This window comes from Triticum urartu, chromosome 3, assembly GCF_003073215.2.
Source record: "Triticum urartu cultivar G1812 chromosome 3, Tu2.1, whole genome shotgun sequence".
Classification (NCBI taxonomy): domain Eukaryota; kingdom Viridiplantae; phylum Streptophyta; class Magnoliopsida; order Poales; family Poaceae; genus Triticum; species Triticum urartu.
Window position 1 is genome coordinate 724,405,676 of NC_053024.1, and position 72,089 is coordinate 724,477,764.

The 72,089-nt window shown below is 46.6% G+C and overlaps 2 protein-coding genes and 1 pseudogene across 2 annotated transcripts; all 3 read right to left on the minus strand.

Moving 5' to 3' along the window:
- Positions 1-13,855: 13,855 nt before the first annotated feature.
- Positions 13,856-18,040, minus strand: LOC125546247 (cytochrome P450 81Q32-like). Its single transcript, XM_048710458.1, has 4 exons — positions 17,373-18,040; positions 16,133-16,457; positions 14,489-14,847; positions 13,856-14,389 (listed from the first exon to the last, which is right to left on the minus strand). Exons 1-4 carry the CDS (start codon positions 17,960-17,962, stop codon positions 14,131-14,133), a joined length of 1,533 nt encoding a protein of 510 aa, XP_048566415.1. The 5' UTR covers positions 17,963-18,040; the 3' UTR covers positions 13,856-14,130.
- Positions 18,041-24,369: 6,329 nt separating this feature from the next.
- LOC125547329 lies at positions 24,370-26,079 on the minus strand (annotated as a pseudogene).
- Positions 26,080-36,899: 10,820 nt separating this feature from the next.
- Positions 36,900-38,117, minus strand: LOC125547330 ((+)-menthofuran synthase-like). Its single transcript, XM_048711245.1, has one exon. The coding sequence runs from the start codon at positions 38,115-38,117 to the stop codon at positions 36,900-36,902; it is 1,218 nt and encodes a 405-aa protein (XP_048567202.1).
- Positions 38,118-72,089: the final 33,972 nt, after the last annotated feature.

Below are 72,089 nucleotides of genomic sequence, written 5' to 3' on the forward strand. Positions count from 1 at the left end.
TATGAACTATGGTTTAGCGAAACCTAAGCTGTCATTTCTTAAAAGTTTGGGGCTGCGACGCTTATGTGAAAAAGTTTCAAGCTGATAAGCTCGAACCCAAAGCAGATAAATGCATCTTCATAGGACACCCAAAACAGTTAGGTATACCTCCTGTCTCAGATCCGAAAGCAATAAGGGATTGTTTCTAGAATCGGGTTCTTTCTCGAGGAAAAGTTTTCTCGAAAGAATTGAGTGGGAGGATGGTGGAGGCTTGATGAGGTTATTGAACCGTCACTTCAAATAGTGTATAGCAGGGCACAAAGAGTTGTTCCTGTGGCACCTACACCAATTGAAGTGGAAGCTTATGATATTGATCATGAGACTTCAGATCAAGTCACTCCCAAACCTCGTGGGATGACAAGGATGCGTACTACTTCAGAGTGGTACGTAATCCTATTTTAGAAGTCATGTTGCTAGACAACAATGAACCTACGAGCTATGGAGAAGCGATGGTGGGCCTGGATTCCGATAAATGGCTCGAGGCCATATAATCCGAGAGAGGATCCATATATGAAAACAAAGTATAGACTTTGGAAGAACTACTTGATGGTCGTAAGGCTGTTGAGTACAGATGGATTTTAAAAGGAAGACGGACAATGATGGTAGGTATCACCATTAAGAAAGCTCGACTTGTCGTTAAGATGTTTTCCGACAAGTTCAAGGAGTTGACTACGATGAGACTTTCTCACTCGTAGCGATGCTAAGAGTCTGTTGGAATTATATTAGCGATTACTGCATTATTTATGAAATCTTGCAGATAGGATGTCAAAACATTGTTTCCTCGACGATTTTCTTGAGGAAAGGTTGTATGTGATACAACCGGAAGGTTTTGTCAATCCTGAAAGATGCTAATAAGTATGCAAAGCTCCAGCAATCCTTCTAAGGACTGGAGTAAGCATCTCGGAGTTGGAATGTATGCTTTGATGAGATGATCAAAGATTTTGGGTGCATACAAAGTTTATGAGAAACTGGTATTTCCAAAGAAGTGAGTGGGAGCACTATAGAATTTCTGATGAATATATGTTGTTGATCGGAAATGACGTAGAATTTCTGGAAAGCATATAGGGTCATTTGGAAAGTGTTTTCAATGGAAAACCTAGATTAAGCTACTTGAGCATTGAGCATCAAGATCTATAAGGATAGATCAAAACGCTTAATAGTACTTTCAAATGAGCACATACCTTGACATGATCTTGAAGGTGTTCAAGATGAATCAGTCAAAGAAGGAGTTCTTGCCTGAGTTGTAAGGTATGAAGTTAAGACTTAAAGCTCGACCACGGCAGAATAGAGAGAAAGGACGAAGGTCGTCCCCTATGCTCAAGACATAGGCTCTACAGTATGCTATGCTGTTGTTGGGGAACGTAGCATAAATTCAAAATTTTCCTACGTGTCACCAAGATCAATCTATGGAGTCATCTAGCAACGAGGGAGGATTGGATCTACATACCCTTGTAGATCGCGCGCGGAAGCGTTCAAGAGAGGGGGTTGATGGAGTCGTACTCGTCGTGATTCAAATCACCGATGATCCTAGCGCCGAACGGATGGCACCTCCGCGTTCAACACACGTACGGAACGGAGACGTCTCCCACGCCTTGATCTAGCAAGGAGGAGGGAGAGGTTGATGGAGATCCAGCAGCACGACGGCATGGTGGAAGTAGCGGGATTCCAACAGGGCTTCGCGAAGCGCTGCGGGAGGAGGGAGATGTGTCACGGGAGGGAGAGGGAGGCGCCAGGCCTTAGATTGGTTTGCTCCTCCTTTCCCCCACTATATATAGGGCCAAGGGAGAGGGGGGAGGCGCAGCCCTTGCCCCTTCCTCCAAGGAAGGGTGCGGCCAAGGGGGGGAGGAGTCCATCCTCCCCAAGGCACCTCGGAGGTGCCTTCCCCTTTTAGGACTCTCCCCTTTTTCTCTTCTCTTGGTGCATGGGCCTCTTGGGGCTGGTGCCCTTGGCCCATGTAGGCCAAGGCGCACCCCCTACAGCCCATGTGGCCCCCGGGGTAGGTGGCCCCACCCGGTGGGCCCCTGGGACCCTTCCGGTGGTCCCGGTACAATACCGGTGACCCCGAAACTTGTCCCGATGGCCGAAATAGCACTTCCTATATATAATTCTTTACCTCCGGACCATTCCGGAACTCCTCGTGATGTCTGGGATCTCATACGGGACTCCGAACAACATTCGGGTTACCGCATACTAATATCTCTACAACCCTAGCGTCACCGAACCTTAAGTGTGTAGACCCTACGGGTTCGGGAGACATGCAGACATGACCGAGACGTTCTCCGGTCAATAACCAACAGCGGGATCTGGATACCCATGTTGGCTCCCACATGTTCCACGATGATCTCATCGGATGAACCACGATGTCAAGAACTTAATCAATCCCGTATACAATTCCCTTTGTCTAGCGGTATTGTACTTGCCCGAGATTCGATCGTCGGTATCCCGATACCTTGTTCAATCTCGTTACCGGCAAGTCTCTTTACTCGTTCCGTAACACATCATCCCGTGATCAACTCCTTGGTCACATTGCGCATATGATGATGTCCTACCGAGTGGGCCCAGAGATACCTCTCCGTTTACACGGAGTGACAAATCCCAGTCCCGATTCGTGCCAACCCAACAGATACTTTCGGAGATACCCGTAATGCACCTTTATAGTCACCCAGTTACGTTGTGACGTTTGATACACCCAAAGCATTCCTACGGTACCCGGGAGTTGCACAATCTCATGGTCTAAGGAAATGATACTTGACATTAGAAAAGCTTTAGCATACGAACTACACGATCTTTGTGCTAGGCTTAGAATTGGGTCTTGTCCATCACATCATTCTCCTAATGATGTGATCCCATTATCAATGACATCCAATGTCCATGGTCAGGAAACCGTAACCATCTATTGATCAATGAGCTAGTCAACTAGAGGCTTACTAGGGACATGGTGTTGTCTATGTATCCACACATGTATCTGAGTTTCCTATCAATACAATTATAGCATGGATAATAAACGATTATCATGAACAAGGAAATATAATAATAACTAATTTATTATTGCCTCTAGGGCATATTTCCAACAGTCTCCCACTTGCACTAGAGTCAATAATCTAGTTCACATCGCCATGTGATTAACACTCACAGGTCACATCGCCATGTGACTAACACCCAAGAGTTTACTAGAGTCAGTAGTCTAGTTCACATCACTATGTGATTAACACTCAATGAGTTTTAGGTTTGATCATGTTGCTTGTGAGAGAGGTTTTAGTCAACGGGTCCGAACCTTTCAGATCCGTGTGTGCTTTACAAATCTCTATGTCATCTCCTAGACGTAGCTACCACGCTCTATTTGGAGCTATTCCAAATAACTGTTCTACTTGGAGCTGTTCTAAGTTGTTGCTCCATTAAACGTATCCGGTATCTCTACTCAGAGCTATCCGGATAGGTGTTAAGCTTGCATCGACGTAACCCTTTACGACGAACTCTTTTACCACCTCCATAACCGAGAAAATTCCTTAGTCCACTAGTTACTAAGGATAACTTTGACTGCTGTCCTATGATCCATTCATGGATCACTCTTGTACCCCTTGACTGACTCATGGCAAGGCACACTTCAGGTGCGGTACACAGCATAGCATACTGTAGAGCCTATGTCTTAAGCATAGGGGACGACCTTCGTCCTTTCTCTCTATTCTGCCATGGTCGAGCTTTAAGTCTTAACTTCATACCTTACAACTCAGGCAAGAACTCCTTCTTTGACTGATCCATCTTGAACACCTTCAAGATCATGTCAAGGTATGTGCTCATTTGAAAGTTCCATTAAGCGTTTTGATCTATCCTTATAGATCTTGATGCTCAATGTTCAAGTAGCTTAATCCAGGCTTTCCATTGAAAAACACCTTTCAAATAACCCTATATGCTTTCCAGAAATTCTACATCATTTCTGATCAACAATATGTCAACAACATATACTCATCAGAAATTCTATAGTGCTCCCACTCACTTCTTTGGAAATACAAGTTTCTCATAAACTTTGTATAAACCCAAAATCTTTGATCATCTCATCAAAGTGTACATTCCAACTCCGAGATGCTCACTCCAGTCCTCAGAAGGATTGCTGGAGCTTTGCATCCTTATTAGCATCTTTTCAGGATTGACAAAACCTTTCGATTGTATCACATACAACCTTTCCTCAAGAAAATCGTCGAGGAAACAATGTTTTGACATCCTATCTGCAAGATTTCATAAATAATGCAGTGACTGCTAATATAATTCCAACATGACTCTTCGCATCGCTACGAGTGAGAAAAATCTCACCGTAGTCAACTCCTTGAACTTGTCAGAAAACATCTTAACGACAAGTCGAGCTTTCTTAATGGTGACATTTACCATCATTGTCCGTCTTCCTTTTAAAATCCATCTACACTCAACAGCCTTACGACCATCGAGCCGTTCTGCCAAAGTCTACACTTTGTTTTCATACATGGATCCTCTCTCGGATTTTATGGCCTCGAGCCATTTATCGGAATCCGGGCCCACCATCGCTTCTCCATAGCTCGTAGGTTCATTGTTGTCTAGCAACATGACTTCCAAGACAGGGTTATGTACCACTCTGAAGTAGTACGCATCCTTGTCATCCTACGATGTTTGGTAGTGACTTGATCTGAAGTCTCATGATCAATATCATAAGCTTCCACTTCAATTGGTGTAGGTGCCACAGGAACAACTCTTTGTGCCCTGCTATACACTAGTTGAAGTTACGGTTCAATAACCTCATCAAGTCTCCACCATCCTCCCACTCAATTCTTTCGAGAGAAACTTTTCCTCGAGAAAGGACCCGATTCTAGAAACAATCCCTTATTGCTTTTGGATCTGAGACAAGAGGTATACCCAACTGTTTTGGGTGTCCTATGAAGATGCATTTATCCGCTTTGGGTTCGAGCTTATCAGCCTGAAACTTTTTCACATAAGCGTTGCAGCCCCAAACTTTTAAGTAATGACAGCTTGGGTTTCTTTAAACCATAGTTCATACGGTGTCATCTCATCGGAATTACGTGGTGCCCCTTTTAAAGTGAATGTGGTTGTCTCTAATGCCTAACCCATAAACTATTGTGGTAATTCGATAAGAGACATCATGGTATGCATCATATCCAATAGGGTGCAGTTATGATGTTCGGACACACCATCATACTATGGTGTTCCAGGCTGTATCAGTTGTGAAACAATTTCCACAATGTCTTAATTCTGTGCCAAACTCGTAATTCAGATATTCATCTCTATGATCATATCATAGATATTTTATCCTCTTGTCACGACGATCTTTCAACTTCACCCTGAAATTACTTGAACCTTTCAATAATTCGGACTCGTGATTCATCAAGTAAATATACTCAACATCTACTCAAATCATCTGTGAAGTAAGAACATAACGATATCCACTACATGCCTCAGCACTCATTGGACTGCACACATCAAAAATGTATTACTTCCAACAAGTTGCTTTCTTGTTCCATTTTACTGAAAACGAGGCTTTCAGTCATCTTGCCCATGTGGTATGATTTGCATGTCTCAAGTGATTCAAAATCAAGCGAGTACAAAACGGTCCATTTGCATGGAGTTTCTTCATGCATATATACCAATAGACATGGTTCGCATGTCCCAAACTTTTCAAAACGAGTGAGCCCAAAGATCCATCAACATGGAGCTTCTTCATGCGTTTTATACTGATATGACTTACGTGGCAGTGCCACAAGTAGGTGGTACTATCATTACTATCTTTTGGCATGAACATGTGTATCACTACGATCGAGATTCAATAAACCATTCATTTTAGGTGTAAGACCATTGAAGGTATTATTCAAATAAACAGAGTAACCATTATTCTCCTTAAATGAATAACCGTATTGCGATAGACATAATCCAATCATGTCTATGCTCAACGCAAACACCAATCTCGATGGTAGAGGGAGCGTGCGATGCTATCAACATTGAGAACACTTCCAACACATATCGTCAGCTCACCTTTAGCTAGTCTCCGTTTATTCCGTAGCTTTTATTTCGAGTTACTAACACTTAGCAACCGAACCGGTATCTAATACCCTGGTGCTACTAGGAGTACTAGTAAAGTACACATTAACATAATGTATATCCAATATACTTGTATCGACCTTGCCAGCCTTCTAATCTACCAAGTATCTAGGGTAATTCTGCTCCAGTGGCTGTTCCCTTTATTACAGAAGCACTTAGTCTCGGGTTTGGGTTCAACCTTGGGTTTCTTCACTAGAGCAGCAGCTGAATTGCCGTTTTATGAAGTATCCCTTCGTGCCCTTGCCCTTCTTGAAACTAGTGGTTTCATCAACCATCAACAATTGATGCTCCTGCTTGATTTCTACTTTCGTGGTGTCAAACATCGCGAATATCTCAAGGATCATCATATATGTCCCTGATATATTATAGTTCATCACGAAGCTCTAGCAGCTTGGTGGTAATGACTTCGGAGAAACATCACTATCTTATCTGGAAGATCAACTCCCACTTGATTCAAATGATTGTTGTACTCAGACAATCCGAGCACAAGCTCAACAATTGAGCTTTTCTCCTTAGTTTGCAGCTTAAGAAAATCGTCAGAGGTCTTATACCTCTTGACGTGGGCACGAGCCTGAAATCCCAATTTCAGCCCTCAAAACATCTCATATGTTTCGTGACGTTTCAAAAACGTCTTTGGTGCCTCAACTCTAAAACGTTTAACTGAACTATCATGTAGTTATCAAAAACGTGTATGTCAGATGTTCGCAACATCCACAGACAACGTTCGAGGTTTAGCACACTGAGCGGTGCATTAAGGACATAAGCCTTCTAAGAAGCAATGAGGACAATCCTCAGTTTACGGACCTAGTCCGCATAATTGCTACTATCAACTTTCAACTAATTTTTCTCTAGGAACATATCTAAACAGTAGAACTATAGCGTGAGCTACGACATAATTTGCAAAATCCTTTTGACTATGTTCAGGATAATTAAGTTCATCTTATGAACTCCCACTTAGATAGACATCCCTCTAGTCATCTAAGTGATTACATGATCCGAGTCAACTAGGCCGTGTCCGATCATCACGTGAGACGGACTAGTCATCATCGGTGAACATCTTCATGTTGATCGTATCTTCTATACGACTCATGCTCGACCTTTCGGTCTCTGTGTTCCGAGGCCATGTCTGTACATGCTAGGCTCGTCAAGTTAACCCTAAGTGTTTTTGCTGTGTTCCGAGGCCATGTCTGTACATGCTAGGCTCGTCAACACCCGTTGTATGTGAACGTAAGGATCTATCACACCCGATCATCACGGCGTGCTTCGAAACGACGAACTGTAGCAACGGTGCACAGTTAGGGGAGAACACTTCTTGAAATTTTAATGAGGGATCATCTTATTTACTACCGTCGTTCTAAGCAAACAAGATGTATAAACATGATAAACATCACATGCAATCAAATAATAGTGACATGATATGGCCAATATCATATAGCTCCTTTGATCTTCATCTTGGGGCTCCATGATCATCTATTACAAGAACATGACCAATCTCATACATTACATATATCATTCATCACATCCTTTTGGCCATATCACATCACATAGCATACCCTGCAAAAACAAGTTAGACGTCCTCTAATTGTTGTTTGCATGTTTTACGTGGCTGCTATGGGTTTCTAGCAAGAACGTTTCTTACCTACGCAAAGACCACAATGTGATATGCCAATTGCTATTTACCCTTCATAAGGACCCTGTTCATCGAATCCGATCCGACTAAAGTAGGAGAGACAGACACCCGCTAGCCACCTTATGCATCTAGTGCATGTCAGTCGGTGGAACCGATCTCACGTAAGAGTACGTGTAAGGTTGGTCCGGGCCGCTTCAACCCACGATGCCGCCGAATCAAGATAAGACTAGTAACGGTAAGCATATTGAACAAAATCAACGCCCACAACTACTTTGTGTTCTACTCGTGCATAGAATCTACGCAATAGACCTAGCTCATGATGCCACTGTTGGGGAACGTAGCATAAATTCAAAATTTTCCTACGTGTCACCAAGATCAATCTATGGAGTTATCTAGCAACGAGGGAGGATTGGATCTACATACCCTTGTAGATCGCGCGCGGAAGCGTTCAAGAGAACGGGGTTGATGGAGTCGTACTCGTCGTGATTCAAATCACCGATGATCCTAGCGCCGAACGGACGGCACCTCCGCGTTCAACACACGTACGGAACGGAGACGTCTCCCACGCCTTGATCCAGCAAGGAGGAGGGAGAGGTTGATGGAGATCCAGCAGCACGACGGCATGGTGGAAGTAGCGGGATTCCAACAGGGCTTCGCGAAGCGCTGCGGGAGGAGGGAGATGTGTCACGGGAGGGAGAGGGAGGCGCCGGGCCTTAGATTGGTTTGCTCCTCCTTTTCCCCACTATATATAGGGCCAAGGGAGAGGGGGGAGGCGCAGCCCTTGCCCCTTCCTCCAAGGAAGGGTGCGGCCAAGGGGGGGAGGAGTCCATCCTCCCCAAGGCACCTCGGAGGTGCCTTCCCCTTTTAGGACTCTCCCCTTTTTCTCTCTCTCTTGGCGCATGGGCCTCTTGGGGCTGGTGCCCTTGGCCCATATAGGCCAAGGCGCACCCCCTACAGCCCATGTGGCCCCCGGGCAGGTGGCCCCACCCGGTGCCCCCGGGACCCTTCCGGTGGTCCCGGTACAATACCGGTGACCCCGAAACTTGTCCCGATGGCCGAAATAGCACTTCCTATATATAATTCTTTACCCTCCGGACCATTCCGGAACTCCTCGTGACGTCTGGGATCTCATCCGGGACTCCGAACAACATTCGGTAACCACATACAAACTTCCTTTATAACCCTAGCGTCATCGAACCTTAAGTGTGTAGCCCCTACGGGTTCGGGAGACATGCAGACATGACCGAGACGTTCTCCGGTCAATAACCAACAGCGGGATCTGGATAACCATGTTGGCTCCCACATGTTCCACGATGATCTCATCGGATGAACCACGATGTCAAGGACTTAATCAATCCCGTATACAATTCCCTTTGTCTAGCGGTATTGTACTTGCCCGAGATTCGATCGTCGGTATCCGATACCTTGTTCAATCTCGTTACCGGCAAGTCTCTTTACTCGTTCCGTAACACATCATCCCGTGATCAACTCCTTGGTCACATTGCGCATATGATGATGTCCTACCGAGTGGGCCCAGAGATACCTCTCCGTTTACACGGAGTGACAAATCCCAGTCTCGATTCGTGCCAACCCAACAGACACTTTCGGAGATACCTGTAATGCACCTTTATAGTCACCCAATTACGTTGTGACGTTTGATACACCCAAAGAATTCCTACGGTATCCGGGAGTTGCACAATCTCATGGTCTAAGGAAATGGTACTTGACATTATAAAAGGCTTTAGCATACGAACTACACGATCTTTGTGCTAGGCTTAGAATTGGGTCTTGTCCATCACATCATTCTCCTAATGATGTGATCCCGTTATCAATGACATCCAATGTCCATGGTCAGGAAACCGTAACCATCTATTGATCAACGAGCTAGTCAACTAGAGGCTTACTAGGGACATGGTGTTGTCTATGTATCCACACATGTATCTGAGTTTCCTATCAATACAATTATAGCATGGATAATAAACGATTATCATGAACAAGGAAATATAATAATAACTAATTTATTATTGCCTCTAGGGCATATTTCCAACAGCTGTGTACCGCACCTGAAGTGTGCCTTGCCATGAGTCAGTCAAGGGGTACAAGAGTGATCCAAGAATGGATCACAGTACAGCAGTCAAAGTTATCCTTAGTAACTAGTGGACTAAGGAATTTTCTCGGTTATGGAGGTGATGAAGAGTTCGGCGTAAAGAGTTACGACGATGCAAGCTTAACACCTATACGGATAGCTCTGAGTAGATATACCGGATACGTATAATGGAGCAACAATTTAGAATAACTCCAAGTAGAACAGTTATTTGAAATGGCTCCAAATAGAACGTGGTAGCTACATCTAGGAGATGACATAGAGATTTGTAAAGCACACACGGATCTGAAAGGTTCAGACCCGTTGACTAAAACCTCTCTCACAAGCAACATGATCAAACCCAGAACTCATTGAGTGTTAATCACATAGTGATGTGAACTAGATTATTGACTCTAGTAAACTCTTTGGATGTTGGTCACATGGCGATGTGACCTGTGAGTGTTAATCACATGGCGATGTGAACTAGATTATTGACTCTAGTGCAAGTGGGAGACTGTTGGAAATATGCCCTAGAGGCAATAATAAATTAGTTATTATTATATTTCCTTGTTCATGATAATCGTTTATTATCCATGCTATAATTGTATTGATAGGAAACTCAGATACATGTGTGGATACATAGACAACACCATGTCCCTAGTAAGCCTCTAATTGACTAGCTCGTTGATCAATAGATGGTTACAGTTTCCTGACCATGGACATTGGATGTCATTGATAACGGGATCACATCATTAGGAGAATGATGTGATGGACAAGACCCAATCCTAAGCCTAGCACAAAGATCGTGTAGTTCGTTCGCTAAAGCTTTTCTAATGTCAAGTATCATTTCCTTAGACCATGAGATTGTGCAACTCCCGGATACCGTAGGAATGCTTTGGGTGTATCAAACGTCACAACGTAACTGGGTGATTATAAAGGTGCACTACAGGTATCTCCGAAAGTGTCTGTTGGGTTGGCACGAATCGAGACTGGGATTTGTCACTCCGTGTAAGCGGAGAGGTATCTCTGGGCCCACTCGGTAGGACATCATCATATGCACAATGTGACCAAGGAGTTGATCACGAGATGATGTGTTACGGAACGAGTAAAGAGACTTGCCGGTAACGAGATTGAACAAGGTATAGGGATACCGATGATCGAATCTCGGGCAAGTACAATACCGCTAGACAAAGGGAATTGTATACGGGATTGATTAAGTCCTTGACATCGTGGTTCATCCGATGAGATCATCGTGGAACATGTGGGAGCCATCATGGGTATCCAGATCCCTCTGTTGGTTATTGACCGGAGAACGTCTCAGTCATGTCTGCATGTCTCCCGAACCCGTAGGGTCTACACACTTAAGGTTCGATGACGCTAGGGTTATAAAGGAAGTTTGTATGTGGTTACCGAATGTTGTTCGGAGTCCCGGATGAGATCCCGGACATCACGAGGAGTTCCGGAATGGTCCGGAGGTAAAGATTTATATATAGGAAGTCCTATTTCGGCCATCGGGACAAGTTTCGGGGTCATCGGTATTGTACCGGGACCACCGGAAGGGTCCCAGGGACCCACCGGGTGGGGCCACCTATCCCGGGGGCCACATGGGCTGTAGGGGGTGCGCCTTGGCCTACATGGGCCAAGGGCACCAGCCCCAAGAGGCCCATGCGCCTGGGGAAACCCTAAAGGAAGAGTCCCAGCAGGGGAAGGCACCTCCTAGGTGCCTTGGGGGGGGGGGACTCCTCCCCTGGCCGCCGCCCCCTTGGAGATTGGATCTCCTAGGGGCTGGCGCACCCCCCCCCCCTTGGGATCCCTATATATAGTGGGGTAGGAGGGCCTCTCAAACACACCTTTTGCCTTTGGTGCAGCCCCTCCCTCTCTCCCAAGTTCTTCTCCTCTTCTGCGGTGCTTGGCGAAGCCCTGCAGGATTGCCACGCTCCTCCATCACCACCACGCCGTTGTGCTGCTGCTGGATGGAGTCTTCCTCAACCTCTCCCTCTCTCCTTGCTGGATCAAGGCATGGGAGACGTCACCGGGCTGTACGTGTGTTGAACGCGGAGGTGCCGTCCGTTCGGCACTAGGATCACCGGTGATTTGGATCACGACGAGTACGACTCCATCAACCCCGTTCACTTGAACGCTTCCGCTTAGCGATCTACAAGGGTATGTAGATGCACTCTCCTTCCCCTCGTTGCTGGTTTCTCCATAGATAGATCTTGGTGATACGTAGGAAAATTTTGAATTTCTGCTACGTTCCCCAACAACTCCTTGTTCGATGAACCATCAGAATCCATTGTTTTGCCTTAGAAAAAATCACAAAAAACCTAGTCTGGCAATGTGTCAAACACATAGAGGGCAAGGTGCAGTCTGAGAGTTGTTGGACGTACCGCAGTGGTATCCGGGCCGGCAATGATGTCCGCGGCGGCGAACACAGATGGGAGGAGTGTTGTGCCGGTGCTGGTGGCGCCGAGGTTCAAATTGGCAGCGGACCGCAAGGGTGGCGGTGGAGCTAGGAGACTGCTGATGCGGAGGAGGGAGAAGAGAGGAGAGCAGCAACTATAATCGTGTGGATCGGGGCATGGGGATTTGGTGCACTTTTTGGTGCGGTTGCGTTGTCAGGTCGGACGTGGCGGACGTGCCCGATCGCGCCCGGGACTCCCCATATCCGCCCAAGGTTTGGGCTGGATATGACGGCTGATGGTCAGCCCGGGCGTTTGAGGCCGGTTTGAGGCGCCCGTCTGAATAGTTTTTTTACCGGTCAGTGACTAGGCCAACCGCCCGGTCATTTCAGAGGTGTTTGAGGCGCCCAGGTGTAGATGCTCTTAGCCCTGGCCTCTAGATAGCACACAACCATTTATTAAATATGGTTCAAGTATCAAGCTTTAGTACGTAAATATCAAACAAAAAAAAGTAAAAACAACAACTAAGCCTCTATAAGTGTTTGAATATGCCCCCTATCATAAGCTGCTTAGAATGCATGATTAACAATAGTAATAAAAACACATGTTGGCATAACCTTTCACACAGTTGTACAAGCAAATCCGTAACCCTAGAGGAAATAATTGTAGGTGTGTTTTTCGGCTCACGAGACGAAGGATTTACTCCAGGTTCAGGCCCTTGAGGCGAGGTAATTTGCATGTCTGATCTGTTTTGATGGTGGTTGTCTCATATGAGAGAGGCGCATGTTAGGTACCGACTCGAGAACTTATATAGGTGTACGCCTAGGTCTAACCTAAGTTGGTTATACCTGGCAATGATGATGGTTTTATGTCATTACCTTGTTGAAGGCATTGCTCGTATATTCTTGGGCTGGTTCTTTAGGATGAAAAATCTAGATTTTGGCCCGGATGGTTGGATCCGGCGACGGCGATGCTTAAGCGTCACTCCCTTCGTGGATGTGTTGCTGTTGAAGGATCTCGTCGTCCGTGTGGTGTCATGAAATAATTGATGCGAACATGGTCATTGTTGTAGTTTGTTGCTTCGCTGATTTGATCGCTTTTTTCCTCGCATGGGTATAGCTTTGGTCTTGTATGAGGCCCCTCCCAATGCTCCACCTTGTACAGGTGCTAAGCCTTCCACATATGCAAAAAATCTGATGTGGTAAGTTATTTAAGAAGAGAGAGATGAGTGTAGTGACCCCAGGAAAAAACAATGCTAAGCACGTGAACCTAGGCAAAACATTTAAATGAAAGAAACCCACCAATACATGAAGAGCTTTAGTTGCTAAATCATTAAATGAAGCAAGCTTAGCTACCATAAGCTAAGCACCTATGCATTGGGGAGTATAGTTGCTAAGCTATTTAATGTGCTTAGCACGTCATCTAAACACCGATGCATTGGCAGCAACCTGACTTTGCTATTTATTGGCATGTTTTTGGTGTCTGTGTTGGTGTTGGATGTGTGCATCCTAATTATGCAGAGGTCGGGTGTGTACTCATCGTGTTTATGTAAAAAAATTGCTTATGGTAACAAGCCGAAGGGCCCGTTATCAAATAAAACAAGTAGAAGTACTTGATACATAAACAAATCATCAAACACACCGCTGTTCTGAATTAAAAATGTGAAACATATAGCACAACTTTATATGGAACACAGATTTAAGTTATATGGTGGCATCCAACCATCAACGGAGTGCATGGTCGATGCTCCACTCACAGGTGGTGAATAGCTAGCAACTGCAGCTCATAGTTTTTACACATCGAGACATGGATAATATTGTCACATGCCCACACAATATTTTGCTGACGATGACCATACAACACAAAGCAACAAAAGAACAGCCATGTGTTCCACAATAATACTATATCTCCGAAAGAAGAGTAATCATAGATTGACGGGGTTTATAGAAGGCCTCCAAGGGCACTGCCCTCGGAGCAGTTAGGCCAAAGCCGTCTGTCATGTCCACAAGCTCCTCCCCCACTCTTTCCCATTCAAAACATTGGATCATAGTTCCCAGAGCAAGGCCTACCATCTGCATACCCAAATTCTCTGCTGGGCATCGTCGCCTGCCCATTCCAAATGGCATAGCCATATTACCTTCACACTTTTCACCCTCAAACCTATGAAAATAATGTACAAATCAGTAAGGTCTATGCTACTCAGATAAGCATTTCCAGGTAACCAAATAAACAGTGAATGCATGGTTTCATACTCAGTACCTTTCTGGAATAAAGTTTGTTGGTTTATCCCATATCTTGGGATCCCTGTGTATTGCAGATGTGTTGACAAGAAGCATTGTCCCCTTGGGAATATAAAATCCACCGACGATGCAGTCAATAGAAGATTCATGAGGAACAAGAAGTGGTGTTGGTGGATGCAGACGAAGCGTCTCCATGATTATGCAACGAAGGTATTGTAACTTTAGGAGATCGGCTGCCTCGATTAGGCGTATTGGTTTCCCTATGTAGGAATCAATCTCATCACGAACTTTGACCATCACCTTAGGGTTATTCAGCATGAGGGACATTGCCCACTCAACTGTATCTGCAGAAGTAGATGATCCAGCTTCGAGGGCGCTCTTCAATGACAAAAGAATGACATGGCATAGGTAAAATATTATACAAACTCGAGAAAAAAAGTACTATTCCAATGATGAAATTTTTTATAAACATAATTTTTATAGAGGTTCAATGACAAGCACAAAATCTAGTAAAATAAACATGGCTACGCCATACATTGGATTAACTAGGGAGAAAGGAAATCCACCATCAGGTTTGCTATTTCTGTTGAGAGAACATGAATGTGACTAATAAATTCGGGTTGCGATATTTATATACAAAACCCATGCCACAAGTCCATTGTTTGCTATGAAGATAATTGTTTCTGATACTGATAAGGCTGTGACCAATGTCCCCTTGATAATTAAGCTTCATTGCTTGATCGAAGGTACCCAACCCTCCGCTATATGGTTTAGAGCACCAGCCACATGAAAACCATGCCCCAGATGCGCGCATTGTAACAGGGGAAAACAACTATTGGAATGTGATTTACAATGAGATGTGTGGATCCACAAGATAGGCAACGAGCTAGGAAAGGAACAACAACATATAGAAAAGGGGAGTGGGAGTAAGAAGATGCAAATGGAAAGTGAGCCCCACATGCATTGGTATAGCATATGTAGATCCAACAACAAAACATACCTTCATCATTGCAAATGTTTTTATGCGGCACAGTATCTAGAAAAAAATCTAAGATTTTAGATCATCTTTTAGCAAAAAGTGGCTCTCTGGATTTTACTATTTATGCACACAAGCAAAATATGCCTAGTTTTCGATACTGGAGCCGGCTACCAAATTGTGAGGTTATTACACCACTCCAATCAGTGGCAGGAATATTCCAAACAAGTTGGTGTCAATTATGTACGTTTCTAGGTTTACAGGGATTCTGCAAGAAACACCTCGTTTTGTGGGTAAACTGGTGGTCGAATACCTTTTTACTGGTTTCAATTTAGATAGCGGTTTGTAATAAAACCTGCCTAGGCTTAGACTTTCTTCCATATAATATGACTGTAACTTCTACTTGAACCCGTGAGGTTTTGTGCACTATCACCTACGGGGAATTTTACAGTTACACATGGAACATGTACTAATAACAATTGAAACTAAGTTCTGATCTCACATAACGGGCATTGTAATTGCATCCTTCACTGTTAAATACCTACTACTTGTCATGTCTAGTACTAGACACCTAAGGGGGACTTGATCCAGACCTTAAGGCCATAATTAAATTATATGGATCCCTTTGCAGTACCCTCGTCCAAATATGCCACTGAAATATTTCTCAAATTATAAGTGAATACTCACGATGCACAAAGCTCGGATAAGCTGGTCTGGGCAATCCTCTGGGTCCTTGAGTTGTAGGGCCAACAGTGCCCCAATCATCGTCCTCCCTGTTGTCGTGCCCTCCTCCATCTTATTTCTCTCATCCTGGATAAGTCCCTGCACGAACTTTGTTCTACTCTCTCGTAGCCGCCACAACCGTCTCCCGAACCCGCCGATGTCCAGCCACCGCACCAGTGTTGGTATGTAGTCCCACACCGTCGATGCACCAATTAGTGTCATCGTCTCCTCCACCATCGTCCGAAACCACTGGACCTCTTCTGTCACCTCCAATATCTCCTCGCCATCGCTACACAAAACTCCATTCAGTTACAAAATCAAGTCGCTTTATATAAAATTATTGTAACCAAATGTAGTGTGTAGTTACTGTCCATAATTTTTAAGTATTTTGATGGTAAACATGAAAACAACATGGGCACATTTACCTAAATACTTTATTACTGTCTAGACAACAACATGAACATAACAGGAGTGGTGATTCAAAATCATCTTATTTGGAGCTAAATTTGTACCATGCTGAATTGTTTTTGTGTTCCTACTGCAAATGGTTTGATTAATTAGTCTAGTTTCTAAGGCAAAAAGAACCATAGTGTTTGGACCCTCGAGGGTGAAGTTACGAACATTAGTATATAGACTCCTTAATGTTATTCGTCACCCAAGGTGCAGAATAGAACCCAACATAAATTTTTGTCACTGAGATCCTGTACTCTGGAACTCGGCGTCGAATAAAGCACTCGGTATCGACACTTTTTCAGTAGCAATCTATCTTTTTTTAAATAAAAGTGATCTATCTTTTTTCTTAGTGCATCTCACCAGGATCAACGTGAGGACTACAAAACTAGATTTCGTTTAGTAAATATAAGATGGTACACTAGAAAAGATTGTATAACCGTTTTTACGAACAATTTCTGTTGAGATTTTATAGTAGTGAGCAGTGCATCACATTATTTTGTATGCTATGCATGGTTCGGAGATAGTGGAGTATATGCATCCATGACGGTGTGCGGACGGCCTTTCTATGCCTACGGTTGCCATCGGCATATATAATGGTGTGCCGACGGCTTTTCTTTGCCGATGGTTTTTCTAGGCCGTCGGCATACATCCATCTATGCCAACGGCCCCGATAAAAATCTGTCGACATAGAATTATCCGCCGGCATAGCCAGTTATTCTGGTAGTGATGTAAATTGAGTGATCTTACGTACGTCCCATAGAATGTCCTCGCGCAAATCATGCTCGTCATTACGTTCATGAGCATCTCGAAGAGCCGTGACTTGAGCTCAACCCGCGCGCGACCACCGGCAGCCGAGCGGTAGAGGCGCCGCGCCATGGACCGCGCCATCCGTGTGTGGACGTCGGCGTACTGCTGCACCCGGTGCGCCGATAGGAGCTCAGTGACGCCGATGCGGCGGATGTGGCGCCAGTAGTCCCCGTAGCTGGCGGTGCCCATGGTGCTCCAGTCGTAGGAGAGGATCTTGCCCGTCGGCAGCTGCGGCCGGTTGGCAAACACGATGTCGTGCACGCCGAGACACTCCTCAGCGGCTTGGGCGGAGGACACGACGACGACGTTCTTGGTGCCGAACCGCAGGCGGAAGACGGCGCCATAGCGGGTGGCGAGGCGTGTGAGGCGGCGATGGAGGGGGCCCTTGAAGAGGTAGAGGTGGCCGATGATGGGGAGAGCGGGAGGCCCTGGCGGCTGCGGCTGGCTTTGGTTAGTCCTGCGCCTTAGGGCTTGTACTACCAGTGTGAATAGGAGGAGCAGGAGAGTGATGACGAAAACGAAGAAGGTGTTCATTGTGTCACTGATGCACTTAGACAACCCAGGGAAGTTTAAGTGCCACTGATCTTCCACATATAGTGTCTAATTTGTGTGCATCGGCAGGTAGGATGCGGCCTGGCATTTATACCCAGAAATCACAGATAATTTAATCGGGAAACAAAGATGGTCGGCTGTAGTCTAGCGCTAGCTAATAGTGTCGCAGATAATTTAATCACTCATATTTCGGGACTCCAGGCAATCATCAAGCTACGAGACAAATCAACATCAATAATTCAACCAACGGATAGTCCCTCCGACCCATATTAATTTGACGTCGCTTTAGTATGGAGGGAGTAAAAAATTTTAAACATTTAGATAGCAAACCTGAAAACAACACATTTGCCTCAGAACATTTTCGTGTTTATACTGCGAATGGGTTTTTTTTTGCGGGAATACTGCAAATGGTTTGAATAGGTAGAGAACCCGTCATTAAAAAACAAATGCAAATTTTTTTAACACAGTACAGAAAAAAGCGCTCATATATACGCGCATACACTCATCCTTATGAATGCACACACACCCTACCCCTATGAGCACCTCAGAAAGACTGAGCCGGCATATCATCTTGAAATTTACAAAGTCACGTAGGCACCTCGTCGTCGCGGGAACGTCCCCTCCCACTGAATGCGTATCGCCGAAAATCCTGAAATAAATCAAGAAATAAATGTGAGCATCAGGATTTGACCATGGTGGGCTTGAGATACCACAGTCTCTCTAACCATCCAACCACATGTGTGTGTGCGCGCGCGCAGGGCAGGTAGGATGTGGCGTGCTATATTATACCAACAAATCACATCTTGATCCATGACGAGTGTAGACGTTTTTTAGGAAAACTTCCGATTTATTCATAAACTGTCAAGGTAGTACAAAAAACACCAGAAGTAAAAAAATACATCCAGACTCATAGACCACCTAGCGACGACTACATGCACTGAAGCGGGTCAAAGGCGCGCCGCCGTCATTGCCCCTACCTCATCGGAGATGGGCAAACCATGTTGTAGTAGACAATCAGAAAATCGTCGTACTAAGACACCATACGACTAGCGTACCAGAACAACAACTGCCGCCAATGAAGAGAAATGTAGATCAAAAGGATCCGACATGTAGACACACGAAGGAAGACCGGATCCATGTGGATCCACCGAAGACAAGCACCGACCGAATCCTATGAGATCCCCCGGAGACAAACCTCCACGCGCCCTCGGACGATGTTAGCAACACCACCGGAATGGGGGCTAGGCGGGGAGGACCTTATTCCATCTACAGAGAGCCGCCTCCACCTCACATCTCTGAGTGGGACACAAACTCTAATAAAACTAAAAATACATCAGAAACGGAGTCTCGCGACGGCAAGGGCTGAGATGCACCGCGCCTCCTGACGTGGGTTCGACTGTTCAACTGTCATATGATCCAATCTGACAACTGTAGAAGCTGAGTGCTCCAGAAAAATCAACATTATTGATGATAATTTATCCATAGGATAATGTACTGAATTAAAATACACCTTGGTCCATGACGACCCTAGAAGCTGAGGGCTCCATGCATCTTGCTCAGGATAAATACAAATTAAGCAGCACATGTCAATAAATAAATAAATACAAGCAACCTGCCCTTTTGTTTTTTCTGTTTCTTAGGGGAGAACCTGCCCTTCCGTTAATGGGAGGGACACGTCGCCCCTCTATGGCAAACGTTGCACCGTGGGACATCACAATCTAAAAACAAAACCTAGAAACTGCTATCACGCTGGTGTAAAAATAACTTTCTTTGTCAGGACCCTCCTAAATTGCAGTTGTCTTGATTTGTCTTTTTTTTGTGAGGGGTCTTGATTTGTCTTGATTAAACAACCGGCTTTCCTCTGATGCCTTGAAAATACGGCATCATTTTATTGCATATTCTCAATGACAAATGCCCTCATATGCCCCTCCACAGGCTTGGATTCCATTGTAAATATTAGATAACACACTTAAATCATGTTTAGCACTTAAGAACTGTAAATTCTTCCACTATATCATATTTCTGTCAGTTTTTGTTAATTTTCATGCCAAAGTCAGATGGTTAGGTTCGTTCAGTGGATGAGCCATTTCCATCAATTACGAGACGTCTATGGTGACTTCGCAATCTCAAGATGTGATGCCGGCTCAGTATCTCGGAGGTACTCATGCAGGTAAGGCATGCGTGCTTGCATTCATAGGGGCGAGTATTTGTGCATATATGTGGCATATGCAATTTTAGCATGTTCAAAAAAGAAGAAGTTGGAAAGCAAATCGGAGTCCATCCAGAGGAGTTTTGGATCCCACAAATGACGCTTGAAGCTTTTTTCAAAGATTTGGGGATCTTAATTGCTTCAAGTTTTTTTGCGAGGGTAAAGGGAGTTTTATTGCAAAGTCATAGAGTTACTGTCGAGAGGCCACAAGTCCTCGATACAAGGTGGAACAGAACGAAGCCAGACACCGGTGGCTCACTCCGTTCGGCTGTAGTTAGCCAAACGATCGACAACTCTATTCTGACAACGACTAAGTTTCTGAGGAACAAACTCCCTAATACCAGCTAAATGTTTAATCTCCAAGACTAACTGACCATAAGCTGACCGCCGCAGGGCATCCGTTGACGGGCAAGATAATGCTTCCGAGGAATCCGATTGCAACATCACCGGGGAGTCTGAGTGTTAGATGGCCAGGGCCATACCTTGCATCATCGCGTGTAGTTCTGCCTCAAGTGGCTCATTGCAATGGAAAATATATCTATATGCCGCAAATAAGATCACACCCTCACTATTCCTTAGAACCATCCCGGCCGCCGCGGAGTCATCCTCTGGGTGGAACGAACCATCAACGGACAGGGCCACCGTACCCTGCGCCGGTGCCGGCCAGGGCAACAGGGGCACAACAGCCTTTTGGCGCAACGCCACATGGGGCACCGAAGGCATTTTCCCTTTGATAATATCCTTCGTTGGAAACTTGCCCACTAGGTTAATAGATTTATAGTAACTATCCAAAAACTCAACCAATGCAGGCACGTGTGGAACTTCCTTGCCATGATAGAGGACATTACATATCTGCCAAATACGCCAAATCAGCATAATAACCATATCTCCAACCATCTCTGAATAGGAGTTAAAGAATGAGCATTAGCCATTCCTTCCCATTATTAATGAGGAGGTCGTCATCGGGAAGCGGCCACCTCCTGCGCATATTGATCCACAAGATCCTTGCCTGAGTGCGAGCGATCAAGGCATGAAAGGTATTCTCCTCCTCCACCCCACAGATAGGACATGGTGAACGAGTGGCCAGGTGCTTGTAATTCTTACACTGATGGGTAGCTAGAGTACCGGTAACCACTCGCCAAGCTGTAATCTTCATCTTTTGTGGCATGTTGGTCGACCAAATTCGGTTCCAAAGTGAGCGATTCCCATCCGGATTTGAGCTGGACGATCCATCACTAGTATGTGCTGGAAAAAATAGACATGTATTGAATAAGAAAGAAACCAATAAAAATTGCAAAAGAACAAAGAAAACCAGTAAAAAGCGGAAAAATGAAAAATAAAGAAAACCAATGCAAATGAATGGAAACAGTGAAACCCGAGAAAGAAACAAAGAGAAACGAGAAAGTAACGAAGAAGTAAAGCAAAAAACAAGTAAAACTGAGAAAGAAAGAAAGAAGTAAAAAACCGTGGAAAACGGAGAAAAAATAGAAAAAAAATAATGGAAAACAAAGAAAACTGAGAGAGAAAATAATAGAAAAAAACTGGTCTAAACCAGTACGTCGACCGAGCGGCCTCAGTCAAGACGAATAATATAGTCACTGTAAGCGAGATATAGCATTCACATATATAGCTTGGCCAATCTCATATTTGGTGTTTCATGCACTTCTTCCTTGCTATTTGCCAAACGCGCACAACACAGTTTCGATCGATTTGTTTCCTCGGAAAAGCCAGCGAGCGAGCCAGCCAGCGGTTCGTTCAAATAAAAAAAGAGAGTTCCCTAAAAAAAATAAAAAAAGGAGAGGGATCGCGTGAAAAAAGGAAGAAAAAGAGCCACCCCTCAACAAAAAAAGGAAGAAAAAGAGCCATCAGCGATCGATCCGATTCTGACGGTTCCATCACGCAGACGCAGCCCTAGGCCGCCGACGCTCGATGCCGTACATGTATTCCCGCCTCTCAGTCGTCCCCTGGTAATTTCCTTACTATAATCCGGTTATGTACGCGGCAGATTTCAATTCTGGGGCCCCATCATCACGCCCCTTTGGCCTTTGCTCAGTTGATCTTCTCTCAATCCTCTGCAGACTCTAAGCGCTACGCTGCTGCCGTGCTTTATAGGCAGACGCACTCAAGTTCGATAGTCAGGACTCAGGAACTGAGGTATATATTCATATAATGTTGATACAATAAATTCCGTGGTTGCATAGCCGGCACCGTTCAATGATTGATCATTGATGCAACAAACTGTTTTGTTTTCAGCATTGTGTGTGTTAATCATGTCGTCTAGCAACTGGACAAATTCATCTGGTAGCCATAAAAGAAAAAGGAAGAAGGAAGTAGATAAATTGATAAAATCACAGCGCACACATATTCACAATTTTTTCAAGAAGAGTGATATTGGTGCTTCCACTGCTTTGATAAACCCAGATGACTAGTAGGTGATCGTTGCCATAGGGGACAGACTATTGGGAATTCGGAAGAAGAAAATGTCGACACCGACATCAGCGAGAACAAAGTAAGTGGCTCGGTAATTCATCAGATGCATAGGCACAATTTGCTACTGTTGATGAAATTTTTGGGCATGTGAGAGAAGTAGATTGTTATACCAATATATCTGCTTATTGCATCTTATTTACTGTCCCTGTGACGGCCACATCGGCCGAAAGAAGCTTTTCGAAGTTGAAATTATTGAAGAATTATTTGAGATCAACAATAACTCAAGAGAGATTAAATGGTTTGGCTACATTATGCATCGAGAAGAAATTATTGGATGAGATTGACATCAACCCCATCATAGGTGACTTTGCATCAAGGAGTGTTAGAAGGAAATTTTAAGGTAATTTCAGAGTATAAATTACTTGATAATCATACTGATTTTGGATGCATTTAAATGTTAAATGTTATATGTATATTCATTGATGTTACTATGATGTGTATACTAAGGGCCTCAAGTTTTAGGTTCGCCCCGGGCCCCCAAAAACTCAGGACCGGCCCTGTGCTTAGCTGAGCGGGATCTCTCTTCGGGTTTAGCGAAGCTTCCCAAAGCTTACTGTCCGATTTCAGGAAGCTTCCAGCCTGGTTTTTCCTTTTATATTGTCTGTTGCGTTAGTCCCTTTTTGTTCGTTCTTTAGTTTCTTTTTTTTTCATTTTACCGTTCTTTTATAATTATTATTAATTTTTCACATTTTCCCTAATTTTGTTTTGACTTTTTTAGTTTTCACTCTTATTTTTTATAAATATTTCAATCAAGAACTTTTTCTTCAAATTGTAGCACTTCTCCAATTTTTGAGTTCATGAACTTAAAAATACATGAACTATTTTTGAATTCCCGGGCATTTTCAAATTCCCATGCTTGTTCCTATTTTGTGCTGTTTTAAAATTTGCAAGATTTTTTTTAAGTCCGTGAACTTTTTTTTCCCAAATTTGTGAATTTTTCTGGTGTTCATGAAGTTTTTCCGAATCTTGATTTATTTATTAAAATTCGTATTTTTTCAAATTCACAAACTTTTCTTAAATTCACAAACTTTTTCTATGTTTGTGAACTTTTTCACAAACTCATGAACTTTTTTCATATACCCTTTTTTTGCATGAAACAAGGTGTTTGTCCGTGACTTTGTTTCAAAAAAAAATCAAAAAATAGGTGTCTTTTTAGCAGCAACTTTTATTTACAGCGGTTAGCCAATGAGCATATGGGAAATAGCGAGCAAGCAGGCTTCCGGGCGAAGCCACCAAGCTGTTCGCTCGCGATTGGGCATGTTAGAGAGCAAGGCCTTACAGGAATTGATCGATCATTTCTAGACCAAAACAGGACAGAAAAAGCTCAAGACATTCTATTTCTTGCACTTTTATTCACGAACATAGACATTTAATTTTGAAGGTCGTAATGTAGCTAAATACTCTTGTGGAGCAGGCCGTCATTTTTCGCTGTGTATTCCCCACGACCAAAATCTTGTACCCAGGAGCATCTCTAAATCTTAATAAAGTCGGACGAGATTTCTCTCTAAAAAAAGGACAGAAAATACAACAGAAAAGAAAAGCACAAGTTTTGAAGCAGCAATCAACGGTTATAAAAATCGACTGACCCAAAATCAATTTTTTGGTAACTTTCATATAAGTATACATGTATAGCTTTCAATTCTTTCTATTTGCAAGAAAAAACTTTTAATTCTTGCTTTAATTGCTCCCTTCACTCAACTCCATCCACAGACACAGACGACCAAGGTTTGGCAACCAGAAGCAGAGGCGCCTTGAGACGCACGGAGAGGCCGTGCAGCTCGCTCATGTCCCCACCGGCGGCATCCTCCCGCCGGGCAGCTCCCAGTCGAAGCTACACACGAGGCTCGCCAGCGCCAGCTCGTTGGACAGCATAGCGAACCCGACGCCGGGGCAGCCCCTCCAGCCGGCGCCGAAGGGCAGAAACGCGAAGTCCTGCCCCATCTTGAGGCCGTCGTACCCGAGGAACCTCTCCGGCGCGAACTCCTCGGCGCGGCTCCCCCACGTCGCCGGGTCGCGGCCGATGGCCCAGGCGTGGATCAGGACCCGGGTGCCCGCCGGCACGTCGTACCCCAGCAGCCGCGTGTCCTCCACCGTCTCCTGCGGCAGGAGCAGCGGCGTCGGCGGGTGGAGCCCAGGGCCTCCTTCACCACCGCCTTCAGGTAGGGTAGGCGGGGCAGATGCTCCTCCGTCACGACGGCGCCGGCGCCCGGGCCGACCGCCGCGCGGACCTCGTCCTGTAGCTTGCGCATCTCGTGCGGGTGGTTGACGAGCTCCGCCATGGCCCATTCCAGCAGCGTGAAGGTGGAGCCCGTGGCGGCGGCCAGCATGTCCAGGATGATGCCCTTGATGCTGCCCGTGTCCAGCTCTTCTGTAGAGTCCAGCATCACGTCCACGAAGTCTCCCTCCTCCCCGGTGGCCGCAGCCGCGCGGCGGCGCTGGCGGTGGTCGGCGATGACCCGCTCCAGCAATCTGTCCATGTCCTCGAAGACCCGCCTCGTCTTCTTCTCCAGCCCCGTGACGACGTCCACCCAACGCAGCCACGGCACCGTCTCTCCCATGGGCACCGTGCCCAGCAGCTCCTCGATCTCGGCGAACACCTTCCTCAGCCTCGCGCCGCCGCCGCCGCCGCCTCCTTCGACCCCGTAATCCGTGTCGCCGAACGTGCAGCGGGAGATGACCGTGTTAGAGTACACAATGAGGTTGTCGCCGAGGTTCACGACGGCGCCGGCGTGTCGGCGGACCCGGTCGACGAGCGCGGCGGCCTCCTGCGCGCGGACGCGGCCCAGGGACGCGACGCGCCGCGCGTTGAGCATGTGGGTGACGCAGACGCGGCGCGCCTGGCGACAGTGCTCGCCGTAGGGCGCGAAGCCGATGCCGCCGGTGCCGTAGTAGAAGCGGTCGACCATGAGGAGCCTGGGGCGGCTGGCGAAGTCGAGGTCGCGGGTCCTCATGGCCTCCTCCGCCGCGGCCGCGGAGCCGGCCACCACGGTGGGCACGCGCCCGAGCCGCAGGTGCATGACCGGGCCGTAGGAGGCGGCCAGCGCCCGGAGGCTCCGGTGCGGCAGCCTCCGGAGTAGGTGGAGGTGGCCGATGACCGGCAGGCCCGTCGGCGATGGAGGCAGCCGCAGCTCGCCCTGCCTGGCCCTGGCGGCATTACGGCTGCGCTTCGAGGAGACGAAGACGGTGACGGCGAGGAGAAAGGCGAGGGTGGTGAAGGCATAGGGGGAGTTGAACATGGGGCGGCTGGTGAAATCGAGGTCGCGGGTCCTCATGGTCTCCTCCGCCGCCGCCGTGCACAACGCCACCGCGGTGGGCAAGCTCCCGAGAAGGAGGAGGTCCTTCTTAATCACCGGATATACGGCGGTTGATAAGATGCCACACGCCCCGCCTCCCGTCTCGTTCATGCTTCTCCCCATGCCTCACCCCAAGAATTTCTTAGCTTCCAGTATTTTTGACCGGAGCGGGTGGTGCCGTACCCAACGAGTAGCATCGCATGGTCAAGATCCTGGCTGCATGTACCGTCGTACACGCCTCCTTGATACTGGGCGAATTCCGCTACATTAACCGCCAATGCGACGGCGACGGGCTGGGCCGCCACCGCGCGCATCAAAGCTTCCTCGTCGTTTGGCGGGACAGTGGCCACCTCACCTCATCTATGGTGACAAATGGGCTCCTGTTTCAAACCCCAAATACGGGTGGTGAGCCTCTAAATCGGGACCTCCGCTATCAATGACGTAATGGAGGGCATGTTCTGTCCAGCCACCACGGCAACCATGGCATGCATAGCTCGGCCCGGCACAGTCCAGGAGCTGCTGCGGAGACAAGGACATTAGTCTATGCATCCTAATGCCGTGGAGACCTTCGACGGCCCCTGCCGCCGCAAACGCCCAGCAACTACCACACTTAAGAGCCATCATGCATTTTTTAATCAATCATACACAGATCGCTATGAAAAGTGTTCAGAGATCAATGATGTCGAACGTAGGTTCGGCTGAACCATGGTTCCGTATAACATTTTCGCACACTTAATGCTCATGGGGTCTTGATGCTTCACGGGGGTGACCGCGCTCGCATGTAGATGTAGGCACCAATCTACATATGGTGGGAGGTCCATGAACTCACGATGACCGTGAGCCCAATCACCGGCCGGCATGGCGCCACAGGCAAACGCAAGAACGACAAAGAGGAACAACCCGGTGGTGAGAGCCATGGACCCAATTGTGTGCGGCGAGGAGGTGCGGTGGACAAGGAGGAGGTGTGGCTTGCCTTTCCGGGTATTATATAGCGGCGGCCCAAGCCAAAAGGTTTGGTCGTCGCAATAATGCCAGACTTAAGGCCGGCTGCTTACCAAATCCTCTACGCACGTTTTGCTTGCTTAAGGTGGAATGAGCTGATTGGTGCTCGTTTTGCTTGCTTTGCATGAATTGCGGCACCAATTGTTCTACGCTTTTGCTAATTACCAGTCACTTGAAATTTACTGATCGCTCTCGATTCCATTTGTCTTGGACTCTTGGCTTTAAATACCTTGAGGGAGGCATCGTGCCTTTAAATACCTTGATCTCTTTAGAGTCGCTCCATTCCCATGACGTCCTCCACCGTATTATGCGTGCCTTTTAAGATTAACATCTTTACATTGCATCAGCCCCAAACCTTCCTCTTTTCGACTTTCTTTGGATTTTTCAATTTGTATCTTCGATCCGGAGAGACTAACAGCAGTGCTAGAAGACGATTATGAACCCTGCGACAGTTTTTTTAGAAAAGGAGGATGACCCCCGGCCTCTGTATCTGGAAGATGCATACGGCCATTTTATTGATTATTCTCGAGGACCTTACAAAGTAGTATAACAATATGCCTGAATCCGCCATCTTGGCAACATCTGCCACTACTCCTATCCATATGATGAAGGGGGTGCAAGCTGGGCCAAATACACAGACCTCTCACCTAAGCCTAGCATCTAAAGCCGGAGGCCTCGACCGAGCCACATACCGGGTCCGGGGTACAATCCGGTTTGACGTACTCACATGTGTCGTCGCCGTCATCTTCCACTAGTCCATCTTCAGAGCAGATTGAGGTGCCAACCTTGGCAGGATCCTCCGCCATTGACGCCATCAAGAACCCTGCGACAGTGAACTTCTGATTTCTTATGTTTCTGAATATTGTTTCTTTGGGATGTGTCGTTCGTCAGATAAATCAGGGGCATGGCAGCCATTTGGTCCTTTACTCCTTCAATTGGAATTTTTATACAAGCATCCAGCAAGATTTGGTACGTACCCTAACCAAGTCTGGATTTTACTTACCCTGTAATTCCCTCATTCACAGCCTGCTCTCGGGCAATGATAAAAGTGAACAGGGATGGGTAAGAAAATTACGTCAGTTCATATTGTCATCCTGACATCTTTGGCACTTAAGTGATCGATCATCCACGTCATTTTCCATGCAACTGATTATAGGAGGCATCCTCCACATCATCTTTAGAAATGATAATTATGGCCTTCTTCCATATCTGTTATCTACCATTACATTTTAACTCATTAGTGCCTTGCAATTGCAAGCTTAAATATCCTTTCATTAAAGAAAAAGAAGCACCCATTACATGGACACCGGTGCTTTGTTTTTGTACGAGAACGTGTTTGCAAAGAGAGCAATGTTTTTGATTAAACATATATTAATGGATCGGACGATCTATGTGTAAGTCCTTTGTATATTCTATTGACTTCAAATTTGTAATCGAGATAGATGTATGATGAAAGAAAATTGTACCAGCACACAAATTTTACCTCACCTTGCATTGGAGCACATCTTTGTAGTCCAGGCTTAATATTTGTGCGCATTGTGGCATTGGAATGAAAATATTTTGTCTTCCTATTAAACATGACTTTACACATCATCATGCGTCATGATTATATTTTACTGTTGAGTTATCTTCCTTGCTAACAAATACTCCAGCAGCAACGCGCGGGGCATCTTCTAGTATACCTAAGAAATTCATCCCCACTACTCTATTTATCTTGACATGCAACCTATCCACATCATCAAGTAGGTCCCACATGTAAATACACTTCCACACTAACTCTTAGTGCATGCAGCCTGCCACCTCATTGTTTTTATTTTCAGTTTTAACCACCACATCACCCCTTTTCTTCGGCACTCACGTTCACTACAGGCGTTGCTGCCTTTTTGTTGTTTGCGCTGGGCAGGTAACATCCCCTTTGCTCTCGTGGGCTCCAAGCAAGCTTAGACAGTCTTAAACATAGATTGTGTCGCTTGCTCTCAGCACAACCACGATTAATTTTTTCATACTATTCATCTCCCCAAAACTAATTAATGTTGAAACTGATGTAGGTACTCGAACAGACAAGCATTGATTTTGGCCTATAAAGTGTGTGCTCCAGTATGAAATGCTCCATTCCCATCGTTCTACTCCAGTATGAGACCCTCCATTCCCCATTGTTATCGGCAATAGTTGGGCGCATGTACTGCTGGCTAATGCCACCAACGCCTATGTTGATTGCCTCAAGCTACACCGTGCAAGCTCATTCATCTACGGCTCTGTCCCCGCTAGCAAGTGCAATGTTCCTATGCTTCTTTGCTACCCCCTCTGAATTTTTGTTTCTGTCTTTCTATATTTGCATTTCAGATTGGAAAATTGTCTCCCTATAGGCCTTCTTTATTGTATTTGCTATGCATTGTAACATGCTATAATCTACACAAATTTCCAATCTAACTTATTTTCAACACGTCTCCTGTTTGTAGGTTTCTCATCCTTTACCATTATCACCATTTCAACAAAAGCGATTACAAGAGCAATACCACGTGATATAATGGATGGCATCGAAATTTTCTTGGAATTGTACACTTTATTCTTTTTATAGAGAAGTTCATTGCTTGAGTAATCCAAACACAAAGTTGTTATATACTGATTGTTCTTGGGTTACATACTTACATATCATGTCTTATTCATTTAATATGACAGCAACAATTGTTCTATTAGCCTATTATAGTAGTCTTAGTGCATGTTCATTTGGATAAGGGAAAAAAATAGAAACCTCTTTATCAAATGAAATGATTAAGCATTAGATTTTCTACACTACATAATCAAATATTCATATTTCAACTTCATCTAAATATATAGCAACCAATTCCTGCAACAAAGTGCGGTGTGTCATCTAGTTCTATCAACGCATGTACACAATTTCTTTTCATTTTTCTCATTGGTGGATGCATACTTTCTGCATGATCTGATGATGCTGAAATTTAAAGAAATAATTAGTAGTTAAAACTAGCACAAAACTAACAAAATCATTTACTCGTGACGAAAAAACTATTGATTCGACAAGATTAAAGAGCATAGGATATTATTCCGAGGAAAAAACGCATTGGGCATAAGCGACACGTACCTTCTATCAATTCTCTCATGTGGAGTTTGGCGGAATAAAAATGGCATAACGCATAGAGTCCAGATTCCCCCTGTTGTACTTGTTCTTTGAATTGCCGCGAAGAAATTGACGGAAAAAAAGAGACAAGGCCATGGAGGCGGCGGCGCACAGAAAGGGCTAGGGAGATAAAGCGTCAACCGCGGCGTATTAGCAATCCCATTGGTGATCTATAAGGTATTATTACCGATCCCTGGCTAGGCGTCAACTGGGCATCATGCATGCAAGGCCCAGGCCTGCTCTCGGCTCCAGTCCAGGCAAGTGCGCTACTACCGGGGGCCCTGGAGTTGGGGGCCTGGTGCGGCCACCCCTGTTGTACTTGTTCTTTGAACTAGATGATGCCCCATGCGTTGCTACGGGAATTTGTAGCACCGCATAAAAGAAAGATTTACAGTGGTAAAATAGTGTAACCACTAAAGAAATATGAAAATATATGTTTACTTGAATCTTTATATATTATAAAGGCAACTCCGTAGAACTTTGGACAGTCTGGGTTAACAAATAAGGACCATGTGCCAAGGTAGAACATGCATGTGTGCTTAGGTATGACATTTATTTAGAGAAGTGTACCAATGATAAATGAATACTAAATCAACAAAACACTAATTATCTAGAACGTTTAATTACTATGATTTTCTTCGTATCTAATCAAATAATTTTACATATAATATGTGAACTGAAGTTATTAAATAAATCTTAACAAAAAGAAGAATATGCATGGAAAAGCAAGCCTTTGAATAGTTCCAGACATCCAAATGTCATCTTGAGTGGTAAGACAAAGACGTATTTAACAACTACAAACTGAACTAACCTGCATATTTATAATATGCGTTGTTTCAGAGGATTTACCTTTTGGCAACTTAGTCATGTGCAAACTCCATGGTAAAAAAAGAAGAAGATAGCAGTAGGACTACAAAAATAGAGAAAGAATACATAATACTTCTAGCTCTAAGAATATATTACACAGTTGCACACATAGTAGAATAAATCAAGCTCATGTTTACAACATATCATTCTTCTAAACCACAGCATCTATCCCTATCTCTGTCATATACTTGAATTTTAACATATTGGTGGCCTAACTAAAATTGCAAACATAGGACAAACAGGATCCTAGAAATAAAATGAACATAGACCCTCTCTAAGACGATTATTGGAAGGGGATAGCTGTGAAATATAAAAGCTCCTGCAATAACAAAGAAGAATTGGATCGTCACCAAGCATGAGGGCAGCAAGGTCGATCGGCCATGTTAATTGCTATGAATCTGATAACACTTCACTTACTCTGAAGACATCAAGAGACAGTCCGATCAGACTGAAATGTGAACAACAAAAGGAATTCCATGTGTTGCCCCAGAATTAGCACTTTCTTTTAAGAGGTATGCAAGCATGCATGTGAAATTGAAAACATGCAATTTGGATAAATATTTCTAGGCAATAACTCAAAGATGGCTTCAGCTGAAATGAAGACCTCAAACTCCACTTTAAAGATGCATATTCATACTGTATATAGGTTTGGATAATTTACCTTTCGCATATTTAGTCATGAGCGAAATTCCCCGGTGAAGAAGAAATCTGGGAGCAAGCCTACAAAAATAGACAAATAAATAAGATTTCGGAGAACATCTTGTTATCTTACACAGTTAAACAATTGAATTAGTATAAATCGTGCTTTTGTTAATGATACTGGATAGCTTAATTACATTTCTAATCGCCCATAGGGGCCTACCTAAATAGAGAACACATCAATAATTCCTTTAATAATAGCATACAGAGTTAAACACTTTTAGTAGTATAAATCACAGTCTCGTAGATGAGCTCCGAAATATTACCATGTCCTCACCCACATCATGTACCATCTGTGCCGAATACTCCTCATCTGGAAAACAGTTATTTGGAGCTCGAAACTTCAGAAACTTTAAGTCTTCGTGAAATAAAAAATTTAAAAAGAATTAGTAGATAGAGCACGTGGTTATAACCATAGAGATTACAGGACTAACTTTTAGGATGACAATAGGACGTGGAGTCCAATTGAAAATATGAATGTAAGAAGACAACCCCCTGCGTTTGCTTCAAGAAGGAGCACCTAGTTTTACATGGTATGTAAGCCCGCATGTAAACTCACTCTTGTCAATGACCCTAGATAGCTTACCGTTCTAATAACCCAAAGAAGCCTACAGAAATAGATCATACACGCACAGTTAACACAAATATAATACCTTTAACAATATCTTACATGCACAGTTAAGCACTTGTAGCGGTATAAATAAAACTCTTGTTGACCACCTCGGAAATCTTAAGAATACTCTCCTTCTAACGCACATAATTTACTGCTATCTTTGAAGAATACTTCCTTCTGTAAACGATTATTTTGGGCGCATAAACAGTTCTACACATCTGTCAGCCCACATGTAAACTCCAAAACATGAAATTTTGATTTAGTAATCATGACCGTGGTAGCACCTTATATAGTGGAAAAATAAGTATAAATAGTTAATTACTTTCAATGGTACTTAAGCTAATTATGGTACGCATGCAGCTCCAGGAACACATCTTCGCCTAATTCTGACTACCATCTTTGGCCCTGAAACACACGACCACAACTCACCATTCCAACACAGCATTAGCTCACTCGGTGCGCCATGAGAAGAAGAGTAAAAGCACACCTCGAGCAATATTCATATCATTGAAACATACTAGTGGTTTGGGCGCCACCATGTGGTGCCCCTTAAGAGAAAGTTGTGCGCACATTTTCATTTGCAAAAAATACATAGAGTCCTTGTCTCGGTCTAAAGAACATCTCAGAAAAAAAATCTCACCTTCACCTAAAAAAAGAAGTAAAAAAAAGAAAATTACCACAGCAGTCTACAAGCGAGTGCCACTTTGCATAACCTTCATTTAAAAAATATCAGAGGTCCTCACCGCCATCAAAAAAGAAAAGGTGCATTTTAAAAATAATCCACACCTTCATCTAAATTTTTTTGAAAAGAATTCTCACCATGGCCAAACCAGCTTGCGTCACGTGGCATAACTGGTTGGCCGCTCTTCACGCGTAGCTTAATAGGTTTAATAAGTTATACACAGAGACATCCAAGCACCTGCGGATTAATCAACAAAGATTTTGAAGTCAAGGTTAGTGTGTATTGAATGCCCGTAGTAGCAACAAAGTTGAGAGAGATAATCATAAATCACTGTTGCATTGATCAACAAAGACCTTGAAGTCAATTTTGGTGATTGCCGAGCAGCAAGCCAGCAACAGAGTTGGTAGAACTAATTTCAAGTGCACTGCCATCAACACATAAAAAATCCATAGACAACACTCAGGATCAATAGACTGCAGCCAACATTCGTTAGTTAATATTTAATAAAATATAACTGTACTATAAGAAGAAGATCATTATCCTATTTAGACACAAAACAATTGTAATCAAATACTTAGGTTTGAAACAAAGGCTACCTGGGAGCTGAGCCATTGCTGAGATTGGAGTCTCACATGCAAAGGAGATACATACAAAAGAACAGACAATGGTGAGACCTGCCATGAGAGAAAGCCATTGGCAAGGTGATCAGACCTAGAGTAGTGTACTGGAAGATCCTGCATAGACCAATCAGCTAGGTGTGCTATGGTGGTAGATGGAGGGGCTAGGGGTCAGCACCTTGATCAGGAGCATTGCCAACGCTTTGTATGAGAACCTAGCCATCGTGGTAAAACCTTCTCCCAGAGGAGATGCAGCGGAGCAGCACAAAACAGGATAGAGGAAGGAGGTGGCCTCCTGAGGAGTTGCGGCGAAGCAGCAGAAAACATGATAGAGGAAGGAGGTGACGTTTCCTGGAAGGAAACGGGAGAGCAGGGGCAACGTGGACTGCTAGAGGATTTATGTACGATTAGATTGAAAAGATCTAAAAAAAGATTGGATCTGTAGCTGCCGTATGATTTTAACTTTTGGGGATTAAACATGGAGGCTAATGTGGACTCACCAAATCAGGCTTCTATTTTTGCATCTTCTAACCGTGAAAGGTATATGGGCCTACTTTTTTAGCCGAACTGAGCAAATATTCATTCAGCGGAGCATTCTAAGGGTTAATCTAAACAATAATAATTCGGCCCCACATAGATGAATGGTTCTTAATTTCTAATTAATATGGTAATTTCTGAGGAGTCTGTAATTAGTATAGGTATAGATAGATAGATAGATGTCAGGCGACTGAATTTTTCATTTTCGGCCAGTCAAATTTGTTGCAGTTGATTCAGCATGCTTTATGATACACGTGTAAGAGGTCCTCATAAATTTGACTTACGTTGTTATTTATCCAGTCGATTTCCTGTCTTTGTGCATGCTGCAGCCCCATGCATGTGTTGGGAATCGTAGCATGGAAAACAAAAACAAAATCTACGCACACGCAATAATCTATCCATGGAGATGCATAGCAACAAGGGGGAGAGTGTGTCTACGTACCCTCGTAGACCGTAAGCGGAAGCGTTTCACAATGCGGTTGATGTAGTCGAACTTCTTCGCGCTTCAAACGATCAAGTACCGAACGCACGACACCTCCGCGTTCCGCACACGTTCAGCTCGGTGACGTCCCTCGCCTTCTTGATCCAGCATGATGTCAAGGTAATAGATGAGTTCCGTCAGCACGACGGCGTGGTGACGGTGATGGTGAAGTGATCTCCGCAGGGCTTCGCCTAAGCACTACGAAAATATGACGGGGGGTGTAAACGGTGAAGGGGGTGCCGCACATGACTAAGCAATTGTCTGTTGTGTGCTAGGCGCCCCCCTCCTCATATATATAGGTGGGAGGGAGAGGGGAGAGGCCAAGGGGCGCCCCAAGTAGGTCCGAATCCTACTTGGGCTCCTGCCCTTGGCCGTGTCCCCCTCCCATGTTTGTCAGAGGGGGAAGGAAAGAGTGTGGGGGGGGGGGGGGGGGGGGAAGGAAGCGGGAATCATAATCCACACTTACCTTTCCCTTCTCCCATTTCCTTCTCAACCTTAGGCCGGCCCATATGAGGGCGCATCAGCCCCTTGTGGCTTGTGCATTTCCCCTCTTGGCCCATAAGGCCCATATCTTTTGCCGGGGGTGTCCGGAACCCCTTCCTGTGACCCAATAAGTACCCGGTACCCCCCGAAACACTTCCGGTGTCTGAATATCATCGTCCTATATATCTATCTTCACCTCTCGATCATTTGGAGACTCCTCGTCATGTCTGTGATCTCATATGGTACTCCGGACAACATTCGGTCACCAAATCACATAACTCATATAATATTATATCGTCATCGAACGTTAAGCATGCGAACCCTACGGGATCGAGAACTATGTAGACATGACCTAGACACCTTTTCGGTAAATAACCAATAGCGGAACCTGGATGCCCATATTGGCTCCTACATATTCTACGAAGATCTTTATCGGTCGAACCGTTATGACAACATACGTAATTCCCTTTGTCCATCGGTATGTTAGTTGCCCGAGATTCGATCGTCGGTATCTTCATACCTAGTTCAATCTCGTTACCGGCAAGTCTCTTTACTCGTTCCATAATACATCTTCCTGTAACTAACTCATTAGTCACTTTGCTTGCAAGGCTTCTTATGATATGTATTACCAAGAGGGCCCAGAGATACCTCTCCGATACTCGGAGTGACAAATCCTAATCTCGATCTATGCCAACTCAACGAACACTTTCGGAGATACCTGTAGAGCATCTTTATGATCACTCAGTTACGTTGTGATGTTTGATAGCACACAAGGTATTCCTCGGCTGTTCGGAAGTTGCATACTCATAGTCGAAGGAATATGTATTTGACATGAAGAAAGCAATAGCAATAAACTGAACGATCATTATACTAAGCTAATAGATGAGTCTTGTCCATTACATCATTCTCCTAATGATATGATCTCGTTATCAAATGAAAACACATGTACCTTAACCATCTTTGATCAACGAGCTAGTCTAGTAGAGGCTTACTAGGGACACGATATTTGTTTATGTATTCACACATGTATTTGAGTTTTTGATCAACACAATTCTAGCATGAATAATAAAACTTTATCATTAATAAGGAAATATAAAATAAAAACTTTATTATTGTCTCTAGGGCATATTTCCTTCAGCATGCATGTCCCCACTTCATGACTGTTCCACCCACATGGATCAATGAAATGCATGCGAATTTTAGTGTGCGTGCATGCCTTTTTTGCTTGTGCTTGCTTCTGTCTCTTTGCACGCGTTTGCTTTTGTTTTTTGTTGAATTTTTTTATTTATGTGTATTTTTTAATGTTGAGTGTGTCTAAATTGCAAACAAGTACTACACGTATACATTATATTAGACTATGAAAATTTCACTACTATATGTTTCTTTTTATACATATTATAGAAGTGCAATTTTTGAACTAGTTGTAAGAAAATTTTATGCTTTAAGTTTTATTTCACTTTCTTTCTTATTTAAGGGTAATACCAATGACACTAATTTATTTTTCTGTGAGGTGCTACATGAGCTGTTATTCTCGACCAAGATTACTCCCATTAAACAAATAACGGGTGACTCATGGGGCGTGAAAAATAATCACACTACCTGATGGGTACAATAATGTATGTGATGACACTGAATAGAACCGCCATTGTTCCACATCTTTGCTGGTAATTACGCCTACGTGAGCATTTTGTTTTATTTAGGTAATTTATTAGGTAAACAGTTACGTAGCTTCACGAGCAAGCATTTTCGTGATTCAACAGACACAGATGACCTAGGTTTGGCAACACGGAGAGGCCGTATAGCTCGCTCATGTCCGCCGGAGAGGCCGTGCAGCTCGCTCATGTCCGCCAGCTCGGATCAGGACCCGGGTGCCCGCCGGCAAGTCGTAGCCCAGCAACCGCGTGTCCTCCACCGTCTCCCGCGGCAGGAGCAGCGGCATCGGCGGGTGGAGGCGCAGGGCCTCCTTCACCACCGCCTTCAGGTAGGGCAGGCGGGGGAGATGCTCCTCCGTCACGGCGGCGCCGGCGCCCTGGCCGACTGCCGCGCGGACCTCGTCCTGTAGCTTGCGCATCTCGTGCGGGTGGTTGACGAGCTCAGCCATGGCCCATTCCAGCAGCGTGAAGGTGGAGCCCGTGGCGGCGGCCAGCATGTCCAGGATGATGCCCTTGATGCTGCCCGTGTCCAGCTCTTCTGTAGAGTCCAGCATCACGTCCACGAAGTCTCCCTCCTCCCCGGTGGCCGCAGCCGCGCGGCGGCGCTGGCGGTGGTCGGTGATGACCCGCTCCAGCAATCCGTCCATGTCCTCAAAGACCCGCCTCGTCTTCTTCTCCAGCCCCGTGACGACGTCCACCCAACGCAGCCACGGCACCGTCTCTCCCATGGGCACCGTGCCCAGCAGCTCCTCAATCTCGGCGAACACCTTCCTCAGCCTCGCGCCGCCGCCTTCGACCACGTAGTCCGTGTCGCCAAACGTGCATCGCGAGATAACCGTGTTAGAGTAAACGATGAGGTTGTCACTGAGGTTCACGACGTCGCCGGCGTGTCGGCGGACCCGGTCCACGAGCGCGGCGGCCTCCTGCGCGCGGACGTGCCCCAGGGACGCGACGCGGCGCGCCTGGCGCCAGTGCTCGCCGTAGGGCGTGAAGCCGATGCCGTAGTAGAAGCGGTCGACCATGAGGAGCCTGGGGCGGCTGGCGAAGTCGAGGTCGCGGGTCCTCATGGCCTCCTCCGCCGCGGCCGCGGAGCACGCCACCACGGTGGGCACGCGCCCGAGCCGCAGGTGCAGGACCGGGCCGTAGGACACGGCCAGCGCACGCAGGCTCCGGTGCGGCAGGCTCCCGAGCAGGTGGAGGTGGTCGACGACCGGCAAGCCGGGCGGCGACGGAGGCAGCCGTAGCTCGCCATGCCTGGCGGCATTGCGGCCGCGCTTCGAGGAGGAGACGAGGACGGCGACGGCGAGGAGGAAGGCGAGGATGGTGAGGGCATTGGGGGAGTTGAACATAGCGGCAACCATGTCTGCAGCCATTCTCGACGGCCGCCGGCAAACTCGACGGTGGGGAGATTGATGGATTTGACTTGAACCATGGCGGCAGCGAGATTGCATATATAGAAGATGGAGAATGGAGAAGTACGTAGCCCCCAAGTCTCTGTTGCAAGCTTAGAGCATCTCCAACAGCCACGCAACGCGCCGCGCGCTAAAAACTCATTTGCCGCACGCCCTTCGTCTGGTTTGGCGCGACCGACAACGGTAGCTCCAGCAGGCGCGCTAAAATTGAGCGCGTGCGCGTTGCCCCAGTGGCCGCACTAAAATGCAGCGCGCGCTAAACATTGCGTACATTTTCTTAATATAGATAATATAAAATTCATAGAATACATAGATATTTTACATAGTTTCATAGCATAGAGAAATAAAAAACTACGGTGCAACGACATAAAAAAACTACTAGATAGTGCAACTACACCCTACTCCTAGTCATCATCATCATCGCCATCCTCGCTGGTCTGGTCCGAGATATCGAGCCACATGTCCTCCCAACGGTCATCATCAGATGAAAAGATCGACTGCCCACCATTTTCAACGATTTCGCACCACGATAACGCCAGGGCCATCCGCCGACGCCTGTCCAACCGCTCCGCGCGGCGCTTTTCCGTCTGCTCCTCGCGGCGCCTTGCCCAGAAGGCTTCCTCATTGGCGACGTCCTCCGGGTGGCGCCGGCGCCACTCCGCCATGGCCCGCTCGTCCTCCTCGGTGACGAGGAGGCGGCTGCCGCCGAGCGTGCTCCGCACGGTTCTGGTCCGTGATAAGACGAGGCGGAGGGGCGACGTCCTGCGCTTGCTGGCGCGTGTGGACATTCTGAAAGTTCATCTGCTGGCGCGGCATGTCCAGATGCCACGCCGCCGCGTCGTAGGCGTGTGCGGCCTCGTGCGAGGTCTGGAACGTACCGAGGCCGAGCCGGACATCGCCGGACCGAATCTCGGCGGAGTACCAGCCGTTGGGGCGCTGACGGACGCCACGGTAGCCCGACGCTCCTCGGCGGCGCGGCGGTGGCGGGGCGCTGGAGCGGCGAGGAGAGGAAGCGGTGGAGGCGCTAAAGCGGCGAAGAAGCTACGAGGCGCGCGTGGCAGTGTCGATAGGCGCGTGGCGAGCGCCGCAATTTATAGGCGCGCCGGAATCGGCGCGCCAAAAATAGCGCGAGAGCTGCTGCCCTTTTCCGCGGGCGCTTGTTTCCAGCCACCGCTGGAGCGCGCGAAACCGTCCAGCGCGCGCTAAAAACGATTGATTTTTCAATGCAAGAATGGGAAGATGGAAGATTTATTGCTGAACAGACATGCATGATTTTTTCAAAAATCTGCTGATGTGGCATATGGGTGCTGAGATGGAATGATTGCATGTTAAAATGAGGTGGATAGGCTGCATGTTAAGAGAATTGGGACTAACTTCTTAGTAATGTAAGATTACAATAATTAATTCCTAACATTTTTTACACTGTCACAAGTCACAACTGAATGTTCTGAATTTGTGGAAACGCAGGTGCGCGGTGGTGTTTCAGGGCGTGGTTCAGCCCCTGTCTGCTGTGAGAAAAGCGTGCCGGGACGACGCGGTCCTCTGGCGTAGTCGCTTCGGCCCCGACCAGCATGGGCATGTCGACATGTAAAAGAAATGTTCTGAATTTTTGGACACTGCCACAACTGAATGTTCTGAATTTTTGACAATCATATAACTGAAGTGTGCACTTAATGTTCTTAGTTTTTTACACAGTGCTTTAACCGAATGTACTTAATTTGGTGGACAATTTATGAACTTAAAGCACTCATGGTTGTTGTGACCTGAAAATTCTGAATGGGGCTAGAACGAGACAAGCAACACAGTTCATTCGAGCAGAGGAAGTGTGTATTACGCGGAATGCACCTCCATTCATTGATTTTCCTGTTGATTTCCTATTTAGGTGAAGTTGTGTTTCGTGAATGAACTAGCCCCACATGCACCTTAGTTCATGAATGAACTCATGCTTTTTGTTAAGCAGAAAGGCCAAGTGTTGTTGAGACAAGTCATGTAGTGAACCTGTATACATGACCTGAACTACATGACCAAGTGATGTAGAGACAAGTCTGTAAAGAACTAGATGATCCTCTACTTACTTGCTCTTTTCTGTTTATTTTTAGTATCATTGCCCAGAGAAATCACTATGTCCTGCACTGAACATTTGTACGCTGGTCTGGCCGCTACGGCACATGAGATGATCCTCTACTTACTTGCTCTTCACTGTCCACGACGAAGGCTGAACATATTAATTTGTCCTGGTTAACTACGACCAGCTCTTGAACATTTTAGATCATACTCATGATCATTCAGTGACGAAACTATATGCATTGAACATATTCGGTCAACAAAACACTTCATTCAGCAACAGAAGGGTTCACGCGGGCAGAAGCTACATATTCAGGCAACATAAGAGCATACAGAATTGTCATGGCTTTTCATGCCTTCAATTAAAACACCTAAACTTGTTGCCGAATCACTTGTTCCCAGCTAGTGCAACAACAGTTGCAACTTGCAAGCAGACCACAATACATAAAAACACCAAACAGTGCCATCCTATCCCTCCAAATGATCTGCACTCTCTGCATCCTTGCAATCATCTTCTTCTCGCTTCTGTGTTTCTCCTGTTTATGAATGCGATCCATAATGATGTTTGATTTTCTTTGAACACTGGTAATTTCAACAAAAAAATAACTTATCTAGCCAGTTTTTCGATGTTGTGATGTACAGTAGCTACACAGATAAATACATGGAAGTGAAATAGTGAGTGATTTCTATAAAGAAGAGATCGCCAATGTAATATTTGTTATGAGACGGACAAACAGAAATATTAGAACAATTTTCTAGAGCAATAAATAGCTCATCATATTAGTAAATGGTAGAATTGTGGGGCACAAATTACTAAGCTCGATGGAGTCAAAGAAATGAGCATGCTAATCCGAGAAGAACAATTAGCGAGTCATTAATCTCTGAGCTCCTAGTTGCTTTACAAGATTTATATTGTACTCCCTCCGTTTTTATTTACTCTGCATATTAGAGTTGACTGAAGTCAAACTTCGTAAAGTTTGACCAAGTTTATAGAAAACAATATAGACATTTATCATAATAAATCTATACGATGTGAAAGTACACATTTAATAATAAATCTAATGTTGTTGATTTGTTATTGTATATCTTAATATTTTTGTATATAAACTTGGTCAAAGTTTGTAAAGCTTGACTTTGACCAAAGCTAATATGCGAACTAAATAAAAACGGAGGGAGTATAAATAATCATCGAACGCAATGTACTCCCTCATCTTAAAATAAGTGTCGTTATTTTAGTACAACTATGTAGTAAAGTTATATTAAATCAGTGACACTTATTTTGAGACATAGGGAGTAGATCGGTAATTTCCGTGTGGGGATGACCCAACCTGTTTATCTTCGCTTCCTTTTGATGTCGACACAAGTTCAAATGGACAATCAGATATTCCCTGATTAATTTTTTATGTTTATTGTTTCTACAATTTTAGTACTACAGTTTAAGGAACAAATCAATCGAATATCGGGAAATAAGAGGGATAACCAACGAGATCATTAGAACTAAAGACAGATGTAGACTTTTTCAAATAAATTTAAAATAAACGGAAGTTTACTAACCCTTCCTTGCCATGTTGTCGCTGATGTTGATTGTGCGACCGATCGGCCAGCCATGCGCCTGTGCAAATTCAACTGTCGATCGCATGCCCTTCTCATCTCTATTGGAAGGTGAACACCTGCATTGAAGGAAACTGATCCTAGACCTCTGGCGAAAGGTATCAAACCCAAGCAGGGGAAAATAATGATTTACCTGTTGTTCTTTGGCGTGGTTATGCGCCGCCCATCGTGATTCCTATCATAGGGTCGCCTACAGGAGCCATGGTAGGGTTGGCCCAATAACCATGTGGCAGCGTCACGCTAACGTCATTCATGTTTTTTCTTTTTCTTTTTCTTTTTCTCCTTCCCTTTTTCTTCACATTTTTGTTTCTATTTTTTTACTACTGCTTATATTTAGAAATAACAATTTACATGAAATTTTGAAAAAACTTAACCATGCATTTGAAAGTGATAAATGTGTATATAAAATACTTCTTATGCATACAAAAAATGTACAAAGTGAAGAAAAAGTAGAAAATGTTAATCATGGATACCCAAAGCGTAGTCATGTTACAACAGATGTTAGGGCATCTCCAGCCGTTGGCCCCCCAGGGGGCGCCTAAAATCGCCGCCTGGGGGTGAGTCGGCGCAAAAATTGGGCCTGGGGGCGAGTTGGTCCCCAGCCGCCGGCCCTAGGGCCGCCCCCAGGCATGTTTTAAAATAAAAGAAGTTCGGCAAAGTTTGGCTTAAACACGATAAAATTCAGCCAAACACGATAAATTTCGGCACATTTCGGCGAAGTTCGTGGATTTTCATTACATAGCACATATACATAAACTAATCTAAAGGAAAAACTGGCTGAAGTCGCCGCTGTCGTCGCCATCGTCGTCGTCGGCCTTCTCCTCATTGACGCGGGCGCCCCTGCTGGACCCCTGCCCGGCATCGCCATGACGGACTGGTGGCGGCGCATCGTCGTTGTCGTCGTCGCTGTCGCAGATGACGACGACTCCGCCTTCGTCGCGGCCGCGTCGACGCTCCGCGAAGCGAAGCAGGGCGGAGCGCTGGCGCTCCTTCGCCTTCTCCAGGCGCTCCTTCTCCATCGCTATGGAGTCCCTGCGCGCCCATTCCAGGGCCACGGCGTCGTCGTCGAGCTCCGTCGTCACCGGCACGGCCGGCTCCTTCTTCACCGGCGCGAGCCCCGGCTCCGTCTTTACCGGTGCGAGCCCCGGCTCCGTCTTTGGCTTGACGAAGCGCGGAGGAGGAGCCGACGAGGAGGCGCGCCGGTCGCCCTCGTTGATGACGATGCCGGGATGTTCGCCTGGAACAGGAGCCAGGACTCTTGTTCGCGGAGCGAACGGCGGCCGAAGCCGTTGGCCGCCGCCTCGTCTCCGGGGTATCGTTCCGCCATGGCGACGGGCTCGGGAGAGGTAGAGAAATAGAGGGAGGGGCTGGGCGGCGAGAGAGGTAGGAAGAGGGAGGAGCTGGGCGGCGGCGAGGGGCGGGGCTGGTGTGGGCACAGGCGAGTGCAGGCCACCGGCTATATAGCCGCACCGCACCCGTGTGTACGCGTGCGAGGGAGGGGAGGCGTCGGCGCGCCGTCCCGTGACGCGACGCCCGTGAGGAATCAATGGCAAGGCTGACCGGCGGCAGTCTTGGCATTGATTCCCCGCGGGAACCGAGGCCGTTGGGGGAAGACGAGGCGCCGTGTCGCTGACGCGGCAGGCCCGTGGCTGTTTCGCGCAAAAACAGTTCGCCCCGGCGCCCCCGGGCGCCCCCCAGCGCGCCGGGTTCGGCCTGGGTCCGCCGGCGCTGTTTTCGGCCCAGGCCGGCGAAAATCGGGCTCCTGGGGCGTGACTGGGCCGTTTTTTTGACGCCGGCGCGAAAAAATCGCCTGGGGAGGCCTTCCTGGGGGCGCGGCTGGAGATGCCCTTAGTCATGTGTATGAAAATTGTTTCTCACATTTTTTGAATTCATGATTTTTTTTTAATTTTGTAAGCAGTTTTGCAATTAATGAAGATTTTATAAATCCACAAATATTTTGAATTCATGAACAATATTTGAAATTTGGGAGTAATTTTAGAAATTCTGTTATAAGTTTTGAAATTCGTGAATAATTTTTCTATTCACAATAATATTTTTAATACATGAATTTTTTTATTCATGAACAACTCTTGAATTCAAAAACAAAATTTTAAAATCACAAAAATTTTCAATTTCGCGCGAATTTTAAAATAATTTTTGTAATTCCCAAACATTTTTTATTCATGACTTTTTTGGATCCAAGAACAGTTTTAATTACCTGAATTTTTTTAAAATTTATATTTTTTAATAAGATACAACCGAAATTAAAAGAACATGCAGAGAAAACTGACGGAAGAAGAATTTTCAGCCGCGCTGTGTTTGTATTGGCAGGGCCACATTGGCAAGAAACACTAGCTTGCACAATAACAATTTGCAGACTGTGCATGAAGTAGGTCGTCAATAGGGCGGAATCCTATTTAGCGCTTATTACTGAGCAAGTTTCTTCGTTGGGCGTATACCTTGTTGGGCCGGACCATATAACCTCTGATAGTTCCGGTTTCACGAAGCCACCAGAAGCTTCAAAAAAAAAAACTTCCGGTTCATGTTGTGTTGATGCAATTTTCTGCTTGGTTTTTTATACCTTTTTCCGTGTAATTTCCCCTTTTCTTTCTCATTTTTATTTCTCCTTTTATTTTTAAAACATTATTTACAAATTTATAAATATTTATAAATTCATGATTTTTTCCACATTCGTGTTTCTTTAAGTTCGCATAACGTTTTAAAATCCGTGAACATTTTCATCAGAATCCATGTACTTTATTAAAATTCATGAAAAAAAATTCAAACACATGAATTATTTTAAATCAGCAAAAAATTTCAAACCCATGAAATTATTTCAAATTGCTGAACTTTGTATCCAAATTAATGAACTTTTTCAAAATTGATGAAAATTTTAAAATTCATGAACATTTTTTAAATCCGTTGACTTTTTTCAAATCCTTAAATCTTTCATTCAAATTCATGACTTTTTCAAAATGCATGGATATTTTTTTCGAATCCTGATTTTTTTTGCTTAAACGCTTTATATTATACTTATATAAATTCAACTGTATCAGATTAAAGGCAATTGTCAACCAGTTAACCAAGGGAAAACCAACCGAGCTAGCTGCGAGCGGCGAAAACGACCCGAGCGATCAGCTACCATTTGGTGGCCCGGCCCACGTGAGCGATGTGAGAGCGCCAGTTGCCTAGCCCCCTCGAACTGCTTCTGCTCTGTTTGGCAGACGCACGTGAGCGACGGACAGGATTGGGCTGCGCTAGTGCAACCCGAATGAATAGTGTTTCCTAGCTACTCCCTTCGCTCCTTGATATTAGGTGTATTGCTTTTTTGATAAAATTCTATAATGTAAGGTGCCTTTGTTCTAATTCCTCGTAATCCCGTTTTTGGGTCATCAGAAAAAGGAAATTATCTCCTATCTGATTATATGTATCTCTCATTGTAGAGAAAAAAAACTATATAACTTCTGATTCTGCGTATATCTTCCTTTCCTAGTCTAAATGATTTACTTGTCACTAATGAACGAATTAGACAAGGGTGATTTCGTCTTATATTGTCTATATTTATGTGTCTTGGACACCGTGTCAAAAATAATACACCTTATATAAATGAATGGAGGTGGTATATTATTAATAATAACAAAATAAATAAATATGGCATATAGGAAAGATTGTTTCACTTCCAAACAATACCGGAAAAATAACAAAAATAGCAAAAGTAGAGCAAGATTAAGACATGCTAGAGCACTCTATAAATGCAAACAGAGGCACGGATGGATAGAGCATAACCATATGTCCAAAACATCCTTACTGAACATACTCAAAAGAGACATGGATCTCACTGTAGCAACATTAATACATGGCATGAAAATAACAGCAGAACAAAGACTTAGTAAAATCCTAAGTCCCTGAAATCAGCAACATCACGGAGGCTACTTTGCAAGCTGGAAACAATCAACACATGGCATATCATGAAGAGTGGATTGCACCACAGCAAAGATGGCATGTTGTAGCTCATAACACATGTAGACTTCATGCTCAAAAGAAAATCACACGAAAAGATGCAAAAATGACAAATGAGCATGTTCTGATAACAGGCAGCAGACAACATTATATAGCACTCTTGCAATGATGATTTCGGCATCAAGATGAACTCAAATGAACATGGCATAATGGAACAAAATGAAGAGCACATCGTGATGAACATTTCGGTATATCATGCATGCAAAACGGATCTACGGAGAAAATGCTCGGATGCATGACACGAACACGTATGCAAAATGAGATGCACATGAAGACATGGCAAAATGCAACACGCAAGCAAACGGCATGGCAAGGACGGGGAATAACTGGCGGACACCTAGCGCATCAGATCCGGGGTGTTACAATAGCTTCCCCAAGCTTGTGGCTTTGCATATCATTAGCATCATGGGTATTCAAAGAATTCATACTAACAACATTGCAATCATGCTCATCATTCAAAGATTTAGTGCCAAACATTTTAATGCATTCTTCCTCTAGCAATTGAGCACAATTATCAAAATCCTTATTTTCACGGAAGACATTAAAAAGATGAAGCATATGAGGCACCCTTAATTCCATTTTTTTTGTAGTTTTTTTTATAGACTAAACTAGTGATAAAACAAGAAACTAAAAGATTCGATTGCAAGATCTAGAGATATACCTTCAAGCACTCACCTCCCCGGGAATGGTGCCAGAAAAGAGCTTGATGTCTACTACGCAACCTTCTCCTTGTAAACATTGTTGGGCCTCCAAGTGCAGAGGTTTGTAGGACAGTAGCAAATTTCCCTCAAGTGGATGAACTAAGGTTTATCAATCCGTGGGAGGCGTAGGATGAAGATGGTCTCTCTCAAGCAACCCTGCAACCAAATAACAAAGAGTCTCTTGTGTCCCCAACACACCCAATACAATGGTAAATTGTATAGGTGCACTAGTTCGGCGAAGAGATGGTGATACAAGTGCAATATGGACGGTAGATATAGGTTTTTTGTATTCTGAAAATATAAAAACAGCAAGGTAACTTGCAGCAAAAGTGAGCGTAAATGGTATTGCAATGCTTTGAAACAAGGCCTAGGGTTCATACTTTCACTAGTGCAAGTTCTCTCAACAATAATAACATAACTGGATCATATAACTATCCCTCAACATGCAACAAAGAGTCACTCCAAAGTCACTAATAGCGGAGAACAAACGAAGAGATTATGGTAGGGTACGAAACCACCTCAAAATTATTCTTTCTGATCGATCTATTCAAGAGTCCGTAGTAATATAACATGAAGCTATTATTTCCGTTCGATCTATCATAGAGTTCATAATAGAATAACACCTTAAGACACAAATCAACCAAAACCCTAATGTCACCTAGATACTCCAATGTCACCTCAAGTATCCGTGGGCATGATTATACGATATGCATCACACAATCTCAGATTCATCTATTCAACCAACACAGTACTTCAAAGAGTGCCCCAAAGTTTCTACCGGAGAATCAAGACGAAAACATGTGCCAACCCCTATGCATAAGTTCATTGAACCCACAAGTTGATCACCAAAACATACATCAAGTAGATCACATGAATATCCCATTGTCGGTGTCAAAACCGGCGGATCTCGAGTAGGGGGTCCCGAACTGTGCGTCTAGCGGATGGTAACAGGAGACAAGGGACACGATGTTTTTACCCAGGTTCGGGCCCTCTCGATGGAGGTAAAACCCTACTCCTGCTTGATTAATATTGATGATATGGGTAGTACAAGAGTAGATCTACCACGAGATCAGAGAGGCTAAACCCTAGAAGCTAGCCTATGGTATGATTGTTGTTCGTCCTACGGACTAAAACCCTCTGGTTTATATAGACACCGGAGAGGGCTAGGGTTACACATAGTCGGTTACAACGGTAGGAGATCTACATATCCGTATCGCCAAGCTTGCCTTCCACGCCAAGGAAAGTCCCATCCGGACACGGGATGAAGTCTTCAATCTTGTACCTTCATAGTCCAAGAGTCCGGCCAAAGGTATAGTATGGCTATCCGGATACCCCCTAATCCAGGACTCCCTCAGTAGCCCCTGAACCAGGTTTCAATGACGACGAGTCCGGCACGCAGATTGTCTTCGGCATTGCAAGGCGGGTTCCTCCTCCGAATACTTCATAGAAGATTTTGAACACAAGGATAGTGTCCGGCTCTGCAAAACAAGTTCCACATACTTCCATAGAGATAATAATATTTACACAAATCTAATCTGCTGACGTATTCTACAGCGTGACATCACACGACGACCAAGCCTTTATTCGAATCGTTTTTACTGTCCCACCTCAGCGCGTTTTGCGAGGCGGTTTCCTTGGCACATCTTATCGAAGCAGAGATCGTGTCCCCTTTATTTACAGGATTCTCATTAACACGGACGTGGGCAACCCGGTCGTGCCCGTTGGTATATCTCCTCAATCAAAAGCGAGTCCCAAACGGTCACGGGGAGGGCTCTTGGTATTCAACCTCTTATAAAGAGACCAAGGCTTTACTCCTTTCTTTCGATCTCAATCGAATTCACCCTTCGCCTCGAGTTCCAACACTCAAGGCCCCAGATTTCAGGCGCTTCGGACTTTCGACGATGTCCGGTTCTGACCTTCGAGGCCGATGGACGCCTTCCTCTGTCACGGAGGAGGACGTGCTAAAGCTGAGAGAGGCCAGGTTCTTGACCGGCGAAATCTCGCATAGGTTGCCTGCTCACGGGCAGGTCATTCCCACTCCCAAGCCTGGTGAGAGCATGGTGTTCGTGTCTCACTTCCTTCGGGGGCTAGGCTTCCCGACGGATCCCTTCGTGAGGGGGCTCATATTTTATTATGGGCTGGAATTTCATGACTTAGCTCCGGAGTCCATCCTCCATATTTCATCATTCATCGTCGTGTGCGAAGCCTTCCTCTGCATTACTCCTCACTTCGGACTATGGCTCAAGACCTTCAAAGCAGAGCCGAAGATGATCGAGGGACGACACGCGGAGTGCGGAGGTGCTGTTATAAGCAAGAATGCTGATGCTCCATGGCCCGAGGGCTCTTTTCAAGAGGAGTCCAGTTTATGGCAACGAGAGTGGTTTTATATCACCGCTCCCAGGGGCAGCAAGTGGGTGGCGCCACCTGCCTTTCACTCGGGTCCCCCACCACAGCTAGCGTCATGGGTTAATAAAGGACTGGACTGGGGGCCGTCCAAGGATGTGCCCTTGTTGCAGGGCCGCATCCGAGATCTCCTAGAAAGAGACATTAGCCTGGTCGTGGTGACGCAGGTCATGTCGATTCGCCAAACCCTGCCCTGCAAACGTCGCCCCCTCCGCCTGTGGGAGTTCAATCCGGAAGGACCACGAGCTCTCCAACATTTTATGGGCGCGACACCCGTGGAGATGTACAAATTGTTCTTCGGATCACAAGCAATGTGTCCGGACTCGACCGAGGACGCAGGTCTGAGCTGCAATCGCCCAGATACTCAAGTAAGTAGCCCTGTGCCCGGACTCGCTATCCGCATATTTATCATAAAATTGCCCTTAAAAGAGTTGTCCTTTAAACAGGAGTGGATAGCGAAAGCAAAGCTAATCAGGTGTCCGGCCCCCCTTCCTGAGACCACGCCGGATCCCGTGCTAGTCAGGATGTTGGAGGTTGTGCCTTTGAAAGAAAATGAAGGGGGGGACAAGGGAGCTACCGCCTCCCCGAAGGAGGCTGCCAGGAAAGGAGGAATCGAGAATTCCTCTATCCAGGGGAAGAAGAGGACCGCCTCTGAAGACCCGGAGACCATGGTCTCAAAGCGGGGGAAGAAATCTTCGTCGGAGGGTCCTGTGCCAGGGGACACCTCGGCCGCACTGTGCCCTCAAGGGGATCAGCTCTCCACCGAGCCATAAGTAGAGAGGGGAGTTTAGAATGAGAGACATCCCTGTTTTATTTCTGAGGAAAATAACCGAAATTTTACCTTGTAGTTCGGATCTCAGCCCTTCTCAACAGAGCTCATCTTCGGGGGATCTTCTTCCGGAGATGATGGAGAGTGGAACGCCTCCCCCTGCCATACCGCCTTGCGAGGCAGGCGACCCTGAGGTGTCGTCACGGAGGGTTTCTGTAACGCCCTCGATGCGGCTATATCTCCCACGTGTCGAAGCACGACTTAGAGGCATAACCGCATTGAAAGCAATGTCGCAAGTGAGGTAATCTTCACACGACCCATGTAATACAATAGGGAAAAAATACATAGTTGGCTTACAATCGCCACTTCACACAATTACATGAATAAAGCATTACAACATCCAAATACAATCAAGGTCCGACTACGGAACCAAAATAAAAGAAGAACCCCAAAAGCGACAAGGTCCCCGATCGACCCCAACTGGGCTACACTACTGATCAACTAGAACGAAACAACACAAAGGACAAGATCTTCGTCGAGCTCCTCCTGAGCTTGGTTGCGTCATCTGCACGGACTCATCGGCACCTGCAAGCTGGTTTTGGAAGTATCTGTGAGTCACGGGGACTCGGCAATCTCACACCCTCGCGATCAAGACTATTTAAGCTAATGGGTAAGGTAAAGGTATGACGTGGAGCTGCAGCAAGCGACTATCATATATGGTGGCTAACATACGCAAATGAGAGCGAGAAGAGAAGGCAAAGCACGTTCGAGAAAGTATGATCAAGAAGTGATCCTAAGGCAACCTACGTCAAGCATAACTCCAACACCGTGTTCACTTCCCGGACTCCGTCGGAAAGAGACCATCACGGTTACGCACGCGGTTGATGTATTTTAATTAAGGTTAACTTCAGGTTTTCTACAACCGGACATTAACAAATTCCCATCTGCCCATAACCGCGGGCACGACTTTCGAAAGTTCAAATCCCTACAGGGGTGTCCCAACTTACCCCATCACAAGCTCTCACGGTCAACGAAGGATATTCCTTCTAGCGGGAAGACCCGATCAGACTCGGAATCCCGGTTAAAAGACATTTCGACAGGGTAAAACTAAACCAGCAACACCGCCCGAATGTGCCGACAAATCCCGATAGGAGCTGCACATATCTCTTTCTCAGGGCACACTCAGATTGTCTTAGGTACGGGTAGGCCAGCCCAGAGTTGCCCCTGGTGGCCACCGGCAGCTGACAGGTTGGACCAACACTCAGAGGAGCACTGGCCCGGGGGGGGGGGGTAAAATAATGATGACCCTCAGGAGCGCGACTCCCAAGAGAAAAGAAAAGGCTAGGTGGCAAATGGTAAAACCAATGTTGGGCATTGCTGAAGGAGTTTTACTAAAGGCGAACTGTCAAGGGGTTCCCATAATAGCCCAACCGCGTAAGGAACGCAAAATCCGGGAACATAACACCGATATGACAGAAACTAGGGCGAAAAAGAGTGGAACAAAACACCAGGCATAAGGCCGAGCCTTCCACCCTTTACCAAGTATATAGACGCATTAATTAAATAAAATATATTGTGATATCCCAACAAGTAAACATGTTCCAGCAAGGAACAACATCTCCATGTTCCAACAAGGAAGAAACTTCAATCTTCACCTGCAACTAACAACGCTATAAGAGGGGCTGAGCAAAGAGGTAACATAGCCAATCAACAGTTTGCTAGGACAAGGTGGGTTAGAGGCTTGGTTCAACAATATGGGAGGCATGATAAGCAAGTGGTAGGTATCGCAGCATAGGCATAGCAAAAGAGCGAGCAACTAGCAAGCAAAGATAGAAGTGATTTCAAGGGTATGGTCATCTTGCCTGAGATCCCGCAAGGAAGAAGAACGAGTCCAAGAAGAAGATAAAAGGGCGTAGACGAACGGGTCCTCACAAACGTGACGTTAACGGTACCAACCCGAAGGAGCAAAAACCGGAAAAGAAGCACACAATATAGTAAACAAACCACACATGAACATGATATGAAATACGGGATGCGGTATGCGATGCATATGCATGATTTGACAAGGAATGCATGAACCTGGCCTAAACATGGAAATCCAAGTGTGCCACTAGAAAGGTGAGATGAAATCTCTTGAAAACGATATAAAGAACGCCGGAATCGGAGTTACGGTTTGGAAATGGCAAGCAATTCAAATATGGCACCGGTCTGCGATACAACAAGTAGCCATCTAAATGCAACAAGATGAACATTCTACAGCACCCAAACATGGCAACAAAATACATGACAGGGATCCATTCATGATTCTTAACAAAAGACTAGCACTGAGCTACGGCCAATTAATCCATTAACAGGTTCAAACAAGCATGGCAAAAATGCAAACGGTAAACAGATCTCAGACTTAGTGAAATTAACACTTGTCTGCAATTTCAGGTCAGGTAGCACACTTTGGAGCATGAAAACTATATGCTACAGGACCTGAACATGGCAAAGTAAAGCATGGCATGGAGCTACTCAAAGAGCTTAACAAAAGTCCCTTAGTGACCTTGATCCAAAAGGGATCAGAAAATACAATTGCAAGCATGTGAACATGGCAAAAACATAATCAGACTCTCAGACTTAGTGAAAAACTGGAGCATGCAAAACAGATATCAAGTAGGCATGTTTACGAGCTCGATGCACTCACTACAGAGCAAGTCATGACGAACTAAGCATACACCCATCAAGAATACACAAAATACAAGCTAGACATGGCAAGAACAATAACATAGAATGCACGGATCAACTACAACATCCTCGGCAAAATTGCTAACAAGTAGACAATCTGCCCAGATTCACGAAATGACAAAAATAGAGCTCGATTGACTCAAGCTAGGGTGCTCCATAATTGCAAACAAAGACATGGATGGATAGAGCACTACAAGATTAACAAAACATCATTACTGATCATCCTCAAAAGAGGCACGGATCACTAGGAAACAACATGAACATATGGCATATTGAGATAAACAGATCAAGGACTTAGTGGAAATGCTAAGTCCCTGAAATCAACATTAACGAATGCACCACTTTGCAAGCTTGTGCTAGTCACCACACACATCACAAAATTACATGGATAGCACCTCTGGAAAGATGGCAAAGCATATAACAAAACTCATGTAGAGCTCAGGGGCATATCATGCACACATTAATCATGGCAAAAATGACAAATATCTAATTGGAGCAGCAGATGTGACAATTATCTCAAATAGCACTCTTCCAACAGTATTTCGGGCATCAATATGAACTCAAATGAAAATGATGCATTGATATGAAATGATGTGCTCTCTGAGACGAACATTTTGATATTCTATATGCCCAAAACGGAGCTACGGATGCAAAGTTACGACATGATGAACATGGGCATATGAATCTGGAAAACTCGGGGACTTAGTAGAAATTCAGTGAGCGTTGAATAGTTAAAACACGCACGCGCGGGATATAGCGGGCGCTCACCCAATGGGCTCGGCCCAGGATGGGGAAGGACGGGCAGCCCTGGCAGGCCTGCGCTGCTGGGCCGGAAGGAGCTGTGGGCCCACGAGGAAGTCAACAGAGCCAAGAGGGGACGGCTGGATCGGGCTCCCTCCCGATCCATGGCGACGGCGGCGCTGGAAGACTCCGGCAGGGTGCGGCGAGGTCCGCGGTGGCCGGTGAAGACGTTCGCCGCGGCAGCGAAGGCCGGAGCAGCGAGCGACCATGGGCGAGCTTGGACGGCGGGCTTCGGTGGCGCTCGCGGGGAAACCGAGTTCGGTGGGAGGCGCGCGGTGGTGCAGGAGCTTGACGGCAGCGGCGGCTTGCCGGAGAAAGACGAGAAGCGGCCGGTGGCGGGGAGGTGCGCGGCGGCGTAGATCCGGCAGGGGCGGAGCTTTGGTGCGGGAGGCAGATTTGGATCCAGGCGGCGGTTTGGGCCCCACGGGCCCAACGCGGGCTCGCGGGCTGGCGGCGGAGACGAGCTGCAGCAGCGCCACGTGGTGAGGTGGGATTGGAGGGAAGGTGCGGTTGAGCTGATGTGGCGCGCTCTCATTGGTCGGGCGACGTGGCGGCGGGCGGTGGACACGTCCGGCGCGGCGTGGACGCGTCCAGCGGCGCGAGGGGAAGGATTTTAGGGTTTCATCCGCGAATTTGGAAGGGTTGCACATATATATAGGTAGAGGGAGCTAGGAGAGTCCAAATGAGGTGCGGTTTTCGGCCACGCGATCGTGATCGAACGCTCTAGATGATGGAGGAGGTTTAGGTCGGCTTTGGGCCACTTTGGAGGGGTGTTGGGCTGCAACACACACGAGGCCTTCTCGGTCCCTCGGTTAACCGTTGGAGCATCAAACGAAGTCCAAATGGTACGAAACTTGACAGGCGGTCTATTGGTGGTAAACCAAGGCCGCTTGGCAAGTCTTGGTCCAATCCGGAAATGTTTAACCCCCACACATGAAAGAAAGGTAGAAAGGACCACCGGAGGAGATCGGAGCGCCGGAATGCAAAACGGACAACGGGAAAAATGCTCGGATGCTTGAGACGAACATGTATGCAAATGAAATGCGCATGATGACATGATATGAGATGCATGACACGCAAGCAATGACAAGGCAACAACAGCGAATAACTACAGGACACCTGGCAGATCGGTCTCGGGGCGTTACAACACTCCACCACTACGAGAGGATCTCGTCCCGAGATCTAGAATGGCACCGGAGGGACAACGGAAGAGAAAAAAGAAGAGGTAAAACTAAGTTGCTCCTTTGACAAACGAGTGAAACCAAATAACCTTGAAAAGGTTAAGCCATATCGAGAAAAGAATACAACTGAGATAAATGAAGTTGAAAGCACCCCGGATAGCAAGAAGAAGAAAACTTGAGCTTCTTAGCAAAGACTGTCGATGAAAACTTCGAGAAGGAATTAAATCCTTGATGAATCCATCAAGTAGAACCTTCATGAAGAACTCCGGTAATAAAAGAATGATCCAAAATAATTGAATGATGAAAATAATAAAATTGAAGCCTTGCAATGATTTAGATAGAAATCTTCGTGATAATATAATTGAAAGAGGTTGGAACTCCGGGAAAATAAAAGATGAAACAATTGAAACCAAGAATTTTGATGAGGCTCCGGAATAAGGAATTGAATATACTCGATGAAATAAGAATAAGAATTACATTATGCTTATCCTTCACCAATTAAATTGATGACAATCAACGGATTTGACATATTACTTATTCTCGTAGAAAAGATTAAGAGAGATATAACATAGACTTGGGAAGGTCTTCGACGAACCATCGGTAGGATTTGGAAAACAACGAATGAGTTGATATGATAACCATGGAATAGAATCTTGAGCAAATCACCGTAAGAATTGAAAATGATCGAAGTAGGGGTGAATCACCGGTAAGAATTAGCAAATGAACGAAGATACTTGAGAGGATTTAGATACATGAGAACGAAGAGATCACGAGCCGATTAAAGATCACTTGAACAAAGCACCGGTAAAATTGGGGAATGATAACTGACAGCTGAGAATGAATACACCTTAATTGATGGACTCCGGATAATCAAACTGAGAAGACTCTTGAATTTCTCCGGATAGGTGAAAAGAATTCTCACGATCAAAACAATTACGAGAGGATGGCAACAAGCTAGAATGACGAGTCTTGAAGAGACAAGAACAAGATTGGGAGAAAAAAAATCTTCTTCGGTCTTCACATGATGAGAAACATCACTAAATTTTTGAGATACTCCGGGATGGAAAATGGAAGGTTGAGCCAACGATGAAAAGAATTCGACAGATCTTGGAGAAAAGCATTTGACTGATGATAAAACATTCTTACGTCAAACTCCGAAAAGAAATTTGAGGATAGCTCCGGGAAAATAAGAGGAGTCAGGTAAGATCCTGGAAAAAGACCTGTGGTTAGGGCCCACTCAAAAGAAACACCGTTGAATGATTCAAAAGAGAGGTTGCACCGGTTGAGTTACATGGCTTGAATGAGATAACAATCTCGAAATAGGTTGAGCGGATCTTGGATGACAAGACGAGCCTTCTGAGATATCTTCAGCACTCCGGAACAACTGAATAGCGAGAGGTGAATGATTAAGAATTTCACCGGCCTGAGAACGCATTGAAATGAGGAAAAGGGTATGATCAACACCAAAAGCTTGAATAGAATCCACCAGAGAAGAAAAGAATTAAGGAAGATGACCTTGAGGCTCCGTTAGAATCTTCATGAGAATCACCGGATAAGAACATTCACAGAAAAGGAATGAAGAGGCCTCGCATCAATAAGATGGATACTTGATCAAAAAAAAATTTAAAATTAAAAAAAAAAAGGGGGGGGGGGGGGGGGAAAAACACTGTTGAGAAAGAAACGAACACCGTTGAGAAGAAATGATAATTGGTCTTGCTGATGTTGAATTGGTCGGATCCACTTGAAGAGAAAACACGCCGGTGAGAAGAAATTGAAATGACAAACTCAATGATCGAGAAGGATTAGTATTCACATAGGAATATGAGAACACCACTTGGAAAAGGTATGGAATCAACAGTTGACTTCGAAGCAACTCGAATACCACAACTCAAAACAAAACAAAGGATTGGCTTGCAGAATAAGCCGGAACAAACATATGACAGAGATTTCGTCCGAAGTTTTCATGGTGGGGCCTACACGGGCTCGATCGTACAACACCATCATGTACAAGGCAGTGCACATGACATACGAAGCGTCCCCGAGTCGGCATAGCCAAGGACTCTTTAAGACACAACGAGACCACTGTAAAACCGACCGTGAATAGGCGGACCACTAGACGTCGAACCCCAATTTCATATCATATATCCGTCGGAAAGATATCCTAAGAGCTACTTGAATTCCCACTTATAAACTCGCAAAATTTTCCCAGTTATGCAATCAGGTGTTGGGGATACAGGGGAAGCATAATATCTCACCCAAAACTAGCAAATCCTACATCCATCTGTATCCATCCTTCAACACATAACCAAGAAACCTTCGGAAATCATCTACCTCAACCTTCGAAAAGCATCCGTTATACAAGTTATGGCAATACTCCCGAACTCCCGCCCCAGTACTGGGTGGCGTCGAGGTTATCTCACCAACAACTGCATAAAAGAGATTTTCGATGTCGGCGTACTAAACTCAGGTATTCCAGAACTGCAATGATAAAATTGTGATGACAACACCTCAGAGCTCAACTCCCCGGGACACTGCCACAACACCTAAAGACAGGAGGTAGCAAGAACAATGTTCTCGTCACAAAACCATCGGAACGATTCCAAGATACCCGCGTGATCCTAAAAAAATTTAGTGAAATTTGAGAAGAGAAGAGTCAAAACTCTACGTCAGGATGCCTTACCAGAGCGATGAAGGGACTGGGGAGTAAAAAGAATTCCTAAACTCTCCGATATATAATTCCTAAATGACTCAAAACATTTTTCTAGACTCAACAACGGCAGCTAATAACGATCAAGCAGTGGGGGCTCCTAAGGTCGGGGAAGGCTCTGATACCAACTTGTAACGCCCTCGATGCGGCTATATCTCCCACGTGTCGAAGCACGACTTAGAGGCATAACCGCATTGAAAGCAATGTCGCAAGTGAGGTAATCTTCACACAACCCATGTAATACAATAGGGGAAAAATACATAGTTGGCTTACAATCGCCACTTCACACAATTACATGAATAAAGCATTACAACATCCAAATACAATCAAGGTCCGACTACGGAACCAAAATAAAAGAAGAACCCCAAAAGCGACAAGGTCCCCGATCGACCCCAACTGGGCTCCACTACTGATCAACTAGAACGAAACAACACAAAGGACAAGATCTTCGTCGAGCTCCTCCTGAGCTTGGTTGCGTCATCTGCACGGACTCATCGGCACCTGCAAGCTGGTTTTGGAAGTATCTGTGAGTCACGGGGACTCAGCAATCTCACACCCTCGCGATCAAGACTATTTAAGCTAATGGGTAAGGTAAAGGTATGAGGTGGAGCTGCAGCAAGCGACTAGCATATATGGTGGCTAACATACGCAAATAAGAGCGAGAAGAGAAGGCAAAGCACGTTCGAGAAAGTATGATCAAGAAGTGATCATAAGGCAACCTACGTCAAGCATAACTCCAACACCGTGTTCACTTCCCGGACTCCGCCGGAAGGAGACCATCATGGTTACGCACGCGGTTGATGTATTTTAATTAAGGTTAACTTCAGGTTTTCTACAACCGGACATTAACAAATTCCCATCTGCCCATAACCACGGGCACGGCTTTTAAAAGTTCAAATCCCTGCAGGGGTGTCCCAACTTAGCCCATCACAAGCTCTCACGGTCAACGAAGGATATTCCTTCTAGCGGGAAGACCCGATCAGACTCGGAATCCCGGTTACAAGACATTTCAACAGGGTAAAACTAAACTAGCAACACCGCCCGAATGTGCCGACAAATCCCGATAGGAGCTGCACATATCTCTTTCTCAGGGCACACTCAGATTGTCTTAGGTACGGGTAGGCCAGCCCAGAGTTGCCCCTGGTGGCCACCGGCAGCTGACAGGTTGGACCAACACTCAGAGGAGCACTGGCCCGGGGGGTAAAATAATAATGACCCTCAGGAGCGTGACTCCCAAGGGAAAAGAAAAGGCTAGGTGGCAAATGGTAAAACCAATGTTGGGCATTGCTGGAGGAGTTTTACTAAAGGCGAACTGTCAAGGGGTTCCCATAATAGCCCAACCGCGTAAGGAACGCAAAATCCAGGAACATAACACCGATATGACGGAAACTAGGGCGGCAAGAGTGGAACAAAACACCAGGCATAAGGCCGAGCCTTCCACCCTTTACCAAGTATATAGATGCATTAATTACATAAAAGATATTGTGATATCCCAACAAGTAAACATGTTCCAACAAGGAACAACATCTCCATGTTCCAACAAGGAACAAACTTCAATCTTCACCTGCAACTAACAACGCTATAAGAGGGGCTGAGTAAAGCGGTAACATAGCCAATGAACGGTTTGCTAGGACAAGGTGGGTTAGAGGCTTGGTTCAACAATATGGGAGGCATTATAAGCAAGTGGTAGGTATCGCATCATAGGCATAGCAAAAGAGAGAGCAACTAGCAAGCAAAGATAGAAGTGATTTCAAGGGTATGGTCATCTTGCCTGAGATCCCGCAAGGAAGAAGAACGAGTCCAAGAAGAAGACAAACGGACGTAGACGAACGGGTCCTCACAAACGCGACGTTAACGGTACCAACCCGAAGGAGCAAAAACCGGAAAAGAAGAACACAATATAGTAAACAAACCACACATGAACATGATATGAAATGCGGGATGCGGTATGCGATGCATATGCATGATTTGACAAGGAATGCATGAACCTGGCCTCAACATGGAAATCCAAGTGTGCCACTGCAAAGGTGAGATGAAATCGCTTGAAAACGATATAAAGAACGCCGGAATCGGAGTTACGGTTTGGAAATGGCAAGCAATTCAAATATGGCACAAGTAGCCATCTAAATGCGACAAGATGGACATGCTACATCACTCAATCATGGCAACAAAATACATGGCAGGGATCCATTCATGATGCCTAACACAAGATGAACACTGAGCTACGGCCAACTCATCCATTAACAGGTTCAAACAAGCATGGGAAAAATGCATTTGGTAAACAGATTTCAGACTTAGTGAAATTAACACTTGTGTGGAATTTCAGATCAGGTAGCACACTTTGGAGCATGAAAACTATATGCTACAGGACCTGAACATGGCAAAGTAAAGCATGGCATGGAGCTACTCAAAGAGCTTAACAAAAGTCCCTTAGTGACCTTGAGCCAAAAGGGATCAGAAAATACATTTAGAAAAATGTGAACATGGCAAAAACATAATCAGATCACAGACTTAGTGAAAAACTGGAGCATGCAAATCAGATATCAAGTAGGCATGTTTACGAGCTCGATGCACTCACTACAGAGCAAGTCATGACAATCTAAGCATACTCCCACCAAGAATACACATTATACAAGCTAGACATGGCAAGAACAATAACATAGCATGCACGGATCAACTACAACATCCTCGGCAAAATCGCTAACAAGTAGACAAACTGCCAGATTCACGAAATGACAAAAGTAGAGCTCGATTGACTCAAGCTAGGGTGCTCCATTATTGCAAACAAAGACATGGATGGATAGAGCACTACAAGATTAACAAAACATCCTTACTGATCATCCTCAAAAGAGGCACGGATCACTAGGAAACAACATGAACATATGGCATATTGAGATAAACAGATCAAGGACTTAGTGGAAATGCTAAGTCCCTGAAATCAGCATTAACGAATGCACCACTTTGCAAGCTTGTGCTAGTCACCACACACATCACAAAAATACATGGATTGCACCTCTGGAAAGATGGCAAAGCATATAACAAAACTCATGTAGAGCTCAGGGGCATATCATGCACACAATAATCATGGCAAAAATGACAAATAGCTATTGAGCAGCAGATCTGACAATTATCTCAAATAGCACTCTTCCAACAGCATTTCGGGCATCAAGATGAACTCAAATGAAAATGATGCAATGAGATGAAATGATGTGCTCTCTGAGACGAACATTTTGATATGCTATATGCCCAAAACGGAGCTACGGATGCAAAGTTACGACATGATGAACATGGGCATATGAATCTGGAAAACTCGGGGACTTAGTAGAAATTCAGTGAGCGTTGAATAGTTAAAACACGCACGCGCGGGATATAGCGGGCGCTCACCCAATGGGCTCGGCCCAGGATGGGGAAGGACGGGCAGCCCTGGCAGGCCTGCGCTGCTGGGCCGGAAGGAGCTGTGGGCCCACGAGGAAGTCAACAGAGCCAAGAGGGGACGGCTGGATCGGGCTCCTCCCGATCCATGGCGACGGCGGCGCTGGAAGACTCCGGCAGGGTGCGGCGAGGTCCGCGGTGGCCGGTGAAGACGTTCGCTCCGGAGCAGCGAGCGACCACGGGCGAGCTCGGACGGCGGGCTTCGGTGGCGCTCGCGCGGAAACCGAGTTCGGTGGGAGGCGCGCGGTGGTGCAGGAGCTTGACGGCAGCGGCGGCTCGCCGGAGAAAGATGAGAAGCGGCGCGGCGGCGGGGAGGTGCGCGGCGGCGTAGATCCGGCGGGGGCGGAGCTTTGGTGCGGGAGGCGGATCAGGATCCAGGCGGCGGTTCGGGCCCCGCGGGCCTGACGCGGGCTCGCGGGCCAGCGGCGGGGACGAGCTGCAGCAGCGCCACGTGGTGAGGTGGGATTGGAGGGAAGACGCGATTGAGCTGATGTGGCGCGCTCTCATTGGCCGGGCGACGTGGCGGCGGGCGGTGGACATGTCCGGCGCGGCGTGGACGCGTCCGGCGGCGCGAGGGGAAGGATTTTAGGGTTTCATCCGCGAATTTGGAAGGGTTGCACATATATATAGGTAGAGGGAGCTAGGAGAGTCCAAATGAGGTGCTGTTTTCGGCCACGCGATCGTGATCGAACGCTCTAGATGATGGAGGAGGTTTAGGTGGGTTTTGGGCCACTTTGGAGGGGTGTTGGGCTGCAACACACACGAGGCCTTCTCGGTCCCTCGGTTAACCGTTGGAGCATCAAACGAAGTCCAAATGGTACGAAACTTGACAGGCGGTCTACCGGTGGTAAACCAAGGCCGCTTGGCAAGTCTCGGTCCAATCCGGAAATGTTTAACCCCCACACATGAAAGAAAGGTAGAAAGGACCACCGGAGGAGATCGGAGCACCGGAATGCAAAACGGACAACGGGAAGAATGCTCGGATGCATGAGATGAACATGTATGCAAATGAAATGCGCATGATGACATGATATGAGATGCATGACATGCAAGCAATGACAAGGCAACAACAACGAATAACTAGAGGACACCTGGCACGTCGGTCTCGGGGCGTTAAAGTTTCTCCGAATCTGGCAGGGCCGGAAGGCAGTCATATGGCCCACCAAAGCCCTCCGTGTCCGCCCTTTGAAAAAGGCCATCGGACGAGTCCGGCACCGTCCGGTGCACGGTCGGAGGAGCTGAAGGATCTGCTCGGGCGAGCGTCTATCTCAGAAGAACACCGTACATTGATGGGTACGGTTATTGAAAGGATTTCATCCGCGGAGAGCGGGTTGCATGAGGCCGTCAGGAGTTTACTGACAGGTTTTGAGGTACGCGAAATGATGTACCTTTCGACAGTTCCGCATATATAAGATGCGCCCTGTGTAGATAGTAGCCCCTAAGACTCTGTGCGTTGTCAAAAGTGACGGCGCGCAGAGGATCATAATCCCAGGTATAATATGTCGCCCTTCTGATGTAGGTGGCGAAGTGTACGGTGGCTAGCCGGACTGATGAATTTGCCGAGCTAAAGCGGCAACTTGACGTGGCAGATGCCGACATCGCGCTTGTCAACAAGCGGCTTGACGAGGCACAAGGTATGTAACTTCTCCGGAGACACCTGGTAAGAGGGGCTTGATGCCCGTATCTTACAACATGTGTGCTTGATGCAGATGGTGCCGCTGCCATGGAGAACCTTTGGGCGGAACTTGCCCGAGCCAAGGAGCAAGCCAGGAAAAGCAATGCAGCTGCCTTAAAGGCGGTTGAAGAGCTAAAAGCCGAACAGGCTGCTCACTGCCGAAGCAAGAAGGAAATAGCCGAGATGGCTGTGAAGTTGAAAAGCGCTGCCGACCGCTGCAAGCTTCTTGAAAAAGAAGATCGGGCGGAACAGACGGACCTGGAGAAGGCCACTACAGAGGCCAAGGATGCTCGCTCTGCGATGAGAGCTATGAAGGAGGAGCTATGTCAGGCCGGAGATATCACGGCTGCAAAGCCCTTTATGCTGCGGATGAAGTTCGGGGATCCTAAATATGCTCCGTTGGACCGGTTGTGGAGTACGGCGGACACTTATCTAGATTTGGCGGCGAGTGCCGCGGATGCGGCCAAACACTTCCAAGATCAAGAATATCGCGAAGTGGAAAAGCTCTTCTGGTTGCAGTTCCATAATCCAGAGCATCCACTTCCATTAACGGATCGTTTGGCCGAATGGGCTGAGCTGAATAGGTTATCCGGACTCGCCATGAAGTATGTCGTGAGTCATCTGTGGCCGGAAAGGCCGGAGCCGAAAAGTTATTTTAGCTTAGTGCAGCAGTTCCTTGGTTCGGTGCCGCATATTAATGCAATGAAGAGGTCAGCATGCATAGAGGGTGCGCGGATGGCTCTTGCCCGTGTCAAGACATACTGGGCGGAGATGAAGGCCACCGCTGTTGCATCCCAAGACTCGGACGGAAGCCGAGTACCTACCGAGCACTATTTTTAGGAAGTTCTGAAGGGCGCTCGTTTAATAGAGACGCAGTGCTCGAAGGATATTATGTTCGAATAACATGTATTATTGTAAAACAATGTTTTGATGGAATATAAAGGCTTTTATACTTGTGCCTTCAAGAATTAAAAATACCTCCTGTGCGGCCGTTAATGTATATGTGTATATAACCTGAAAGATGGCAGTCCTCGGCTTCAGCCCCCACGCATATAATGCGGGGGTGTTCGCAGAAGGCGCATTTTCACACTTGATCCAACGTCTTGGTCCAATTAAGAAGGTGATAGCGCAGCGAACTAGGCAACCGGACTATAATGCTTTATCACTTTCACTTAGCCATAGGAGTTTGACAGTGGGGCTACTATATAGCCCCTGGGGGCATCGCGCTCACCCGAGTTCGGGGCGCGTGTGTGCCTGGCCAGGAAACGGTCCTTCGTTAATACAGAGGAATCCTAAAGATTCCGGTAGGTCATCGAGTGGTTGATCAGTCTCACGCTATATCATGACAGTCAGTTTTCAGCTTTCTCTACTGAGGTGCTCGCCTAGCTGAACCGGGGCACAATCGCAGTAGTTCTCCTGGTGCCGCCTTAGCCGATAGAGTGGAATGTAAGGCAGCAAAACACAGGAGCCGGGCAAACCCAACATTTGACCAAAGACATGATTCGGAGCTGATGCATATAAGGCCAAACTCGCGACACCGAACACTCCCTAAGATATTTGGTCTTTATGATAACGGGCTAAGAAGTGCCCGTGATAATAAGCCCCTGGTGTCCAGGTACATGCAAAATTCTGACGTGGCCACATGCCAAGATGCCAGCCTCCTCCTCGGTTATACCGAGGATCCGGGGGACGTGTATCAACAAGAGACAGTAAAAAAGGTTTACGCAGGGTCTTAATCTAAAAAGAATCCTGGAGACGGGTCCCTGCTGCACGTCTGCGCCTGTGTCTCCGTTGTGCCATATCCTGGACGGGTGTAGCATGGTGTTCATCTGTAAAAGAGAGGAACTTAGCTGAAAAGAAAAAGAATAGTTGTGCGGAATGTACGCTGCACTAGGTAAACAAACTATACTTTAAGACGGGTAAAATTGAGCCTTATTGTCACGTATTTGACATACGCGCAGCCCCTTGTGTAGGGGTGTACGGCTACTAAACCTTTATCAATTATATGCTTCCTCCGGACTCGCCTAGCCGTGTCCGTGGTCTTGATGACCTGGAAGATGCTTTTGTTGGTGAAGCTGTTTTAATGTATGGCTGTCAAGGCAGCCGCATATTCTTTCACGCTCGAGGAACACTCGATATTTCCTTTTAGTGAGATGGTGCCTCGTGGACCGGGCATCTTAAGCGTAAGAGATGCGTAATGCGGTATTGCGTTGAAGCGGGCAAAGGTTTCGCGTCCCAGTAGTGCTTGATAGCTACTTGAAAATGGGGCGATATGGAAGGTTAGCTTTTCGCGGCGGAAGTTATCGGGGGAGCCGAACATAACTTCTAGCCGAAGAGAACCCATGCAATGGGCATCCGGGCCTGGCGTTACTCCTTGAAAGGAAGTGTTGCTATGGTGAATTTTTGTTGGGTCTATCCCCATTTTGCGGATTGTGTCATGATATAGCAGGTTTAGACCACTGCCGCCGTCCATCAAGACATGTGTAAAGTGGAGTCCGTCGATTATCGGATCTAATATCAAGGCAGTCCGGCCTGCGTTTCGGATACTTCTAGAGTAATCATGATGGTCGAAGATGATTGGTTTTAACAACCAGTGGCGAGACTCCTTTGGGATAGGTTGTATGGCGCGTAGTTATATAGGCGCCACTCTGTTTTTCCCTTTCGTCACGTGAAGTAAGTTTACTGTTTTGCCTTCTTGTGGGAAATTCTTTTGTTTTCCGGTGCTCTGCTTGTGGGGTTCGTCATCGTCCTCACTTGGTGTGTCGAGCCCCTTGTGTTCGGCGTTGAGTTTGCCGGATTGCTTGAAGACCCAACAATCTCTGTGGGTATGGTTTGCAGGCTTCCCGGGAGTACTGTGGATTTGACATATCTTGTCCAAGATTTTGTTTAGGTTAGATAGCTCGTCCCTGTTATCCTTGAGGGGCAGCTTTTTCTGATTCTGCCGAGAGCTTTTGAATCCGGCATTGACTGTCGTGCTCTTCGGGCTGTTTCCCTTATTCCGGCGCTGGTCCTTGCTGCGTCGGGGTTTCTCGTTTCCATCCCTAACTTCGGATGTACTTGGGTCGCTGGTGCTGCATCTTGCCAACCACCTGTCCTCTCCTGCGCAAAAGCGGGTCATGAGGCTTGTTAGTGCGGCCATTGTTCTTGGCTTTTCTTGGCCGAGGTGTCTGGCGAGCCATTTGTCTCGAACGCTGTGTTTGAAAGCTGCTAAGGCTTCGGCGTCCGGACAGTCGGCTATCTGATTCTTTTTAGTAAGAAATATGTTCCAGAGTTTCCGGGCTGACTCTCCGGGCTGTTGAGTTATATGGCTTAAATCGTCCGCATCCGGAGGTCGGACATAGGTCCCTTGAAAATTTGCTCGAAAAGCATCATCGAGCTCTTCCCAACTTCCAATGGTGTTTCCGGGAAGGCTTTTAAGCCAATGCCAGGCTGGCCCTTTAAGCTTGAGGGGTAAGTATTTTATGGCATGGAGGTCATCTCCTCTGCCCATGTGTATGTGGAGGATATAATCCTCAATCCAGTCTCCAGGGTCTGTTGTTCCGTCGTATGCCTCTATGTTTACAGGTTTGAATCCCGCTGGGAATTCATGGCCCAGCACATCATCGGTGAAACATAGGGGGTGTGCGGCACCCCTGTACTTGGGTGTGCCGTGTTGTTCGGATATTTGTTGTGTTGCATTGCTTACTAGAGCTTGCTTTCTTGGCCCGTAGATAGATCTGGCTGGGCCGTCTTTGTGATGCAAATCCTTGGGTGGATCGCGCGCTGGCTTGTGTGCGGCGCCGCTTGCCGCTCTATGCTGGCCACGGGATCGTCTATCCGACCAGGTGGCTTCCTTATTTTTTGATTGTGGGGGCTCTAAGGCCTCCTCATCAAATTCGGGCAGTAGCTTTCGCTTCGGGTAGCTCTTTGTGTGGCGGCTACCGCCGCATTTGTCTGCGGTGTTGAGTACTTTGCTCCATCTGATTCTGAGTGCATCTTCCGCAGTTTTGAGCTTCCGCTTCTGCTTTTTCAAGCTACGCGCAGTGGCGACGAGCCTTTTGTGGAGGTTCTTCTGCTCCATGAGCTTGTCCGGCGTAAGGTCGTCCAGACTGTTATCTTCGCCGGGGACGGGTTATTCGGTTTGTTTATCCAAGTTGCCTTGTTCGGACGGTTGCTCGATGGCATGGTCGTCGTCCGCCGGCTCGCCCTGCTCTGTGGCTGGGTCTGTATGGCTGCTGTCTCTGTCGAGGCGGGGCTTGGAGCGGCGCTTACGTCGCTGCTTTGACTGCTTTTCGAGGGAATGATCCCTCGTTGCGTCCCTTTGTTCCTCGTCGTCGCTTCCTTTAGGTGTGTCCACCATGTATACATCGTGAGATGAGGTGGTTGTCCAGTGCCCTATAGGCGCTGGTTTCTGTTCGTCTCCTACATCGTCGTCCATACCGTCGATGTCTTCGGAGTCGAAGTCTAGCATGTCGGTTAAATCATCGACAGTGGCTTCAAAGTGGGTGGTGGGTGGGCATCGAACTTCTTCGTCGTCCACATCCCAATCCTGCCGGTCATAATCCGGCCAGGATTCTCCTGATAAAGAGAGAGACCTTAGTGAGTTCAGAATGTCGCCGAAGGGCGAGTGCTGAAAGATATCTGCGGCGGTGAATTCCATAATCGGCACCCAATAGGATTCGATTGGCAGGGGGGCGGAGGGTCCGGAGTCCGGAGAAGAGTCCGGCGCCCTGGAGTCACGGGCTTCGCAGAGGATAATACTGGTGTTCGGCTCGATCACCGTAGAGAATGCAGCCCCCGAGGTGGCGTCTAACCAACCGTCCTCAATCGGCACAGTTGGCTCCAAACTAAGGGTCGGGGCTGATGCGGGCGCGGCCTCCAGGGCACTGTTCGGTGGCAGAGCTAAATCGTGCCCATCGTGACAGTGCGGCGCGCTTGGCTGTGGCTCGAATCCATCGAAGATCAAGTCTCCGCGGATGTCAGCCGTGTAGTTCAGACTTATCCTCTGCGGTGTCACGGGCTTCGCAGAGGATAAGACTGGTGTTCGGCTCGATCGCCGTAGAGACTGCAGCCCCCGAGGTGGCGTCTAACCAACCATCCTCAATCGGCACAGTTGGCTCCGAACTAAGGGTCGGAGCTGATGCGGGCGCGGCCTCCAGGGCACTGTTCGGCGGCAGAGCTAAATCGTGCCCATCGTGACAGTGCGGCGCACTTGGCTGTGGCTCGAATCCATCGAAGATCAAGTCTCCGCGGATGTCAGCCGTGTAGTTCAGACTTCCAAATCTGACCTGATGACCAGGGGCATAGCTTTCGATCTGCTCCAGATGGCCAAGCGAATTGGCCCGCAGTGCAAAGCCGCTGAATACGAGGATCTGTCCGGGAAGAAAAGTCTCACCCTGGACCGCATCGTTGTTGATGATCGGAGGAGCCATCGGGCCTAAAGATGACGACACAGAGGAACACTCAATGAAAACACCAATGTCGGTGTCAAAACCAGCGGATCTCAGGTAGGGGGTCCCGAACTGTGCATCTAGGCGGATGGTAACAGGAGACAAGGGACACGATGTTTTTACCCAGGTTCGGGCCCTCTCGATGGAGGTAAAACCCTACTCTTGCTTGATTAATATTGATGATATGGGTAGTACAAGAGTAGATCTACCACGAGATCAGAGAGGCTAAACCCTAGAAGCTAGCCTATGGTATGATTGTTGTTCATCCTACGGACTAAAACCCTCCGGTTTATATAGACACCGGAGAGGGCTAGGGTTACACAGAGTCGGTTACAATGATAGGAGATCTACATATCCGTATCGCCAAGCTTGCCTTCCACGCCAAGGAAAGTCCCATCCGGACACGAGACGAAGTCTTCAATCTTGTACCTTCATAGTCCAAGAGTCCGGCCAAAGGTATAGTCCGGCTATCCGGACACCCCTTAATCCAGGACTCCCTCACCCATTGTCACCACAGATAAGCACAGAAGACATACATCAAGTATTCTCAGATCCTTAAAGACTCAATCTGATAAGATAACTTCAAAGGAAAACTCAATCCATTACAAGAGAGTAGAGGGGGAGAAACATCATAAGATCCAACTATAATAGCAAAGCTCGCGATACATCAAGATCATACCACCTCAAGAACACGAGAGAGAGAGAGAGAGAGAGAGAGAGAGAGAGAGATCAAACACATAGCTACCGGTACATACCCTCAGCCCCGAGGTTGAACTACTCCCTCCTCGTCATGGAGAGCGCCGGGATGATGAAGATGGCCACCGGTGAAGGATCCCCCCTCTGGCAGGGTGCCGGAATAGGGTCCCGATTGGTTTTTGGTGACTACAGAGACTTGCGGGGGCGGAACTCCCGATCTATTGTTTCCTCGTTGTTTTTAGGGTACACGGACATATATAGACGAAAGAAGTCGGTCAGGGGAGCCACTAGGGGCCCACGAGGGTGGGGGGCGCCCAGGGGGTAGGGCGCGCCTCCCTGCCTCGTGGCTTCCTCGACGCTTCCCTGACGTCTACTCCAAGTCTCCTGGATTGTTTCCGTTTTAAAAATAACTCTCCCGAAGATTTCATTACGTTTGGACTCCGTTTGATATTCCTTTCTTCGAAACAATGAAATAGACAAGAAAACAACAATTTGGGCTGGGCCTCCGGTTAATAGGTTAGTCCCAAAAATAATAAAAAAAAGTGTTTAGTAAAGCCCATAAACATTCAAAATAGATAATATAATAGCATGAAACAATCAAAAAATTATAGATACATTGGAGACGTATCAGGGCAACGAACAGAGCCCTCTGTTCGTGACCCAGACACCAGGAGAAGATGAGATGGGGATGGCTGGGCTGGCCCGCGGCGTTATCCACTTACCAGGGCCAGACGGCGTCTGGCCCCTTTGCCACGTCAGCAGGTCAACGGGTAGGCGGGTCCTGCGGGCCAGGGGCCAGACGTTAGGGTCCGTGTCTCCCTTGCAACCCAGACGCCAAGAATGTTGGCGTCACCTAAGAAGGTTAAAATCGAAAATATTTTCTAAACGAGGTCAAATTCCGATTTTGTTAGCACAAAGGGTCAGAACAGTAATTTTGTCCTCCTCATGTATCAATGGATTTTTCTTCCACTGAATCGATCCGCCTCTTGTCTCCCTGTGTCAGATAAGGACTCGGTCCTCTTTTTTTGTTCAAACAAATCTCGCACGTGTTCCGGCCTAAACTCTGCCCAGCAGCCTGCTTCCGCTCGGCCTTGGGCCGCACGCCACTTGGCCCATCTAGCTGCTTGAATGCAACCTGCAATACGCCATCGTGTGTCTGCGTACAGCTGCCCCCACGCGCTCCCGATCGATCGAAGAATCGATCTGTACGCCGCCGCCGCCGTACATGCTGGCGAGCCATGAGCCTCACCGCATAAGCCCCTGCAGCTTTCTCGACATGAGAGATCACTTGCCATAGCCGTCGTCCGTTGATACACGATCGTCTCTTGTGACGAACTAAATCAGCAAACCACCTCGGCCTCCTCTAAATGAACACAATATGACCTCCGAACAATCTAGCTCATGATATCATTTGTTAGAAAAAATCCAAGGCCATCGTCGATCATTCAAGGACCAAGCAATCACACGAGCACAAAACCGAGATTTGTTAACGAGGTTTAGCTACATCTCCGGGGCCTGACTATTGGCGCTCCTCCCCATGACACTGCTGCAATACCGTACCCGGTTGCCCTGGACACCGGCACATGCCGCCCGCTTCCCCTGCGTTCTTGTGCTATTATGTTGGCATAGGTTACATCGTGTGTCTACCCTCGCTATATATGAGAGGCCTAGGATACAAGTGTCCTATTAGGACACGACTCCATATCCTATTTAAACACAATACTACTACAAGTCCAACTGTAATCTACCTTGTACACAATATTAGACAGAACTCCAACACTGTTGAAGTGGTCCAATACGTCGATCTCTGGCGTCGCCTGCAAGGCATCCAGCTCAGTAGCTCCCCGGACCTTATCAACTGGAAATGGACCGCCAATGGTATCTACTCCGCCAAATCCTGCTATGAGGCGCTCTTTTTTTGGCTCAACCTCTCCGCCTGCTTGGCGTTTGATCTGGAAGGGCTGGGCCCCTCTTACCAATAAGTTCTTCCTTTGGCTCGTATCTCTTGATCGGTGCTGGACTGCAGAGCGTCGTGCGAGGCACGGCCTCCCGCATGATCCGGAGTGCATCTTCTACTCCCAAGAGCTTGAGACTATCGACCATCTCCTAGCTAGTTGCGTGTTCTCGCGGATCACTTGGCATGAGATTCTCTCATGGTGTCGATTAGTTACACCACCCATGCTGGACTCGACCGTCTTCTTCGACCAGGCCACGGCGGCTTCCCCGGAAAGCCTTAGGCGAGGCCTGAACTCCATCATCGCTCTCACAGCTTGGGCGATCTGAAAACACCAAAGTGCGGCCATCTTTCACGGTGGCCGACCTTCCACAGACGAGCTCGTGCAGCTGATCAAGGACGAGGCGTGCCGATGGGCCAAGGCCGGCGATAGAGGATTAGATAAAATTATCCCTGTAACCTGACCATGATGTATTGAGGCTGAGCATCCTCCTTCACTGCTCGCTCTGCACTCTCTCGGAGGCCATTGCGTGTAGGTGAGTGAGCTGAGTGTGACTGGTTACGGGCAGGCACCCCTGCGTTGGAGACGATGGGTGCCAGCGCAGGTGATACGTGAACCTCAAAGCAGCTTAGGGCATCTCCAGCCGTTGGCCCCCCCAGGACGCATAAAAATCGCCCCCTAGGGGCGAGCCGGCGATACAATCGGCGCTGGGGCGGTTTTGCGTCCAGTCGTCGCCCCCAGGCGCCGAAATTGGCCCACTTTGCAGCCCAATTTCGGCGAATAGAGGGCCCATATGGGCGAGAATAGGCCCATATTCGGCGTGGTTTCGCCGTGTCTCGGCGTTCAATTATCAACACAATTATTTCTTATCACATATTTCATCACAGAAAAATCAAATACTTCAACAAAATAGTACAACAACAAATAGTTCAATACAAATTATATAGTTCAACAAATAAAAACTCGTATTTCATCACACGGCGTCCCCCTTGAGCCTCCATAGGTGCTCAATCAGATCTTTCTGCAGTTGATGATGCACCTGTGGGTCTCGGATCTCCTGACGCATACTGAGATAGGCAGTCCAAGTTGCCGGTAGCTGGTGATCAACTTCGGCTAGAGGACCCTGCCTGTAGTATGGTTCAGTGTCAAACATTGGGTCTTCTTGCTCGCTCTCGATGATCATGTTGTGCAAGATGACACAGCAAGTCATAATCTCCCACATTTGATCTTTGGACCAGGTCTGAGTGGGGTACCGAATAGCAGCGAATCGAGATTGGAGCACACCAAATGCCCGCTCGACATCCTTCCTGCAAGCCTCCTGAACTTTCGCAAACCAGGTGTTCTTGCCTCCTGCCACAGGGTTTGAGATCGTCTTCACAAATGTCGACCATCTCGGATAGATGCCATCTGCTAGGTAGTACCCCTTGTTATATTGGTGCCCATTGATCTCAAAGTTCACCGGAGGAGAATGGCCCTCAACGAGCTTGGCAAAAACAGGAGAGCACTGCAGCACGTTGATGTCATTGTGAGTTCCTGGCATACCAAAGAAGGAGTGCCAAATCCAAAGGTCCTGTGTGGCTACCGCCTCAAGCACCACACTGCAACCGCCTTTGGCGCCTTTGTACATCCCCTGCCAACCAAATGGGCAATTCTTCCATTTCCAATGCATGCAGTCGATGCTTCCAAGCATCCCAGGAAATCATTTTGCTGCATTCTGGGCTAGGATCCGAGCAGTGTCTTCCGCATTGGGTGTTCTCAAGTA

Coding starts and splice junctions, on each gene's coding strand:
- LOC125547330 (XM_048711245.1), bottom strand. CDS start 38,117: ATGGCTGCAGACATGGTTGCCGCTATGTTCAACTCCCCCAATGCCCTC.
- LOC125546247 (XM_048710458.1), bottom strand. CDS start 17,962: ATGAACACCTTCTTCGTTTTCGTCATCACTCTCCTGCTCCTCCTATTC. Junction 14,848..16,132: donor TTATCCGAGCTTTGTGCATC/GTGAGTATTCAC, acceptor TTGTCATTGAAG/AGCGCCCTCGAAGCTGGATC. Junction 14,390..14,488: donor ACAAACTTTATTCCAGAAAG/GTACTGAGTATG, acceptor TTATTTTCATAG/GTTTGAGGGTGAAAAGTGTG.